General features: G+C 42.2%; 3 protein-coding genes across 4 annotated transcripts; 1 reads left to right on the forward strand and 2 right to left on the reverse strand.

Annotated features, from left to right (window-relative positions):
* Positions 1–4427: 4427 nt before the first annotated feature.
* LOC114569709 (epithelial membrane protein 1) lies at positions 4428–11861 on the forward strand. Its single transcript, XM_028599742.1, has 5 exons — positions 4428–4578; positions 6565–6652; positions 7788–7896; positions 9157–9297; positions 10400–11861. Exons 2-5 carry the CDS (start codon positions 6575–6577, stop codon positions 10558–10560), a joined length of 489 nt encoding a protein of 162 aa, XP_028455543.1. The 5' UTR covers positions 4428–4578; positions 6565–6574; the 3' UTR covers positions 10561–11861.
* A 4695-nt stretch (positions 11862–16556) lies between these two features.
* On the reverse strand, positions 16557–25215 carry gsg1 (germ cell associated 1). Its single transcript, XM_028599101.1, has 6 exons — positions 25026–25215; positions 24072–24396; positions 19292–19339; positions 19006–19170; positions 18432–18543; positions 16557–17022 (listed from the first exon to the last, which is right to left on the reverse strand). Exons 2-6 carry the CDS (start codon positions 24364–24366, stop codon positions 16557–16559), a joined length of 1086 nt encoding a protein of 361 aa, XP_028454902.1. The 5' UTR covers positions 24367–24396; positions 25026–25215.
* A 3227-nt stretch (positions 25216–28442) lies between these two features.
* tcf20 (transcription factor 20) lies at positions 28443–47132 on the reverse strand. Of its 2 annotated transcripts, none has more exons than XM_028598792.1 (6): positions 46613–47132; positions 35493–43842; positions 35260–35353; positions 35033–35082; positions 34140–34240; positions 28443–30108 (listed from the first exon to the last, which is right to left on the reverse strand). In XM_028598792.1, the coding sequence occupies exons 2-5, from the start codon at positions 42561–42563 to the stop codon at positions 34181–34183; spliced, it is 7275 nt and encodes a 2424-aa protein (XP_028454593.1). In that variant the 5' UTR covers positions 42564–43842; positions 46613–47132; the 3' UTR covers positions 28443–30108; positions 34140–34180. The 2 variants fall into 2 exon arrangements, with proteins under 2 accessions (XP_028454593.1, XP_028454592.1); XM_028598791.1 differs by having other exon boundaries at positions 35019–35082.
* Between the last annotated feature and the right edge of the window lie 13802 nt (positions 47133–60934).

Below are 60934 nucleotides of genomic sequence, written 5' to 3' on the forward strand. Positions count from 1 at the left end.
ATCCATTAAAAAGGCCGCCGAAACCTGAAGTGTTACCATGGCAGAAGCATTGTTTAGTTTAACATTTCAGCGCTGGTTATGTTTAGCATTCCAGCTTTCTGAGTCCCTCTGACTACATATGAAAAAGGTTATTTCCCATGACAACCACATTAAAATACACACTTTTCATCTTAGTTTTCACAAAAGTAGAAGAGCCTTGGTTTGATTCCTAATGAAGACAGACACCAGGTGATAGTGGTTTTTTTCTATGTATGTGTGCATGTCTTCAAGGGCGTAGCACAACATTCTGGGCCCTGTAGAGAGGCATTTTCTATGGGGCCCCTACCCACATCCACAGCTATTCCGTTCTAGCATATATTTGGGCCTATGTGAGGAGAGCCCTGGTTACTCTGTCCCCTTTCCACCCCCCAGTCCAACACCCTTACATGTCCTCAAAAAAGCCCAAAGCAAACTAAAAGATCCATCTCACCCTGGACACTCTGTGTCTTAACACGTTTCAGGACTACTGAAACACGGACAAACACACTCAGAAAAAGGTTTGATCTAAAAGCCATAACTGCCACCCCTGATTCTTGGACCCCCCCTCCCCAAAAAAAGCATTAAGTCTATTTTTATTGTTATCTGTCTCTCTCGTTCCCTTTCTTTCTTCGACCTCTCTTTCCAGTGCCCTTAACCCAAGAAAACTAGCTACATGTGCATACACTCACTCACAATAAGATAGCCGAAGCTAAACATTATGCCCCCATCTTTTGTTATTGGTCTTTTGTGTGCTATTTAGTTTTTTGTCTGTTTGGTTTAGTCTAGTTTACACCTTTGTCATGTATTCGTATGTGTTTTCATGTTGATCACTTGTATTGCACTATAAGCAAATAATGATAAAAAATACTACAATGATAAAAAATACTACACTTAACTCTACTTGATTATTAGGGATGAATCGTGCTGTAAATGTCTCTTTTTATGTATTTTTATAGTGACTTTTAGAGGCTGAACGTTTATGTGACCTCAGCAGAATGTAGCCACACAAGTAGCCATGGTATAAACTCCGCAGGCTCTACTGCCTTTTAAGATCACTGACTGTATTGACAGGTAAATTATGTCTGAAGCCTGTTATTATCCTGCTGCGTCATACCTGAGGCCGAGGCAGCCTAACATGATACTGACCAGGTACTCTGCTGAGCCTTTGACTCACACGTCTATTTCTGTATCTGCACATTTCTGTGCTCACCAGAAGCAAACAAGTTGGACCTCAGTCTCCCAGTTTCACACCAGGAGTGTATTTGTCCCTCTCTATCTACTTGTGTGTATCTGACTTTCCTGCGTGACTTTTATAAGTGGTCTCGCTTTCATATTCTCATATTTATATCCTCATTGTTTTTAATTTAACTACTATTTCACCTTCTTTCAGCATATCGCATTTCAACTGCTACTTTTTAGCAGAGAGCACATTTTCTTTTTCAGTTTGTTCCAGTTTCCAGTTATTTATGGTCTCTACTTAACAGATGTCCCCGCCCAAAACTTTAACAACAGTTTTAAAATTAAACCACTTCGTAAAACTATATAACCTGATTACACTAAAAGCTGTTTTGTTGTGCTTTTACTGTACTGTGTTGTCTGGCTGGGCGATATGGACAAAATCTTTCATATCTCAATACAAATAAATATCAAGGCATAGCATGTTTTTGATTCTAAATAAATAGTCTATATGATATAACCACACGATATGATACAATGCTATTGTTGTATACTCCTGTGTGAATTAAACACTTAACAAATGAAAGCACTGAGTATTTTCTTCAGGGGCGATTCTAGGATCAGACCTTTAGGGGGGCTCAGCCCCCTAATGAGAATGTGACACGGATACAGTGCCTTGCAAAAATGTCACTAATGGCGCTTTTCCATGACATGGTACCTGCTCGACTCGCCTCCACTCTACTCGCCTAAAAAAGGTACGTGGTACCTGCTAACAGGTACTTTTTTTTAGTACCACCTCAGTCGAGGTTCCAAGGGGGTGTCCTGAACAAGCCCGCCATTTTTAAATAGTTTAACCAGCTGTGTTTAGTTTTTTTTTGCTGCCTCCAGCTTCATTTGAAACAAAATGTGTCTTCTGGCTGCAGCAATAACAACACACCTTCGACGTTCTGTGTGTGTGTGTGTGTGTCGCGTTAGATCACCCGTGGATGTATTAAGAGTCACGGCAGTTTACTGCGGTGCAGCTATGACGACCAGCCACGCTGAGGCCGTACTGAAATCTGCAATGGAAAACGGATGCACAGTGCGTCGAGTCGAGTCCAGTCGACTAGAGGCGAGGCGAGTTGAGCAGGTACCATGTGATGGAAAAACGCCAAAACAACGGCGGAAAAAACGATACAGCATAGGATCGCGTTATTTTCCGTGCCAATGCTGTATCGAGCTTTTATGATATACAGTACAGGCCAAAGGTTTGGACACACCTTCTCATTCAATGTGTTTCTTTATTTTCATGACTATTTACATTGTAGATTCTCACTGAAGGCATCAAAACTATGAATGAACACATATGGAATGATGTACTTAACAAAAAAGTGTGAAATAACTGAAAACATGTCTTATATTTTAGATTCTTCAAAGTAGCCACCCTTTGCTTTTTTTGATAACTCTGCAAACCCTTGGTGTTCTCTCAATGAGCTTCATGAGGTAGTCACCTGAAATGGTTTTACCTTCACAGGTGTGCTTTGTCAGGGTTCATTAGTAATTAATTTGTTCCCTTATTAATAAAAAAGCAAAGGGTGGCTACTTTGAAAAAATCTAAAATATGACATGTTTTCAGTTATTACACACTTTTTTGTTAAGTACATAATTCCATATGTGTTCATTCATAGTTTTGATGCCTTCAGTGAGAATCTACAATGTAAATAGTCATGAAAATAAAAAGGAAACGCATTGAATGAGAAGGTGTGTCCAAACTTTTGGCCTGTACTGTATGTGTTGGTCGGTTTGTCTGCTTGACAATCCCATTTTGCAGCAATAAAATTGAAGTGAGATGAACAAACAGAGAAATTTATCTTTTTAGAGAAAAACATATGTTGATAAAGTTTCCTTTTGGGGACATCATTTGAAATTGGGAAAAATTTGGAGTTGGAAAAAAGGTAATACACTGCAGTTTATCGTGGAATATTGCAATATGTTTAAATCGCAATAATAGCTGCCCAAAAAAAAATCTTAAAGAAAAAAAAAACTTTTGTGCAAAATGAACATAACGTGCAAGGACCACAACCTAAAGCGTTGTCCAAATGAGGAAAATATTGGCGTAGCGCAGGCCGGGCGCTGGTTTCACGACATCGCGATAATTTGTATCATTGTTTTGATGATATATATCGTCATACCACTCAGCCCTGCCGTGTTAGTAGTTTTTAAAATTCTGGATGTGTACAACATGCCTAATGTAAGACACTATACTTTTTAGCCTGGTTCTCTGAGGACAAAAGTAGCGTGTCTGATGCTTTTTGGAAACCTTTTGTGATATATTAGATGGTTAGCGATGACACAGAGCCACAGAGAGCACAATTTGTAATCATTGAGCTTTATGACGAACAAGCGAATGTTATTATGTTATGTTATTTATCTCAAGCTGTTAAAAGAGTCTCCCTCAAACTAAACTAACGCATGTGATCTGTTCTAGAAGCAGATGACTTGTTGGACTCAACTGGAATCATTTGGACAATGTCAATCAACAGCAGCTATGGAACAGTGCTGGGGAGTAATAAGAAATGAACTTGCAGCAGTGTGAAATGTTCTTTAACACCCTGTTTTAAATTCCTCTCTCATTGCCTTCCTGTCTTCCTCCCCTCCGTTCCCATCCCCTCCCTCTTCTTCCCTCCGTCTCGCTCACTCAAGCTAGGACTTGCTCTCATTTTGCCCCCACCTCTTTCTTCCTCTGAACCAACAACATTCCTTCATCCAGAAACTCCTTCCTCTGTCACAAAAGCGGAGAAAAAAAAAAAAGGAGGGCGTTGATTCCGAAGAAACGTTACACTCATGATTGTGCTTATTATGTGCTGTGTTTACCCGAGTCGGACTGTTTGGTGATATACAACAGCAACGGAGAGATTGGGATTAGGCCGGGGCTGCAGTCTGTCGCCATGGCAGCATGTGGACAATCACTGTCAATAGTGTTCAATGTTATGGGAGTTCCCCCCCCCAGTTCCCCCCAAACATTAGTGTCATAGTGAGTCATCAGCTGCCCTCCCTGACAAAAAATCTCCACCACGGGGGCTGAGTGACAGAGACGTGAGACACCGAACGCAAAGGGAAAATAAATATCGCCTGCCCACAAAAGTTGTGGAAATAGTGGCTGGCTGGAGCTTTTGCTTGTGTGTAAAGTAGAAGAGGGTGGGACATGGAGCAAAGAGTACAGTAGGGGGTATGTGATCTAGCAAGGCAGAGGCTTGTCTGGGGTGTGGACTTAAAAAGAGGGCTGGGTAAAAGTGGGCGGACGGGTAGTTCCTAGTGTTTGTGCATTTAGACTCCGAGTCTGAAATTAGTGATCTTGAGAGAAGAAGGAATTAGACCTGAAGAGAGACACACAGCCTTCAAACAGTAAGTCTTTAGTAACTGCTTGTGCTTTTTGAATCCCTCTGTATGTTTAATTTCTCTATAGATGCTTCAGAATGATAGAACGGTGGTATTTTAATAGGAGTTTTGCAGGTTTGTTTCAGTATTTTTTTTATTTAAGAAAAACAAATGAGGCACAGGGTAAAGGCAGGTGTGTGAGTGTGAGAGTGTGTATGTGTGTGTGTGTGTGTGTGTGTGTGTGTGTGTGTGTGTTTTGTCTGTGTGTGTGTGCGCCTCCCGTATATACCTGTTCACCTTTACAGGCAACTTTGCTATTGAATTACAGTAACTCCACCTTAACTGGCCAGGTGAGGCAGCTTTCCAGATGTGCCCGGTTCCTGAAGCAGTGCTAAAGTCACTTGTTTGAATGTATATTGTTTTTTCTCTTCTTTTCTTTAAAAGACACAGGACTACTTTCCAGCTTGCTTTTTTGGGGGTTTAGCATTCTCAAACCTAGAGTAGCCTTAGCCACATGTATTCCATTTTTGCGCAAAGGAAAATGTGCCAAAGCCGGGCCAGATCTAAAAAATCCCAGCAGCAACAGATTGCACGTCTTGTGTCAGGCAAGAACTTTTGAGACGTCTGATCAAAGTATTTTACAAACGTGTTTTATATCAATGCAACTGCTGAGCTTTTTTTATTTTTAACTTGTTATATTTTCTGACCAGAAGTTGTTCATTAAAGTTCGCCCGTCTAGCAGAAGACAACATAAGTCTGCGTTTGAGCTCTCAGAGCTTCAGGTGGAAATTATACAAAAACCCTTGGTTGCTCCGTTGTTTGTGTATGTGTGTGGTTGCGTGTGAGTCAGCTGGCGAGCATGCGAGTGTGTGTGTGTGTGTGTGTGTGTGTGTGTGTGGACCCAGCCCTTGACCACTCCTTCCCCGTAGAAAGAACCAGCACATTCCAGATGTGCCTCTTCCTCTGTTAGCGCTAGTAGTTCACACACTATTAAGAATGTCACGCACAAAACAAAAAGGGTTTAAACGTGTGATATGTGAGGGCCCACCCACCTGTGGAGGGACCAGGGAGGTAGAACTATTGCAGTTACAGTAGCCTAGAGGGGCCTGTGGGACAGTGGAGAGGTTTGTTAGCTTACATGTGTAATAGTGTGTGTAATAATGTGTAACCAGGGGATGGGCCAGCTAGGCTGCTAGGATAGCAGGTATTATCTACAGTTATTTTAAGGCAGGGTTCTCCGAGCACAAGACAAGCCCAAACTCGCCATCATCATCATCAGTTTCCCTCCTTAACACACACACACACGCACACTCTCTCTCTCACAGTCTGTTTCCCAACTGATTTTGTGTACTGGTCTATACAGAGAGTGTGTTGCAGAGAGTGGTCTAGACCTACTCTATCTGTAAAGTGTCCTGAGATAACTTCTGTTATGATTTGACACTATGAATACAATTTGAATTTAATTCATTGAAAATTGAATCTGTCTGCACAAATATACGACACCTCCCTGCATTTGTGTCACCCCCCCTCTCGACAAGAACATTATCCCGACGTCTATTTGCAGGCATTGCACTCGGAGTGGCGTAGCTGTAACTCAAAGTAATTAGAAGTTGTGAAGCCACACCCTGAGCGGATGCCAGGTTTTGGCCTTGCTTTGTTGTTCCGAGTGTGTTCATGATGATATGAACTGTGTGTGTGTGTGTGTGTGTGTGTGTGTGTGTGTGTGTGTGTGTGTGTGTGTGTGTGTGTGTGTGTGTGTGTGTGTGTGGTGGCTTTCCGAAACCCGGCAGGAAGCGTGCAGCCTTTGTTATTGGCCATAGGCCTATTTGATTCTTTCTGCTCATAGTAGCTGCTAAACTACTCCTTGTGGCCTTTCGTGTTTATTTTATTAGCTTGGGTGACAGTTAGCCCTCCAGTTATATTCATCCTGCATAATAAAAAAGTGGAAAGTGGTTTAACAAGTTTCCTCTTGTGTGCCTCTCTCTCTCTCTCTCTCTCTCTCTCTCTCTGCAGCATCGTCATCATGCTGATTCTCCTCGCTGGCATCTTTCTCCTTCACATTATAGGCATCGTCCTCCTCCTGGTGGCCACCATTGACAATGTAAGCACACCTTGGCTTGGTTTTTAAATGCCGGGAATTTTATTACGACACACCTGTCACAGCGCGGCACTCTAACACTTCCTCACAGCCCCAAGGGATGATTGTCCCCCCCTGTGTAATCCATAACTTCCCCATAGTTTGAGCGTTAGAATGGCAGAGCTGAAGAGTTATGAGCATCTCTTATGAGCACGCTGACAGACAGCAAAGAGTCAAGACGTAGACGTGGTTGGCTGCTCGCCTCTCGGCCATCGCTCGAGGCCGCCATTCCTTTTGTACGGTATGTCAGTGGTCCGCCTGTCTTCTCAGGGCCACATGTTTGACATATCCGGGTGACAGATGGGCCGGCCACGCCACGGTGTCGCCACCCAGTGTCGCCGAGTGCATCTGTGTGTGTGCAATTAAACTGCAGCCAAGGTGGCATTCAGACGGTGCGCACGCGCACACACGCACATTTCTTTCACTGTCTTTGTGGGGACCGTCATTGACATAATGCATTCCCCAGCCACTTACCCTAACCTTAACCATCACAACTAAATGCCTAACCTTAACCCTTACCCTCACCCTAATCTTAACATAATTCTAACCCTAATCCTATAACCAAGTCTTAACCCTCAAACAGCCCTTTAACCTTGTGGGGTCCAGCATTTTGGCCCCACAAGGCTGTGCAGACCCCACAAGTATACTGTATTCCCCGGTTTTTGGACCCCACAAATATAGTAAAACAAGCCCACACACACAAACACACACACACACACACACACACACACACACACACACACACACAAACATGTCAGATTCTTGCCTGTTGTCGTCTAAATGTTGCATACCAGAGAATGCCATGGAATGCCACAGTGACAGTCGGATGTGCATTCCTCCGTCTGATTGTCGTCCCTTTGCCTGCAGCTTCCCCTCAATACATGTCAGAACACAGGGTGAACACACACGCTGGCTCTGCAGCTTTGTGTGCACACACTCCTGCTTTGAATTCTCCACATTTCTAACTCTCTCTCTCTCTCTCTCTCCTTCTATTGATTCATTTATTTTCCGTGTTGCATGTAGGAAGGTTGTCCATATCCATATATATATAAACATGATCTCAGGTGTAAAATGCTGTCGCTCTGCCCTTTCCCCTCAGGCCTGGTGGGTGACTGAAACTGTGTCCACTGATGTGTGGGCCCGGTGGATTCTTCAAAACGGAGTGTGGAACTACACCGCCCTTCCCACAGGTTCATTCTACCCAGAGGGTAAGCCAGACACAACGGCCACGCTGCAAAGAAGCAATTATTTCCATGTGTACAACACTGTAACACTCAAAGTCACATTTAGTTCTCAGTCAGCGTTTGCCGACAATGTTTTATTGATTTTCTGACTCACTGTGCTGCCTTAATGCTACACCAGTGGCTATAATAATTGAATTTCATTAAAGGCCCTGACAATCTGTCTTCTTTAACTTTTTAAGCATTTCTCTAAAACACTAAATATTTATGCTTCAATGACCAAGATTAAAATGAAAAAAATATATCTTTTGGTATCATTTATTGAGAGTTAAATGCTCAAAAAATGGCTTTGTCAGGCCTGTGTGGGTATCGCTCGTTGTAAACCAACCAATCAGCACGCAGCTTATCTAAATATTCATGAGCATACCATATAAGGGAGAAAACCTCTTGTTTCAGTCTGGGGCTATTTGACAGGGTTGCATTACATTAGTGCTCATAGACCAGCACCCGGGCCATTTTCAGCCCAACCAATGTTACATACCCTATTCTCAGAAATGGCTTTATCAGGCCTGTGTGGGTGTGGTTTGGTCAGATTTGATTACACCTGATTTGATTCAAATATTGTCAATCCTGATTGGTGCCTGACTTAACCTTTTTCTACACATTAAATTAAAAACAAACCTCCAAGTGATATGAAAGTGGTATCTTGTACAAACATGTAGCTTGAATCTCATTTTATAGTATTTATTTCTTCTGACATCCACCCAGAATATGTGCACGTAGATGGATTGGGGACACACAATGGGTTTGCAGTTATTCAAATTATTATTTTCGCACTGCAAATTAAGACAAGAACAGCTCTAAAATGATGCTTCCATATAACAAAGAGATCAAGATTGTGTAGCAAAAGCTGAAAGTAATGACTTGTGTTTATCTCCTGAGCCTTATGTGTGTTGATGCATAGTGATGGGGTACACGGTAGTATTGCTAATACTTTGATATAACTTTTGGACCTTCAAAACATACAAAGCTATCGTTTGTCTTTCCATGGCGTCATGATCAGCGAGTTTTAAAATCCTTGCGGTGTGTGAACGTTAGATTACTGCCATTGAGCAACTGTCTGACCAGATTTTTACAGAAATACAGAGTCACTGCGGCATGTCCTGGGTGTGTCAATTATGATGTTTAGTACATATTTAGGATATCCTCCCCTCCCCCATCACATCACATCACATCACATCCCATCACTTCACATCATTGTGTTGGTCTCTATGTCTCCCCCTGCAGATTACCTCCAGGCAGTGCAGGCCAGCTCAGTGCTGGCGTGTATATTCTCGGGCCTGGGCATCTTTGTCTTCCTGGCTCAGCTCTTCACCCTCCAGAAAGGACAGAGGTTCACCATCTCCGGCATCTTTCAGCTCCTCGCCTGTCAGTATCTTTGTTTTGTTGTTTATTTCCCTCTCTCTTCCCTCTTTCCAGAGTTTCTGCGGGTTTCACCAAGTCATTTTTAAGACCTTTTTAAGACCATTATGAATGAAATTTAAGACCTTTAATCACAACGTCAACTAAGCCCTAAACACAGTTTTTTCAAGCCAAGTATCGCTAAACTTGCACTTCCCCATACCTGAATAATAACGTTTTATACTCATTTGAGTTATTCTATAGTTGACTAAAAAGAGGAATACAAAAATCATCTTTTGGAAATTGATCTTAATGCCTTGATTAAAGAAATTAGGAAAAATCCAACCTTTAAGGACACACATTGTCTTTGTGAATGAATAATGTATCGTAAATAAATAAATGTTCATCCTTAAAATACAGGGAAATATATGAAATAACTGGCCTTTAAACATAAAAATCTGCCTGCCTCTATGGGAATTTAACATAGGGGTGTGTATATTTATTCCCCCTGTATTTTAAGGAAGAACATTTATTTATTTACAATACATTATTCATTCACAAAGAAAATTGGTGTCCTTAAAAGGTTGGATTTTTCCTAATTTTTTTTAATGAAGGCATTAAGATTAATTTCCAAAAGATGATTTAATTTAATTTGATTAAATTCCTCTTTATAGTCAACTTTAGCATGGGTTCCTTAACTCATGAGCAGCACTGTATGTCTGTGGTACAATCCGAAAGAGACTACCGCCAATAATACGAAAGCTGATTGGCTGCAATATAAGTATATGCATGTTGGTCTCATTTGTAGTCGTAATACAGCGACATTATATTTGGAATAGCAAAAAAAGACACCACGGGATAAAAAAAAAAAAAAAAAAGAGCGCATTAGAGGTAGCGTTGCATGGACATCGGAAAATAAAGACCGGTTTAAAATTATTAGACTTATTACACAAAACATCAGCGAATTTAAGACTTTAAGGCCAAACATTTACATAATGAAATTTTAGACTTTTTAAGACCCCGCGGAAACCCTGTCTTTCTTCCTTTTCTTCCCTCTGTATCCTCACAACTCTTGATTTGTCTCCTTCTCTACCCCCTCACTGATGTGTCCTTGTCTCCTCTCCTCCAGGCCTGTGCATCATGATCGCAGCCTCCATCTACACAGACCGCTTTCACCTCGACGAGCGTTCCGGCTGGTATGGTCACTGCTACATCCTGGCGTGGACCTCCTTCGCTATCACGTTCATCTCCTCCATCATTTACTTTGTGCTACGCAAGAAGACAGCGTGAGACGGACACTAGAGCTAGCTCCAAACCAGCTCCAAACCCTTTGGCTGGATCTACTCTTTCAGTTGAAATCTGGTTTTTAGTCACAGATGGTGTAAACAGTGCTTATACCATACCAGATTTGCGCTGCTAGTGTATATTCAGCTACAGATAGAACCTGTTGATCCTCTCAAATATGTACAAGTGTTTGATTGAGTCTGCTGTCAGATAGTCAGGGTTTCACACTTTTCGGCCATGTTCACTCTTGGCGTCTTTTTTTAAGGTGCCAACGTCTGTTTTACATTTGAATCCTACGGAGTAAACCGTGTTTTCAAAAAAGTCCTGAGTGCTTTTTTAAACACCACTGCTGACTTTTTTTCTACAGCGCAGGGCATCTTTTTGAGGTTGAAAAAAGTTGAACTTTTCTAAAAAAAAAAAAAAACGTCAAACGCTTTTTTGACAGCCGACCAATGACAAGTGGAGTAGCCAGACCAAGAAAAAATGGAATCGGAGCACAGCGAGTTATATGATATGACCGGGTGCTCCCTGTACAGGGAACTCGCTTTGTTTTATCTAATGTCAGTAGTACCGCTCCCTCTCTCTCTGTTCTTTCTCTAGCTTGCTCCACCACTTTGTTTATCTAACGTTAGCATAGCATAGCGCTCTAGGATACTTTAGCAGTAGCTGTTGTTAAAGCAACAAAAGACACACACACTTTTTGGAACCAAAATGCTGCCAGCTTCTTTTTTTCAAAAAAGATGCCAAGTGTGAACATAGCCTTCGGAGTGTTTGGGATATTTCGGCAGTAAAAGGCAAGCTCAATCAATCACAGTTGTATTTGAGTGTATTTTCAACCCAGAGTTTGGGCTGGATTTTCAAGGATTAAGAATATTTTTGTTATTAACTGAACAGATTTTGCCTGACGATATAAAATGCTCTGATAAATTAAGATCTATCAATATTTCTGCTATTTTAACGAAAGCAGGTTGAAGAGTAAAATCTGTGGCCTTTTTTTTGTAATGTACATTTACATATGGATATTTAGTGTTGGATAAAATGGGCAGAGTTTATGATTTTAGTTTATTTTTTTATTTTTTTTCCTTGTTATTTTATTCATGGATTTTATTTCATGTATCTGCTCTGGTTTTAACATCTTTTAATGCACCGCTAATCAAACAGAGTGTCACTACGATGTGATGGCATCGATCGGCAAAGCTGTGCAAGTTTAAAGTCTTAAAAAAAAACATTCATATGTCAGCTGTTACAGATTTGTGTGTCTCTAATGAGAATATGTGATGACTTAAAATATAAAATCAGTAAAATAATACAGCGTGAGTTTGTTTTTTAATTATTTGTGAGTAGGAAGACATCAAACTGGAGTTAGTGCGGAAGTGGAAAAGCCAAATCGTATACGAACTATATATATATATACACACACTACAATACAGAGCTTTTTTTTCCTTTTTTTCTTCCAAATATGTCCGAGTAATGAACCCCAAAGAAGTATTAGGACTTAACATAATTTTCTTTTCGGTCCATTCTTAATGCAGCAAACACAATATTTTAGAGATTTTAGAAAGTTCCAGTAACCGAGTATGTATCAAACTTGTCATTTTACCTAAATCCACTAATCACTAGGGGTGCACAATTCAGAAAATGTCACGATTCGATATTGATTTTTAGGCTCAAGATTCGATTCAATATCGATTTTAGATTAAAAAACGATTCTTGATTTTAAAAACGATTCACAGTATGTAAATGTAGTTACTTTTCCCATGTGATTGCAGTAAACGTACAATTAAAAAAATGCAAAAAAAAAATAAAAAATATGAATCGATTTTTGAAATTCTATGAATCGATTTTAAATCGGTGGAGCTTGAATCGCAGTTCGAATGACAATCGATTTTTTTGCACACCCCTACTGATCCCATCTCTTGTCTGACTGTTAATCCAGTAATGTCAGCTCTGTGTGACAGAACGGCAACTGCCTTGACTCTTAAAGCGTGAGATATAGTAGGCCTATGTAAATATGTACTGTTTCCCATAATGCATCTGTATGTCTAACGCTGTTTTATATTTTGCATTTCTTCTTTCCCTGTTATCAATGACAGTGACAAGGATTTTTTTCAATATTAAAACTAGTTATAAAAAAGAAGTTTTTTCATTTGTCATGATTAGGAGTAAGGATAGTTGTAAATGTGTTTAATTATGATCTATTGGCTAATTTATTAGAATGATTCTTTTTTTTATTTGAGACTTGCAGACAAAAAGCAGTGTAATGTTTCAAACAGCCAGCAGTCTGATGATCACATTTATTACAATTATGTGCATTAGCCAAAAGAAGATATTGGCAGTTTAAACTATGACAATTGAAAATACTTTTAGTAAGATTTGTTTCTAAATAATACAGTTTATAAAGCAGTATGTTCAGTTTGTAAAACAATGGTTGTTACACTTTCCGGTAACACTTTACTTGAAGGTATCTACATAAGAGTGACATGACATGACCATAGACAGTATATAATGGACCAATAGACCCCGTTGCTCTGGACGGAGACCAGTGAAGGCTATTAGAAGCACTTTTCCGGTGATGGCCAGCTTTACTGAGCAGCCTCCAACTGAGAGAATGTGACGTGAGCAGCGTGTCTGAAAGTTGTAAGTCTTGTGGTGCCTGCGCTAAGAGAAATCTCAATCATTCCCAATCTTACAGAGACGGAGAGTGTAGGTATGTGTAAGGAGATAACATGGGCACAGGCTAATTATTGCTAACTAAAATGCTAGTTAATGTTAGTAATTAAACCTAAACAGCTCATGTAAGTCGAAACTGCCTGAAAGCTTATCCTGTACTATACGGTAATTCCTCTACTATGTGACACAATCATTAGCCTATTTTTACAAAAGCGTCTGCTACGGAGCCATAACGTGAGGTACAAGGTAATGGAGCCTTTTATACATTGTTGTGGACAAATGGACAAATAGAGTCTTTAAACGCTTCAGATGTAAAGTTATTCACTGTCAAGTCAGGCACGGCGTTATCAACAGGCCCACCCAAAACATTTCCTCAAAAAACATTAATTAATTACGCTAATATATTATAATTTGGTGAAGAATTATTAAAAATTGGAAAATAATCTCATAATTTGTGCTAAAATTGTCTAAATGTTTAGTTTTCAAAAACAATTTAAAAAAACTGGTCATGTCTATTTTTATGTTTCTGCACTAGTTCAGCAGACAGTGAGGTTCGGATCAGATGTAGCTTGTAGGTATGCTAGGCTAGGCTAGGCTAGCTCCCAGTGATCTGAGAGTGTGAAAATCATTTCCAGTAAAGGACAAGGTTGCAACAGTCGTCGTTTAGGTACCTTAAATGTGCACGGACGTTCTCAGAGTCATCGCTGCAACCAGGAGATGAAGGAGAGCTGAGATCCACAACGCCGAGCACATCTTTGTCTCGGACACCGCAGGATGCTAGCGCGGTTAGCGCGGCCAGCGCCGGTGCTAGTGCTTTTGCCTCTGCCTCGCGAGTGGATGATATAGCCCCTATGGATATAGCCCTGTGGATCAGTCTTCCGTGGATGAGCAACTCAACCAGTGCTAAAGTATCCGGTCACTTCTTCTGCTGAGTTTAATTGTGTAGGACCGCCAGAGGATAACAGTAAGGTATGTGGCTACTCTGCCTGTATTGTATTATGTCGTTATATGAGATATATGGATTAAAATAATCAATTCATAACCCGCTACAGAAGCTGCAGGCGCAGTTCTATTTCTATAACACCTTGTTACTGTTGTCAAGTTGTTGTTCCCTCGTGGTTTTCTCTTGTTATGGCCAATAATGCTTTACGGCTATTAATGCAATTTATTTATTTTTGTTAAACATGTTTTTAACATGAATCATCACATTAAAGTAAGGAAATAACGTGAGTCTTGTTTTACATGACAGATGACGTTGTCAATGAACACGTTCTGTGGCCGAGTATTGATTGAAACTGTCGGGCAGGGTTGTTGATCTGTATATTGTTGAAAACTTAAAACAGTTGAAAAGAATTTTGAAATATTCGGCCTCATGTTATACGAGCAGAACTAAACTATGTTTTGGGGAAATATTAGATTCCTGACCACTTTTACAGTCGATAGGCCTTAGGTCAGGAGAGATGTGCTATAGCACAGCCAGGTATGGTGGTAATGGAGAGTCCAAAGCGCTCTTCTTTTGGGCAGAACCAAGGAGAGCGATCGCGGATAGGTCCGTCCTTTGCACCGAAACATTTTACAATGCAACAACATATAAATAGCATCAAGCTATTACAATCTTTATTATGTTAGCACATATAATATAATTATATGTAATATATAATAATTATAGTCATTTTTATTAGGTTAAACAGGGATTTGATAACGTTTTTAATTTAAGGCCCACCCACAATTGGTCTGGCCCATCCAAAACTGGAAACCTGGCGCCGTGCCTGTGTCAAGTGACGTAAAAAAAAAAATGGCGGTCAGTGGAATGCTAACAGGAGGTGATACCTTTGTAGCAACAAAATGGCGCCATAGATGGCTCAAGTTCTGAAGCGAAGCTTACCCCCTTGGTCATGACAGTGTCATGACACAAGAACCCTAATGGCCGTTTTACAGTAGCTGCAGCCAAGCTAGCGCGCGCCATCGTGACCTCAAAATGACGTAGATCTTGTCGGCGTGCCCGGATTTATAGCGCGCGAGCAGAGGTTGCACGACAAAGCGGAAACAGGAAGCATGGACGAGCTCCTGGGCAACCGGATGCCAGGACTCTCAGAGTGACCGCAAGTCTCTCTTGTAAACTTACCTGGTTAAGATGAGTTCTTATATGGCGAATGAAAAGCTCGATCCGATGAAGTAGGTCATCGAATCAAATCGAAACATTGATGTCAATGCTGCAGCCAGTTCTGCCGTTGTTTACCTCTTTCTTCTTCTTCTGGTCCGTAGAAAGAGCAACGTTGTTTGCCTTTCCTCATTAGAGCCACCTCTGTTCAGGAGAAGACTTCAACTAGTGTTGCGACCACCAACGCGGGTATAAATAGTCACGGCGATTCCATGACGTCACATTTGCGCGCGCCAGCTGGGCTGCGGCTACTGTATAAGACCCTTAAAGTTCCCATGGCATGACAATTTCACTTTATGAGGTTTTCTAACATTAATAAGCGTTCCCCCAGCCTGCCTATGGTCCCCCAGAGGCTAGAAATGGTGATAGGTGTAAACCGAGCCCTGGGTATCCTGCTCTGCCTTTGAGAAAATGAAAGCTCAGATGGGCCAATCAGGAATCTTCTCCTTATGATGTCATAAGGAGAAAGGTTACCTCCCCTTTCTCTGCTTTGCCCGCCCAGAGAAACCTTAAGACCTTAGAGACTTCAGATACAGTATTAGGGGACCACTAAGGCCTATATAAAAGAGACTTCAGATACAGTATTAGGGGACCACTAAGGTCTATATAAAAGAGACTTCAGATACAGTATTAGGGGACCACTAAGGTCTATATAAAAGAGACTTCAGATACAGTATTAGGGGACCACTAAGGTCTATAAAAGAGACTAAAAGAGGGGACCACTTCAGATACAGTATTAGGGGACCAAAAGAGAAGGTCCACTATATAAAAAGAGACTTCAGATACAGTATTAGGGGACCACTAAGGTCTATATAAAAGAGACTTCAGATACAGTATTAGGGGACCACTAAGGTCTATATAAAAGCATCCAAAGAGCACCATGTTATGGGACCTTTAACTCTAACCCTAACCCTAACCCTAACTCTAACTTGTCATGACAAAAACCAAATGACACTTAGTAAAAGAAGCGTTATGTCAAGAACGTTTATGACTTGTATATAATGTTTATGACACGTTCATGACAGTGTCACAGTAAAGTGTAACCCACTTTCCTTCTCTATTAGAACTGAGTGGTTGCTATCAAAGCTGATTGCCTGGATTCATTGGGTCACTGGACTGCTGACCATTTTTAATTCAGACTAAAGCAAACATTACTCCAGACTCCGCTGGGTCACAGTGGGCTGTAGTCCTCCGGCTCGTATCGGCTCTCCTGGTGTCCCGGCAGGCTCAGGCGGACGGAGACGGACGGGGTGTGTGACTTAGACGGCGAGGAGAGCGAGAGGCGGTGGAACGGGGATGCAGGCGCAGGGTGGGAGGGGGGAGGAGGGAAGGAGTTGGAGTGGGGGAGAGGCAGGGAGTGGGAGTGCGCGCGCCTCGGACCGGAAGCCGGTGATGCTGCCGTAGGGGGCTCGTAGTAGGGAGACAAGTGGGAGATCCGGGGGGGAGACGGGGGACAGGCCAGGCTGAGGCCCGGGTTGGCAGGGGTGTAATGGGGTGGCAGGAGCCCCATGAAGTTAAAGCTGCAGGCGTTGAGGCTGGAGCCGCGTCTGGGCCCCACCATCAGGACCTTCTTGGTGTAGTTGTTCAGGGTGGAGACACCGGCGGACATGCAGACAGTGAAGGCGAACCAGGCCACGCTGACGGAGACAGAGAGAGAAACAGGAAGCAGGCGGTTCGCTTGTGGTTCTGTGTTGACGTATACTCGGTCCATTTAGACTTTGACTTAAGGGGAAAACTTGAAGTGTGTCATTTTCTCCTTTTTCAAGAAAAAGAGACAAGCACAGCTCCCAGCGGAGAGATATGTGCTGCTTTGCCGCTTTTTCGGTTAGATACGGTGGCAAATTGTGGGAAATAATAGTTTCTTTCATGTATGTTAACTGAAATAAAATGATTCATCATCATCATCATCATCATCATCATCAAAAAAACCATGGTCTTTTTTTAAACTTAACTTAGTAGTTTTGGTGCTTAAACCTAACCAAACTGCGACCGTTTCAACACGAACAATGTGTTTAAAACCACGAGCGTTACGTTCTCTGGTTTAGATACGAGGACGAAAAACGATCCTGTAGGTCATAAGAGAGGGTAGGAATACACAACCTACTGTATATTGTCGTATGGCTTGTTGGTGCAGTTTCAGTCAGGCACCATGTGTGTGTGCTTAAGGGCCCTATTTTAACGATCTAAGCGCACAGCGTGAAGCTCCTGGCGCAGGTGCGTTTATGGCGTGTCCAAATCCACTTTTGCTAGTTTGACGGCAGAAAAAAGGGTCCGTGTGCCGGGCGTCTGGTCCTAAAGGGTTGTCCTTAGTGTCTTCATTAATGAGAGGGGTGTTTTGGGCGTAACATGCAATCAACCAATCAGAGATCATCTCCCATTCCGTTTAAAAGCCAGGCGCGTTTGGACCTTGGAACATTGCTATTATGATGGAGGATTTGCACCATAATATTTTTATTTGTAATCTTCTGCAAGTGTGTGTGCTGCTGCACGTCCCTGTGTGTGTAACAAGCATAGTGTGCACGCGGTGTGCACGAGCCTAGGAGCATCTTACTAATGTGCTGTTAAAATAACAATGAAATGCTGCGTTATTGACGTTAGACCAGGTTTTTGTTGGTCAATGGCGCGATCACTTCCCGCTGCCTCAAGATAGCAATACTCCCAGAGTGCACCTGAACACACCTCCCTGTTAGACCAGCACGCCCAGAATGCACCTGAACACACCTCCCTGTAAGACCAGCACGCCCAGAATGCACCTGAACACACCTCCCTGTAAGACCAGCACGCCCAGAATGCACCTGAACACACCTCCCTGTAAGACCAGCACGCCCAGAATGCACCTGAACACACCTCCCTGTAAGACCAGCACGCCCAGAATGCACCTGAACACACCTCCCTGTAAGACCAGCACGCCCATGGGCCACAGATGGGCCCAGGTGCATTTGTTATTTAAACGACGCGGGCGCTGGACGGGACAACTGACAACTGCGCTGCGCCAGGTGAAAGATAGGACCCTAAGTGTTCAGTAGAGTGTGTTTAATGAACTCACTAGAACGCCCAGGAGTAGCCGTAGCTGTGAGGTTTGAAGTCTTCTGGTCCCATTGAGGCGGTGGTCTGAAACACCTGCATGAACATCATGTGACCCACCATCCCAAGCAGACCTGGGAACACAGACGGAGGAATAGATACCAAACTGGTTGGTTACATCATTTAAAGGTTTCACCTACATTTCAGTATAAGCAAGGAAACCAACAAGAACTAAATATTCAGCAAGTATATCTTTCAAGATTATTGTAAATGATTCAAATAAGGATTTTCATGTTCAAAAAGGAGTAGGTAGTACGTTTTTCTGGCCCTACCCCCCTTTTCTACTTTTCAACTTTAGTTTTCTACAAACAATTTAATTCTTCACCTATTCATACATGTATACTTACACATACATGCACATATACCTACCTATATATACACATACTGTACATATACACATTACTTTTTAATTTTTCTTTGCCAGCTATCACTTAAATCATCAGCTATCAGCTAAAGGAAACTGGTAACACTGGTCGTTATCTGTTTTTATTAAAGTCTTATTCAACTACTGTATGTATCCAAAGTAGAAGCTGTACCTCCCAGGACTGTGAAGACAGCAGCGAAAGCGTTGAGCAGCTGGCCCCAGCGCTGCGTGGAGGGGCAACAGGTCCGGATACACAACTGCACGGACAGCAGCGTGCAGCTGATTAACAGCAGGCCGACATACATGATCTCCAGCGATATAGACAGCCATATCATTGCTGTGGAGGGAAGAGAAGAGGCTGAGCACAAACACTGGCAAAGGTTTGGATTTTTTACAGACAAGCAAGAGCAAAGTGGCCACAAAAAAAACCCGCAAGAGAATGTAATGAATCGGTTTACCTTTTTCTGATCCTGGGGTCAGAACATAAAACCCTCGACACTTCTCCTCTAGGAATCAAAAAACAAATGTAAATGTACAGTTGAAAGGAACTCAAACATGCACGATAAATTAGCTTTATACCAACAGGAAAAGGTGATATTTGCCAAGTAAAGTGTTAAGTTAACACTGGAGCTTTTGCAGGCTGAATCATCAATCTCATGAACCATTCCTAATGGTTTGTGCGCAATCACTGAAGGCTTGTATGCGCCGACGGTTTTGTTGTCATTGCTAAGAATTCCTAGCCTAGAAATGTAGATGCACCCTAGCGGCAGCAAATGTCATTTGCAGCCAGGGTTGTCAAGCAACTCTCCGTTTGCTTGCGAGCAGGAAAAACCAAACTCTAGCCGGGCCAATCACATCGTGTATAGAGTCGGTGGGCAGACTTAACGTAATGACAACAGAGTTGCGACAGTTGCCTAATTTCCTATAGATATCATACAAATTTGTACGTCAGAATATGTTGGCTTTTGGCAAAAGTAACCACTGTGACGGTGAAATTTGTATAGTCACCATTGCTTCTCCATGTCCAAGAGGAACTGAGCTTGTGCATATAGTTGTTTTGCATTTAAATGAACCCAATGGGATCCAATTACTGTGTGAATGAACCAGAAGTGTTTACATGGCCCGCAGTAATCGGATGGGATGAGATTATGAGATTTGTTTGGTATAAATCTGGAAGGATGGGGCCTACGGGAACAATCTTAGCAGCAGCACAAAATGAGACTTTGTCAGTGTGTCTTGTCTTTCATTTCACTTATTAATTTCAACATGAATGTATTTTGTTTTCACCCTAAACACTAAAATGTGTTCTCACCAGCACTGCTAGCAAGGCCGTTATATGAGAATCAATCGGGGGGAAAAAAAATAGAAGCAACCTGTTTTTGTTTCTGCAGGCAGTTAATCTTCTTTGTGGCTTGTTTACCAATGGGTTACATGACAGCTGCAATAATCAGCGTACCGTATTTAGCTCCATGCTATGGTGACCCTGAAAGCTCGACACACAAGAAAACAGATGCAAACAGACAAAGCGAAAGGAAATGAAATGAACATTTTCAACCACTTGACAACACGGGTGCGGCATTTCGAGAGAAAAAGATGCAAAGTGAGAAAACTACCAATGTCACTTTGGTGAAAAGGTTTTCTTCATTTGCTTGTGCTTTGGTTGGGTTTTCTCACTTTGCAGTATTTTTTTCTTCTAAATGCCGTGAATGTGTTGTCAAATTGGTCCGATTGGGGTAACAGTTGCCATAATGTTGAAATGCTTTGAAGTAATAATGATAGGAGATGATAGGATTTAGTTTGTTGTAAATCTGGAGGGATGGAGTTCACAGGGAAACACTCAGGAGCAGCACAAGATGAGACTCAGTCAGTGGGTCTACTGTAGATTTTTTTGTAGAGGCTTCAAAATCAAACTCAAAAATCAAACATCCAAGGAATGAATCGTATGCAATCTTAAAAACGTTCATTTGGCATTTTGTGAGGTTTGTTTCTCCCATTGTGGCACATAAACAATTCAAGAAAGAACAATCTCTCTCTTATTTAATTTTAACTGTTTATTGATCCCCCGCGGGGAATAAAATTACTGTCACTACATGACAGAGTGAGCGGTTGGGGGGGTACGGTGCCTTGCTCAAGAGCACCTGGCAGTGCCCAGGAGGTGAACTGGCATCTCTCCAGCTACCAATCCACACTCTGTACTTTGGTGCGTACTGGGACTTGAACCGGCGACTCTCCGGTTCCCAACACAACTCCCTACGGACTGAGCTACTGCCACCCCCTGTCATGCACTGGTAAAATAAAAACATAAGCCCTCCCTATGTCTACCTGGTACTATCCCTGCTCACCCATATACAGTATGTAACTCCACCTGCTGGCTCAGACTCACTACCTTCAAAAAAAAGGCACAAACAGGTACTCAAAAGTTACTAAAATAATAGTCTATATCCTCAACGTTGGATCGTACGGTGACACCGGAAATTCCGCCAGATGTCCTTCTTTTCGGCCAGATGTCCTTCTTTTCGGCCAGAATGTCCATTACCTTTCGCTTCCTCTGTGTTGGCTTTCTAACCTCCGGTGGATTTCTGAGGACTATGGTTAACTGCTCCTCAGGAGCAGGTCTGCAGTTGTTCACTGAAATCTCGTGAAGTAAACCAAAACAATAAAGTTGCACAAATTTTGGTCCAACAGTATTGGGAATTCTACGAAACAAAAAAAAGAAGAACATTTAGGTATAGTTTTTGTAGCAGTGGCACATAAGGAGGATTGGTGTTTGCTTTCATCACTGCCAACCATTACCAAACTAACCTATTAAAAGGTCCCATGGCATGAAAATTTTACTTTGAGTTTTTTTTAACACTAATATGCGTTCCCCCAGCAGAAATGGTGATAGGTGTAAACCGAGCCCTGGGTATCCTGCTCTGCCTTTGAGAAAATGAAAGCTCAGATGGACCGATCTGGAATCTTCTCCTTATGAGGTCATAAGGAGCAAGGTTACCTCCCCTTTCTCTGCTTTGCCCACCCAGAGAATTTGGCCCACCCATGAAAGAGAGAGAGAGAGAGACATCATGGCTTTCAAACGAGTAAAGTGGCAGTTGGTCAAGGCCACCCCCCACACCTTCTCATCAATAGCATTAAAGCTACAAACACCGAAATGGCACATCCTAAGGAAAGCTCATTGGCTATAATTCTGCACCAAGGCTGGGGACCACTGAGGCCTATATAAAAAGAATCCAAACAGCAGCATGTCATGGAACCTTTAATGCTGAAACGCTGATTGATTGACTGATTTTATATACTGGTATTTGACCACATAAGTCCGTTGAAACTTTTGGCTGAAATTCCAACTCAATCCTTACAATCTGTTGCAAATCAGCCACAAATGAGACTGTGAAACCCAGCTGATGTTTGGGAATCCTATTAACCTTTCTCTCTCTGGGTTTCTAATCCATAATTGAGTCATGCTGTTGAAGTCTAAATCTCTGTGAGCAGAACACACATTGATAATAATCCTCTTTGGACCGAGCACGTACCCACACACACACACACACACACACACACACACACACACACACACACACACACACACACACACACACACACACACACACATACTGTATACAAAATACAAATTAACACACCAGTGGCCTTAATTCATATCATGGCCTTGGCTCGACTCTCCTCCTGTGACCTACTTCATTGTCTGTCGCACTAGTGCCACAGTTAGTTTGTTTCACTTCCTGTTTCTGTGCCAGTCCTGATCTCACCTCAGGAATAGAATATCCTCTACTACACATAACCTGATCAGCAGCGGTGGAAGAAGTATTCAAATCCTTTACTTAAGTAAAAATACTCTGTTACAAGTAAAAGTCCTGCAGTGAAAATGTTACGTAAGTAGTAAGTAAGTATCATCAGGAAAATGTACTGTTAAAAGTAAAAGTGCTTGATGCAGAAAATTACTCACATTTTAGAAACTGGAAATGATGAAAACCATTCTGTCAATAAACTAAAGGCCGTTTTATGGTCCTGCGGAGGCTCCACGCAGAGCTTTCGCCGTAGCTTATGTAAGTGGCCTGATGTTTATACTTGTGCGCTGGTGTGTGCATCGAGCAGGCATGTGTGTGTGTGTGTGTGCGTGTGTGTGTGGGGAGTGGGTGATAGAGCGAGGGAGAATTGAGAGAGTGATTAGTTTTGGAGCGAGTAGTGACTCTAGAGTCCTAGTGAGAGGAACAAAGTGTCTCCTCCTGTTCTTTCTGACCACGGTGGGAGATCTGGAGCAGGAGAAGTTAACCCTCTCCTTGATCTCATGTTGTTTATGGAGAAGGAGAACCAGGAAATGAGTCGGGGGGAAATGCAAATCCTGTGTTCTCTCATTTATTAATATCCTCTATCTGCTTAATCCTTTTCAGGGTCACTAGTGTGACACATCTGGGTTCCCCCCCCTGTTTGAAAGAACCCGAGCAACTTTGACATCACTTCCTTAAAATCAAGTCATTTTCTGCCTTTTGGACAATATAGAAATCTGGTTTTAAACCTCCAAACTTCTACTTGTAATTGCTTTACATTTGGCATCCATCCAATTATCCCTATTTATTCATCAAAAATGATTTTTCTTCCAAATTCAGATGATCATTATGATGGTGTCCCTTCTTTACTGTGTTGTTGTGCTCTGTTTTTGTAATTGGACTCAATGTCATTGTGAATGACGGCCGCCCATCAATGATCTCTCGAGTGTAAATAAAGGTTGAATGAATGACTTTTGACCTTCCTTTGAGAAGCGGGTTTGCGTTTTAATTTCAGCTGACTGGACAGGGGATTTATTTCCCGTCACATCGTCACCTTTTCGGACACATTTCCTCCAGCGGTGTAGTCGACGTGATACGCAGGTATACGCAGTATATCCATTAGGAAAGCTCCAGGATTTCCATGTACCCACTTAAAAATGCTCAATGACACGCAACAACACACTTTCCATTATATTTTTGATATATGTTGAATTGTCATCTGTGTTTTTCTTCTTCGCAAAGGCTAAATAAAGGTATTTCCACGCAAATTGGTGCCTAAAAGTGTATCTACAGGAAATAAAGTTGATGATGCTCAAAAGGCAGATTCTAGCCAATATACAGTACAGTATACCCACTACAATACTTAGGCTACACCACTGATTTCCTCTTTTGTTTTCTCAAGCAGTCGTACATAAATCAAGACTATGTTTCTATATTTCTACCTATGTTCCTCTCTTACCCCACACGTCTGTGTAGATGTTCTCCTCGCAGATGAGGAACAGGCCGGTGTGGAAGCTGGGGAAGACGAAGCGGTCGTCCCCGGTCTCCCAGGAGAACTGGACGGTGGAGGAGTTGGTGACGCCGGGAACGGGGATGCATTTGCTCTGCTTGATGGGCGAGCAGAGTGGCTTGGGCACCTTCTGTTTACCCTCGCACCAGTAGGAGGACATGAGGGCCACGCCCCCCGTGATGAGAGACACAACGGTCTGGATGAAGGAGAGGCGAGGGGAGCGCATTTGCTGCAGGAACGCCATCGTACAGGGGGTTTTAAACGGGGGCTTGGGCTGGTGGAGGAACGGTAGGGATGGACACAGAGATGGTCAAATATTCAAAACATTGTCAAAAAGTAGCACTTCAGCAGTGTATGTTAAATGTCTGACAAGGGAATATCGGAATATCATTTTTGTTCTACTTGACTTTTGGTACTACAGAAGAGGATTAGGGCCACATGTGAAAAATGTCAGAAAAAAGTCAGAATTCTGCAAAAAAAACTCAAGACTATTTCCTTTGACTTTAAAAAATAAATAAAAGAGGCCCTAACCCTCCATATGGTACACCTCCATTCTTGCATGTCACTAAAAATATCACCAGCATGTTCCTAGTTTCCAAGGAGAAGCAGCTCTGCCCATTTGCCTGAGATGATTAGTGAAGGTGTTTGAAAGAGATGGTGCGGGGGAGCCAGTGGTTTTACATGACTAATCACATTAAAAGAATAAAATAAAAAAGACGGTGACAGAAAATCAGCACAGTAATTGGTGGGAAGGCAGATGGCGGAATCAAGAGGAAAATAGGTGAAAATTGCTGTCGCCATGGAACCTCTCCAGGCGACAGACACTCAAACCGATACCTCCGAGCACTCGACGTCAAGGCAGTGAAGTCAATTTGAAGCGAGGAGAAGAGAGAAAGCACTCACCTCCTTCGGCCTCTCTTACTTGGTACTTTGTCCCCAGCTCCCTCAGCGGGCTCAGCGTCGAAGGTGAAAGAAACATCCGGCCGTGCTCCCTTTCGCTCTTCATCAGATGGTGAGAGTGATGGAGGACTCTGGCCGTCACACTGACCTCTGCGACTGTCAGTCAGACACAACTGAGAGCATAGCACACAAACACACAACCCCCCACCCACCACCACCACACACACTTCTTTAATCCATCCGTATAAATCCAAACGAGATAACTCTGTTCCATCTGTTTTCATTAGGATTCCTAGACTCAATTTGATCCATTTCATCCATCTCTCCTCCTCCTCCTCTCATCTGCCCTCTTCCAATTCTATCCAGCCTGTAGGCCTAAAAGCATGCAGCACCCACTGTTTTGATGTGATGTGAAGATCAACATGAACATGAAAATGGTGTATAAATATGTCAGATAAACACTATTACTGGGATGGCATTGCTTTGCAATACCATATGTATGCACCAATTTTAAGTGACAACTTTGTGACCCTTAACCAAAATACATTGAAACACAGAGGGGCATCTCTTTGGAGCAATCTAACCGATGTAAGGCTTCGGTAGCACTTTACTGGAAGGTATCTACATAAGAGTTATACAAGTAACTGTGTGCACATCCCACCTTCTGGCAGGTGCAGGACAAATGAAAGCGACTTATGAAACGACTTAAAACGAAAAGAATGTAATGTCCGCAACACTGCTTTAAACTCCCATATTTAATATAAAATGCAACGTTTCGACCCAACTGGGTCTTCTTCAGGCAAATGGTGAACACATTTGATGAAGGGATATATATCTACATAAGAGTGACATGACACTGTCATGACACATGAACCCTAACCCTACCCCTAACTTGTCATGACTAAAACCGAATGACACTATGTGACAGAAGCATTATGTCATAAACGTTTATGACTTGTTTATAATGTTTATGACATGTTCATGACAGTGTCATGTCACTCTTATGTAGATACCTTCAAGTTAAGTGTAACCGAGACTTCTCTACTCCTACCCTGTAGTAACGTCTGCACAAGTAGCCCTGGTTGGGAATCACTGTCCTACTGTAAGCAGAGTTCAACGTTCAGAAAAAAATGTTTGAAAAAAACGTCATTAAAAAACATTTAAAAAAATGGCAAACTTCTAAAATAAAAACATCAAAAGGTGTTCAAAAAATAAAGAAAATACGTCAAAAAGAACACCGGAAAAAATGCTGAAAAAAGTAACACAAACGTAAAAATATCAAAAGCGTAAAAGAAATGTTGAAAAAAAAAAAGAATTTCAAAAGTGTCAAACACCAACTCAATTCTTCATTGGCCAACGGCACATTTAACTCAAATGATTGATCAAACATTCTCCGACGGGGGCACGAGAACGATAACGTCATTTATGATCAGAGGTGTCAAGTAACTAAGTACAAATACTTCGTTACCTTACTTAAGTAGAAATTTGGTGTATCTATACTTTACTGGAGTAATTATTTTACAGCATACTTTTTACTTCTACTCCTTACATTTTCATGAAATTATCTGTGCTTTCTACTCCTTACATTTTAAAAATAGCCTCCTTACTCCTATTTCAGTTCAGCTTGTTTTGGTTCCGGCTTGTCATCGTAAAAAAAAAAAAAAAAAAAAAAGAAAACCTATCCAGATAAATCGCGCCATCCGGAGAGAGTGAATTTGATTGTGATTGGATAAGAAGTATAAACATATACCATTCTGACACCCTATTGGTTTGTACACGATCCATCGCACCTACACAGACTCGGTACTAATACGGCACTGGTGTTTTAACGACCGTTATCTACCGGACTGAATAGCAACGCGGATTTCGGTGCCTTATTAGGTGCCGCTTAAATACCTGCGCTTCTCTCTGATGCTCCGAAAACGGACGTTAGAGGGAACTGAAACATCGCCGCACGGGACGCTAGTTAACACTACACTCGAAAGCAGGTAACGTTAGCCTACCTTTAGCTAGATAACACTACACTTGACAGCAGGTAACGTTAGCCAACCGTTAGCTAGTTAACACTACACTCGGCAGCAGGTAACGTTAGCCTACCGTTAGCTAGTTAACACTACACTCGGCAGCAGGTAACGTTAGCCTACCGTTAGCTAGTTAACACTACACTCGGCAGCAGGTAACGTTAGCCTACCGTTAGCTAGTTAACACTACACTCGACAGCAGGTAACATTAGCTAGTTAACACTACACTCGACAGCAGGTAACGTTAGCCTACCGCTAGCTAGCAGCTGGAGTAAACGCGGTTAAAATGCTGACAGCTAAACGGTGTAAAAGTGTGTCTGTATTTCACTGGAGAGGATTCTAACACCAGACTGTAGCTGCTGTTGTCTGAAAAACACAGAAGAGATGTGTCACCTTTTTCAGCCCTTCTGAGTTTGCAGGTATGACTTTAATATAACATTATTATAGCCATTATGGCCTTTAGAAAAATGTTTTGTGGAGGTGGGGTAGTGCACTATATAGCCCCTGTTACTTTTACTTTTATACTTTAAGTAGTTTTGAAACCAGTACTTTTACACTTTAAAAGTAAAAAGCTTGAGTTGATACTTCAACTTCTACAGAAGTCTTTTCAAACCCTAGTATCTATACTTCTACCTGAGTAATGAATGGGAATACTTTTGACACCTCTGCTAGTGGCTACCTAACGTTAGCTAGTTGATACTAGCGATTTCTAGTCAGCGACATATTTTGGGCTTCATTTAATAAACATAGCCTGTAGTAGTAAACAATCGTATGTGCATTGTTTTGGATCACAATGTGCCGAATTACTTTACGTTCCCTATTTATTTCGATTTCTCACCGTTAATCACCGGCGTCTGTACAACATCAAAAGGATGTATTTGGACCCTGAGTAAGCCAGGGTTCATATTATGGTGTCAACAGCAGTTTAATTTATGACAAAGAGAAAACTGAGCAAACGCACAAACTTCACCCAATCATATAAATGCCACTAGGTTTAAAATTTTGAAAATCTGCTTTCATATTCCATGACCATTGCATTTTAACGTGTAAATTATTTCAACTTTTACCTCTGCTGAATCAGACATTTTAGTTTTCTATTTTTTTACATTGAAGCAGCTCCTTTCCTTAAGTAAAATGTTTCAGTGTGACACTGACAGGAACACAGAATAGACCTGGTACAACATGTTCTAGACTCGAGAGTGCATTCATAAGCGCTCTTCTAAAGACAGAATGGTTATGAGTTATGCACTCCCCTCAGACTGAAAAGGCAGAAAGAAGTAAAGTGGTGAACGAGGTCAAGAAAACGGGGCAAAGAAATGTCAGATGAAAACTAAAACAGGTGGTTTTATCAGTACAACCAAGGTAACCAAAAATTGTTTTAGAAATAAGAAGAGGAGCGTACTTGAATCATTTTAAGTGTATTCATAATTCATATACATATTGACAAGTTTCTAATACAGCATGGTTTTAGTGTAACTGTCTTCTCAGCTTGACTTTTTTTTTTTTTTTTACAAGAATAACAATAAAAAATGATAAAGACAACACCATGTACGACTCACTTTTTAAATTTTATGGCAATGCTTCTTTTTGAATGGATTTTGCATCTCCCGATCAAATCGCTGCTGTGTCACTATAAAGAATGAAATCATTCAGAAGTACTTGGTAAGGCTTACTCCCCATTGGCCAGTAGGGTCGGCCAATCACAGCTGTTCATATGACACCCTCTCCAAAAAGGTTCCAGTTCAAAAAAAAAAAAAAAAAAAAAAAAAAAGCTTTCATCACTGAACGAGGGACTGACACCTGTCAGTCAAAAGCGACTTCCTATGTAGCACTGGTGCACACAGTACACAGTTCAACAAACGATGAAAACGCTGCAGTGTCCTGCCCATCTTTTCCCTGTCAGCACGGTTAAAGGTGGCGGACACGCATTAGTTCATAGTGTTATCTCCTCCTCTTACAAGGCTCGGCCCTTCTTTTTGCACATTACGAACATTTGTACTTAAAAAATAAGCTTGTGTCCATCGGATTTCTCATGAATACTATCTGTACCGTAAAAACCCCGTGATGAAAAATAAGAACACTTTTCAAAAAGGACCAAAAATGGAATCAAAGACCCAGATATCGGCATTTTTTTTTCAGTTTCTCTCTCTCTCTCTCTCTCTCTCACACACACTCTCTCTCTCACACACACATACACACACTCACTTATCACTAATACACGTGACTTTTGAAAGGCAACAGATGTCCGTTCTCCAAGGCAATAATGTCTTTGTGGCAAACTCGACCCTGACATTCCAGACAACATCACTCTGGCTCCTCCCTCTCCAGGAATGAAAGAAAAAAAAAAATAATAATCAAATCCAATTCATGGGTTGACTGAATATAAAAGTGACATACATCCATTTCATTTTCATGAGTAAATACGGATGAGGATACAAAACGATAATGAGGACTAAAATAAGAACTGTGGTCATCCTTATAAAATAAAAAAATACTGCTTGTGAGAGGATACAAAATTCTCTCCTTGTTCTATCTTGTCTGGGTTTCGACGACCCAACTTGCTCCCAATACGCCTCTTCAAAGCAAACAAAAGAACACCTAAAAACAAACGCAGGTAAATGATAATACAGAGGATGATAAGTAAGCAAGAGTTGTACACGTTAAGGGCGTCGGAGGAAAATCAAAGTAAGCCTAGAGAGGAAGTTTGTTCTTTTGTTCTCTACGGAAAAGTTCCTTCAGTTCCTCCATCAGTTCTGACGTCTCATTTGATCCCACATTGATCTTTGTTGTTGTTTTTTTCTTTTACCTGTAGCTCCGTTCCTCTATGTTGCATGTCCATGTTTTTTTTTCTTTTTCTGCTTTTAAGTAAAGAGCAACAATTCTCTTAGGAAAGAAAAAAAAAAGGGGGTTCTTTTTCTCCGTTGTCTTTAATGTAAATAATGCTGATTCCCGTTGAGAAATTGTACATTCCCTTTTGTTGTTCTCCGTCACGGTCCCGTCCTTTCACATTTGGGGCTGCTTCGCAAACCAGTCTCCTTTCTCAGTCTTCTGTTGTCCAAACTAACCTAGGAGAGGGAGAACACAAACAAGTGGAGGTTAGTATTAGGGGCGGGAATCTTCCCTGGGATCACGATTCGACTGCGATTATCCTGTCAACGATTCAAATCAATTCAATATCACGATGCGTCACCTCCTCCATATTATTATACGGTATATGGCGACACGTGTTTAAAGTGTAACTCTCGCCAAAATGCAACCTAGGGTGTTTTTGTGAATGTACCTGAGTCAAACTTTTGTTTAAAAGCATAATTAGGACAGAAGCGCCATTTTTAAGATTTACCGTATTTTCGGTCAAAAGGCCTTTTGAATGGGAGTGCTAGGGACACTACTATGATTAGAGATGGTCCGATATGGCCTAAAACGCTTTCATCAGTATCAGGAAGTACTGGAGTTTACGCACCGATCTGATACCACGTAATAAAGCCCTAAAGAAAATCTACTTTAAAGTTAAAAAGAAGAAAGTTCTGTGGCGTTCATTGTTTGTATTTGTTCATGTTTCACAAAGAGTTTAACCTGAGCCAGACCGACAACAAAGATAGAAATCATATCACATCCATACAGGGATAGTAGTATACAGTTGTTAAAACATAATAAAATATATGATAAACTATCGGATCAGTATTCGGTATCGGCCGATACGCAAGTTCAGGTATCGGAATCGGTAAGCAAAAAATGGTATCGGGCCATCTCTAACTATGATAGCATCAAAATCATTATTTTTAAACCACTAAGAAGGCTCGACACAACATGAGACTTTGGTCCAAGTATCACCAGGGGCTCTACACATGAACTCAGTGATGAGAACATTGTTTGTGTTCACAGAGTTTACTAAAAAGAAAGGTTTTAAAATCTCACTTTAGCTGTTGTCGTTTTCGGTCGCTACCATCTCGCCAGTCAAAAAGAGTCGATCTCCGAATGCAACGTAACAGGGAGGAGAGTAAAGACGGAAAGCTCCTAAAGCTTAGTTCCATAGAAATGCACGGATAATTTGTTGTTTTGGCATCAGTGAAAAACACTATTGACCTCGTGGTTGAAAAAGGAGTCCCTTCATTCGCATTCGGACAAACACTTTTTAACTGGCGAGATGGTAGCTGAGTTCATGTGTAGAGCCCCTGGTGATACTTGGAGCAAAGTCTCATGTTGTGTCGAGCCTTCTTAGTGGTTTAAAAATAGAGATTTTGATGCTATCATAGTAGTGCCCCTAGCTCTCCCATCAACTCCCCTTTTTGTTGCATCTGCTCTTAAAGCCTCCGAACACCCACACAGGTGTTTTCAGTTATTCTGGCCGATTAGACTGTTCAGGTTGAACAAGGCCCGGAGCTTTGATGGGAACTTATTAGGTGACAAATTCTTTTTTTACCAATATAGGATGATTAAGGTGGTATTAGTCCCGCACTAACACGTGCAACAATACTAACAGCGGACTCAGGAAGATATCAATCTCTCAGTCTAACCCTACCCACACAGTCCTGGAAAAAGGTCCAGTCAGCCACATTAACTATAAACACCTGGGTGGGTGTTCAGGGCCTTTAAAATAAAATAGAGTCTGAACACAACAGGCAACAGACAAAAGGTAAAAACAAAAAAAAAGCAGAGAGTGGAAAATCAAAATTATCGATTATGGTCCGTCACTGCAATGATTCATTTCAACACCCCTAATTAGTACGATCACCAAGGAGCCAGGCATTTTGATACAATGAACTGCTTTCAAACATAGCACCATTTCTTTAATGGAGAAGGCCTCTGTGAGAAGTCTTTTGAATTGGACCAATAGGCAGATGATCACAGGTTCTGTTATTATTGTTCTTATTGACAGTCCTGTACCGATTATCTGAAACACCAACAGACTCCACATTATTTAAATCTGTATGCGCAGGTTGAAGCATGCGCCTGAAAATCTTTCGTTTTCAACCCAATGAATTAAAAAATAATAATAATTTCTAACAAATTAGGAATGTTAATGATTAATCAATACTACCAGTTTACATGTTAAAAATTATATTATTAAAACAAAAATAAATAAGTAATAAAAAAGTTCTTTGCATTTTAGAAGAAAAATAGGCTATACAATCTATTTCTTAACTGCTTGTGTTCATGACAGTGTCATGTCACTTTTATGTAGATACCTTCAAGTAAAGGTATCTACATAAAGACGGGTTCGGACTAGGGCTGGGTATCGTTCAATAATGTTCGACACCGGTACAGATACCAATACCGTGACTGCTATACCGGTTCCTAAACGTTACTATTTTTTTCTCGATACAAATTTTATATAACAAAAAGAAATTACAGCATTACACATTAGGACACAAATCTTTTTATTTATTTTTCAGCTCCTACTGCGTGAGCCCCGTCTCTGTGCGCAACGTGGAGTTTTTGCTGCCTGCCTCTACGACGTGTAACGTTAGACAGCCAATCACAGACATTATTAGATCTTGGTAGAAGCATGCTGCGTGCTTATAGGCTCACTTACGCTGATGAGATATACTCCTTTAGGTACTGAAACTGGGTATTGAACGATGAGGGAATGTTCGATACTCAATACTTCAGACGCAATTCGGTCGGTGCCTAAAAAGTATCAAATTCAGTATCCAGCCCTAGTTCAGACAGCTGTGGACTTGTGTCGGTTGCATGGATGCCCAAGGGGTTCCAGGGTAGGGGAAGTGGCTGCATGTGTCCACGACAATGCACGGAAAGTCGTGGCTGCGCGACAGGTACAGCAAGTCCGCATCTGTCCAAAAACACCAAAAGTCTATCCGAGCATCCTGGACAGGTGAACTGGGACTCAGCTGCCTGCTGTGGCTTGTTGGTTAACGGTTAATACTCTCGAATAACAAGCATCGGCTATCGGTCAGGAAAAAAAACAATCTAATTTAGCATCCCTTTCAGAAATCAAACAGCTTTTACCAGGTGAGCTTCACTCAGATCAGGGTATCTACTGCTATGTGAGTGGTTATAGTGGGAAATTTATTTGGGAAAAACATGATGAAGTAAGGGGAAGCAGTTGCTAAATTTTAAGCATGCTATCAGCATTTGGCTGTGATCTTACAGAAAGAGAAAGAAAATGAGAAATATGGTGCGTCTTTAGTTTCCATGAGGACAGGCTGAATGAAAGTGAGGGGGAGGTAGTGAAAGGGAGTGAAAGGCAGCCGTACAGCCACTAATGTGAGGTGAGGAGGAGTGTGAGAGCAGGAGGATTTTTTTTCCAAGACCCAGCCAACAAAGAGAGTAACCATTGTACTGCTGTGTGAAATTAAAATTGTCTGAATAGGTAAAAGGTATACATTTGTTGCCCTGAGGCAAGCAATTGGTGCCCATTCACTGAAGGTCCATTAATGAGAAACCAGTCACCCACCAAATAACGTTTCCCAGATGAGAATGTATTTGTGGTGATCGAAGGTGGGGTCAGTTGGCTGCAGAACAGTACTGCATTACACATGTTACACAATGAGGGAAGTTGTGTTTTTCAAACTACTTGTTTTTTTTTTTTTTTTTTTTTTTTTTTTTTTTTTTAATGGATGCAGCATTCTGGCACACTAGTTCCCACTTTGAAAAGCCTTTCCATTCCAATTTTTGAAAGAAAGAAATAATAAACAACATATTTTTGGAAGGGGGGAAATAATGTGTCTATGAGAACACCCTAAATGTTTGGACTATGACACATTACATACACATATATACACACACACACACACACACACACACACACACACACACACACACACACACACACACACACACAGTTTTCACTATCTTTGTGGGGACCCGTCATTGACATAATTCATTCTCTAGCCCCTTACCCCAACCTTAACCATCACAACTAAATGCCTAACTTTAACCCTTACCCTAACTATAACCTTATTCTAAAACAAAGTCTTAACCCTCAAACAGCCCTTTAAACTTGTGGGATCCAGCATTTTGGCCCCACAAAGCTGTCCGGACCCCACAAGTATACTGTATTCCCGTTTTTTTCGGACCCCACAAATGTAGTTAAACAAGTAAACACACACACACACACACACACGTCTAAACTTACAGCTCCTAGACTTCTGTGTCTCTTCATCTTCTGCGTTTCTCTCAGCCTCTCTCCGACTGCTCCAGGTACACTGTCCTGGCTGGCCGGATGCTCTGGGTGAACTGAGTGAAGGAGTGAGGAGATGAGAGAGAGAGACAGAGGGAGAGCAAAAGAGGATGGAAGAGATTCAAAGAAATTATGAAAAAACAGTGATTGGGTGGTGAGGAATAGGGGTGTCTATTCCAAATTAGAATGTATATTCAACAAAACAGTTATGTGAATGTTGTGCAGCACTTCTGGGCCTGGGCTGCAGCTCCCTAAACATGTAAGCTCCCTGTCTGTGTGCTGTCCGATTAAGCCCAATCACCTACCCGAAGTAAACAAACAACTACGGTGAAGAAGAAGATGCCACAAAGACGCCAACGAAAATGTCTAAATGAAGAGAAGACTAGTATCAGGAACTTCTGTCGAAAAGGGCAGACGCCGAAATCGTCAAAGACAAGAAACGGCAAGAGACTCGGACCAGATACGTGACGCGGTGTAATCCCGCGGTGCATCATGTCCTGCATGCTCCAGAGAGAGCGAGGTAGAGAGGTCTACAGTGTTTACATGAAGTTTTCATTTCATGTATTTGTCATGTGTATGTAGATCTTTTAAAATAAATGTTTATGTTAAAACAAATATAGACCTATACCGGTAGTTGTCTCCCGTTGTATTGGTTTGCACTCTTATTGACATAATGCTCAACAGTAGATATTCAAACCTGTGTTTTTTTTTGTTTTTTTTTTTTTTTAGAAGTAATGTTCCAATGTCATTTTTGGCTAATTTTGATAGTATTAGTAGACTAGAGTGGCAAATGAAAAGAGGAATTTCACTGAATCACACAAAACGAAGACCAACCTCTCCTTCTTTACCTTGTGCTTCGGACACCGCAGTGAGAAGTTATCCTCGTTTAGAGAGCAATCTGTTAGAGGGACAGAGAATATTAGTACGTGACAGATACTGCCACACAGAGCTCTTACAGTTAAAAAAACAAACAATTTTGGGGTTTTAAACAGACATAAAAATCCACTATTGGGAAACAGAATTTTACATTAATTCACTTTTGTACAGGGGGTCTGTATTCAACGCATTCACTTACCTGCTTCAATAGCGCACAGGTAGTGGTAGCGGAGTGTACAGCCTTTACTGTAGCAGCCCAGGGTTGAGCCAACCATCTCACAGTACGAGCAGGACTGAGCAGAGACAGAATGGCAAAGAAGAAATCAATAAAAGCCTGTCTTATGTCTTTTAAACAGTTAAAGTCAATATCAGAAAAAAAAAAAAAAAAAAAAGAATAGTTATAAACCTGAAATAGAAACAGAGGACACTCACTGTTTCTCTGGCACCATCTAGTGCCTCCTGCAGGCCATACAGTCTCCCATTGACAAGATACACTCCACTGGTCCACACTATGCATCCTTCGTGGACCCACAGCTCCTCCGGGTCCATAGGCATCTGAGGCAGCTGGGCAAGTTGGGCCAAGGGTCCCAGGGAGTCCAAGGCGGGCGGAGGGGGCTGAAAGGGCAGGGACGCCTTACTGTTGGATGGCACCATTCTGGGGGAATCATCACTAGATTTGTGCCTCCTTTTAAAGCGGGGGTGCGAGGTCAGCTTTCTGTGTTGGGGTCGCTGTTGGGCTTCTTCTGTTGGCGGCTGCAGCGGTTGCTGGATATGCGGCTGTCGCTGGTCGATCTCAAGGTCTGGCTCTCTCTTAAGCTCAGGGATAGGCCGGATGTCTAGATTCATGTCCAAGGTTAGAGATGCTGTTTTACTGGTGTAGGAGGAGAAGGAAGAGGAGGAAGAGGAGGCACTGTTGCTGAACTTGCCAGTCATGTGCATCATCATTTCCTCTCTACCAGCTGTGGGGGCAGTTCTGGCTGTCATGGTGAGAGGTACTGGGTTTGAATCTAGGCTGACGGCATAGTCACTCTCAGTTGGGGGCTTGGTAAACTGAGCATCTTGCGTTTGCATGTCTTGGATGGTGCTCAAAGCATTTGAGCTCATGTCTAAATTTGGTCCCGTTTTATTTGTGCCTGTGGTCGCTGGACATTGTCGGACTTGGGGCTGGTTCTTGGGGAGCTTTGCGGCATATTCGGCTGGATAGAAAGGTCCATAGAGATCTCCGAGGTGCTTGTAATTTGCCCATTTCTGACACAGGCAGCAGAGCAGGCGGCCAGAGTGATTGGTCTCTGTAATCACGGGGCCTGAAACAACATAACCAGATGAAGGAAGTGCTTTTCCTGACTGTAGTGTAGTTTCCACCTCGTCTGTCTCGCCTTTCTCAGAGTCTCTGTCTCTCCTAGATAACTGGGAGGAAAGAGCTGAAGTCAGGAGAGAATCAATTCCACTCCCGCCTGCATTTACAATGGTGCACACTGCCCCGATCTCTGGTACTTTGTTCTCCACATGAATGTGTGGAACAAACGGCCCCTTTCTATTAGGATCTGTGAATACTCTATTTGCGCCAGGGCTCCCTCCTGCCCCTAAAGGTGTATCTGGGTCGTCTTTGGCCAATGGTGGTGCCGTCAGTGCTGCTCCTCTCCTTCTCCTCCTCTGTCGTCCTCTGGCTTGCAGTGACTCGGCTTCATCTTTCACACCTTTGCGTCTCCTTGGCACAGGTTTGACCTCGATCTCTGGCAGTGTGTCCTCACTCTCGACATCCACTTTTACTATCTGGGTTAAAATGGGCGGGGTCAGTGGGGGAGTGTTTTTATTGTCTGCCAGGGGGGGTGCTGCAGGTGGCGGTGAGCTGCTGGCAGTCTGCATCAATGGTGGGGTTGTGGCAGCAGCTGTAGTTAGAGTGGTTGGGGCCGGAGGAGCACTCGGAGTTGTGCTCTGAGCCTGGGCTTGAGGCTGGCCCTGCCCCTGTGTTTGGGCCTGGGTCTGGGCCCGTTTTTGTTTATTCACACTCCCTACGGGTCTGCCCTTCTTCTTGCCAGATGGAAAATAGCCTTTAGGCACTGAACTCTCCGATAGCTTAGAATCTTGTGGTGACAGACTGGACCTACCAGAGGACATCTGATGTTGTCTATTGAGCATGTGTCCTTGACTATGGTGGGGTGGGGTGGCTCCATAGTAGTCACTGCCAGGGTAATCATCAAACCCCATGTCAGATTCTTGAAGTTTCTGTCGAAGAAGGTTAGCAGCAGACTGCTCTCCTCTTCTTGTCTCGAGCTGCTGGTAAGTGTTGGTGAAATGTTGAATGTCCGACAGGGCAGATGAAGATGGAGGTGGGGAACCCTGGACGGGGCGGGGAAGAGGTGGAGGAGGGGGTAAAGGTCCGAGCAAGGCAAAATCCTCCTTGTCACCAGATGCCGATGCCACAGCGGCTCCTAATCCAAAGTCAAAGTCTTGTTTTAGGGTTTGGGACGTCTGATGAGGATCACATGGGTAGGCAGATGGAGGTAAAGGCCCAGTCTCATCAACTCCTCTGAAGGGAATCATGTCATTTAATGAGTGACTTTCATCCATGTAACCATCATCCCCTCCTGCAACCCTAGGGAAATGTGCCAAGTCTTGGTCCTGTGAATCATTAAATGCTGGTATTTCTGAGTGAGAGAAGCCTGGGTAATGATTTGACTCATCATCAACATGGCCTGCTGGCTTTTTAATATTTGGCGTGATTTTCTGCACTATTGCCTCCAGTTTCAAACCTCGTCCTTTCCGGGGAGGCAAAGCCTTGGTATTACTACTTGATGGAGATAGAGGTTGTAAATAGGTATTCTCTCCGGGCAGAGGGGAAGAGAGCCTCGGACATGGGATATCTGAACTGGATGAGTCATCTTCGTTGTGATGGCTAGACTCCGACTGAGCCCCAGGGGAGTGATGTGAATTTGTAGCAGCCTGGAGTTGCCTTTTGGCAGGTATAGGAGAGATAAAAGAACGAACTCTCCTCCGCAATATTAGTGGATTTGTGTCTCCAGAACCCCCGGCTTTAGTCTGACGCTGCACCTGTTGTGGCTGAGTGGAGTTCATGTCAGCAGAAGGCTTAGTGGAGCTGGGTGGAGGAGGTGGGCAGGGAAGTCTGGCTTCCTTTGCGGCTCCTCTGGAGACCTCGGGTTCAGCAGCATTTTGGCATTGTGGAGGAACAGGGACGTGTGAAGCTACAGGAGCAGGAGGCGGCGGCTGTGTTCTGTAGAAGGAGTCTCCTATCATCGTAGAGCCTTCTCTTGCAGAGTGTGTTGACTCCCACATTTTCAAATCAAAGAAAGCGCCTTGATGATGGAGTGACATTTTGGTTGCGTGTTGTTCGCCGGGCATGTCAGTTTGTGGGATCATTCTTTGCCTCGGTTCCGATTGGCTGACCTTATGTCTTCCTGGAGAAGAACCAGGCTGCATCATCATCTCCTTCGATGGCCTGTTCATCGCTTTTACCCAGTCATTCATGTCATGGGGGTGATGAGGGGGGCCACGAGAGTGAGGATACATTTGAAGCTTGTTCGTGGCTTGAGTCTGTGGGGATAAATTGTGGTATGGATGGTGGGAGGGAAAATGGGGGTTGCTGCGTGGCATCATATTCCCTTCTCTTGTGTCTCCAAATCGATATCCAGGAAAACCGCTCCCACCGCCAGTTGATAAATCAACACCATGAATATAGGACTGGTGCCTTGAAGGTGAAGATAAGGGGTTAGTGCTCAAAGGATGAGAAGGCAAGGGTGTAATATCAACATTACCTCGCCTGTAGGGGTCAGCATTCATTACAACAGATGAATGAACAGACTTGGAATGATACTCCATATCAGCCTCATTAGCCCCACCACTGCCATGATGATCAGTTTGTAAATTTGCAGCGTCTGGGCCAGCCTCCCTTGATGCCGTTTCCATTTTCACTACTTGTTTCTCTGCAATATCCTTTTTGCTCAGATCATTGGCTGCTGCTGGAGAGGAAAACGGCTGTTGAATCACAGAGGCTCCACTCTGACTTTTCTCCCGCTCCCTCTCTCTGTCACTTTCCCTGTCCCTCTCTGGTGTGCTGCGTCGGTTTGGCGACACATCACAAATGACGGAGCGCCGCTCTGACGGGGCTAATATGGAGCTTGATGATTTTTGAGACTCAGTTTGACCAATGGTGCCTGTTAGCGGCTCTGGCTCTTGCAAAAGGAGCTCCTGCACAGCAGAGGATGGAGTGGACACATTAGATAACACTTTTCTCTGTGGTAGAGAATAGTCAGCTAAGTTGATATGTTTTGTTGGGGGTTGCTGACAATCTGTAGCCTGTGTTAAATGGCTCTGGCACACGCCAACATCAGATTTCTCAGCGTTTTGCAATATCTTAGTAATGGAAACTTCGGACTTCACCGACGACTGAGCATCTGTGTTAAAATCAGGCTCTCTTCCATGCCTCTGGTTTGGATGTGGGGGCTTTCCAGAGCTACCCATTTGTCCAGAATGAGCCGAAACCTCAGTTATGCCATACGGGTGTCTGGTTTGAAACGGTTGTTGGACTTGGAGATGGGCAGGAAAGGCCTGCTCGGGTCGGCCATAACGCCTATCTAAATTGTAACCTTGAAGAACCTCTTGTAAAAGGCTCGGAAATTGCTGGGAATTATCCTCATGACCTTTAGCTCCTGCTGCTTGCCCTCTCTTCACCAAAGCCTCTGCTACAGAACCAGCATATTTTGGATGCGCAGGGCCATAACCAGCTTGTGACTGTTGGTACCCTAAGTATCTGGAATTTGAATCCATAACACTGGCTGGGCCAGCCCTTCCTCTGTTTTTCAGTGACAAATCTGAGCCATATGTTGATTCTGGGTATCCATATTTATGTGGTCCAGACTGGGGAGGATTTTGAGGCCGTCCAAAATTAGATTTCTGGTGAAGGGAGGAATATAAACTCAGATCTACACCCTCCTCCCCATTATGACTGCTTGACTCTCTTAAGGAGTGTTTCTCTTCTATACAGTTGTCTTGGGAATGCTTGCTTTTTTCAGTGTGACTTCCCTCAGAGCGAGCTGAAACAATCACACCAACACTACTGGTGCTCTGCTGTTCCTCAGATGTGTGCTTTTCTTCCCTCTCATTATTGTGTAATCTGGATGCAGTGTGCAACCGGTTCTCTTTGTCCTGACAATTTTGTGAGTTTACTTCTCCATCTCGCTGTGTTTGGCTACTGCCTTTCTCAGTTTTGTCAACTGTGCCTTCACTTTCATTTTTGATGACTTCATTTATTTCGGTTGTCTTCCTATGACCACCTCTGTGGTCATTATGTGTTAGCCCAGACTCTGAGACACAATTTGGCTGAGGAGGAGGAATACTGGAGGGGGTAGATGAGGGGGATGAGGAAACTGGAGGTGCTGAATGTGAAGTTGGGCCAGTCTCTGATGATTGACATCCAAAGGATGGAGATGAAGAGGGAATTTGAGCTTCATTTGCTTTTATTTCGGAAACATTTCGTTCTTTTGACAGTGAATCAGAGATGGCTGCTTTTACAGCTGATGCTTGCCCAGTCCGTGTCTGACTCTGACAGGGAGCGTGATAACCAGTTAGTTCAGATCCACTGCTTGCACCACTCATCTGCCTCACTCTCCCATGTTCCCCTTCAGAAAATGGCTCCTCACGCTCCACCTTGGTCCCTGATGAGCCACAAACTGACATCAATGAGGACTCTTCATCTGCACCAACATCTAAGCTGGCACCATCACCGATGCCCAGTGCACTTCCATCTTTAACTGTGCTAGTGCTCGATGCTGCACTTGCATTTCGACTCCTTGGTTGTGATGGGGACACGCCATGTGGGGTCTGTTGCATCTGCCCCACATCCTTCCCCTTCTTCTGGGAAAGCACAGAGTCGGTGAGGAGCATGTGCTGAACTGTGTTTGGTAAATTGGCTACTTGTGAGCTCAAGGCATTAAGACTATTCAAGCCAGCATCCTGCATTTTGTCTAGTGGAGAGGACGAATAAATAGAGGAGCATTCCTCTCGGGATCCGATTCCTGTGCCTAGACCCAATTTGTTGCGGCCCGTTGGAGGAAGACTGCTCCCTCCAACTGCACTTATGCTGTGAGCTTTGTGACTGCCACTGCTACCACAACTACTGATGCTGCTATTTGAGTTGGGCGTGGGACTTAACTGTGGCATGGTCTGCAGTAATCTACCTTGACCATGGCTACTACGGGGGTTTGACGTAGGAGGATGTGAAAGACCATGACCTGAGGGGTTTCCGTGTACGTCTGAGACACCCATCAAAGGGGAAGGAGAGGAGCTACAACTGGGGGAATGCACTGCGGAGGCAGCTGGTGAGGGGTTGGATATTGGGCTAAAGTTTTGGTTAATTATGGTTTGTTGAGCATTCGGATGCATTGGGGATTTGGTTAGTTCTTGAGATGCTGCTAGAGGTGTACTGGGATTGGAGGCTTGATGATGTTTAGCATATACAGAGCCTGGAGACGGGCCCTGGTGCTGCATCTTGAGAGAGTTGTCATAACCTACCCCTAAATTGTGCTGTGAGTTGCGGTGCTGTAGTGTGGCTTGCTTGTGAAGTGTAAGTGTCTGTTGGGAATATCCAGGATAGTTTGAAGCATGGTAACTCTGTTGAACATTCTCCATTGGCCCCACATTGTTAGCAACAACTGAACTGGAGACTGAGTTTGAACTGGAGTTGACACTGGGAGAACTGTTGACTTTGGGATCGAACCCGGTGCTGACAGCCCCGTCGAGATATCTCTGTGGAGGGGGGCTGTACATTCCTGATGACCCTGTGGATGCTCCACCCTGTGGAGAGTAGTGCGGGTACTGAGGGGTCATTCTGTGCCCAGAGTGTGGATAGCTCCTATGCTGCTGTCCATGGTGGACAGCGGGGAAGGTTTGCCCATGCTGGCGGTGCTGCATCTGAGGACCTGGCACTGACTGCATTGCAGCATTCTGACTCATATTGTACTGATGAGAAGGAGAAAATGCTCCAGCGCCAGCACCACCACCTGAACCAGCACTGGGGCCATAGTCTACTGGATACGGTGACATCAGGCCAGATGCTGGTGCAGAGCCAGATCCAGCATGCCGGTACTGGTGAGGTATATGTCCATCAATATTAGGGTACCCAAATCCTGCCCCATAAGCCATGCCCCCCCTTCTGTGCCTGTCCTTTCCACCCATTGAAAAATAATAATCCATGGCGTCCTTCCTGTAAGGGTTGTTAGCGTTGCCGCTGTGAATGTTACTCTGTGTTGGCGGTGCCTCCACTGCCCCTCTGTTTCTACCACTGTAAGCAAGCATGTGACTGGCTTGACTGGGGTGGTGATGGCTTCTGTGCAGGCTCTGCTGTTGCATCCCTGCGTAATCATCTGTCATCCGTGGGGAGATCTGAGGGTCTGCTGGCTGAGGGGGATATGGAGTTCCCCCTACAGCCCTCCCACTGAACCCCGGGGGGAGAGAAGGGGGAACTGGGCTGTTAGAAAAATTCTGCATTGTTTTCCCAAGTTTGGATTAAAAACGGAAATATCTGTCAGTGTCTATACCAGGGAATGCTTCTGATCAGAAACTGGAAGGCTTACGGCAGTAACCATTAATGACAAAGAGAGAGTCTATGGCCTGGCAGTAAAACAAGGAAATGCTTTGAAAAATAGTTCAAGCTGAGGAATATATATCGCAGATGTTATGACTTTTTTTTTTTTTTTTTTTTTTTTTAGCAGAAAGTGGGTAGGGCACTTGAACAGACGATGCTTTTATCAATATATGAAAAGGCCAAATGGTAAAAGTCTCACTTCTTCAATGTGATCATGGTATGTTTTTTTGCACATTTAAAGAAAAGAAAGAAAGAAAAAAAAAAAAAAAAAAAAAAAAAAAAGGTTAACTTTACAGTTGGGTCTTGCAAAATGGAATTTTCAAAAGAAAAAATAAATGTGTACAGAAGCAGGTTTCTACGGCATAAAAATACAAGACTAAAACTGTGCAGTCCTTTCCATGAAGCTGAAGCAGTTTGGCACCGAGCAGGCAATGATATCATGGATGTCCGACACACCACCACGTGAGATGTTCAACCCCAAATGTCTTTACGTGTGTATGCTCCGCTATAATTACAGCTCAAGCAAACAGAGCTATGTTAGGACTGAATTGTGTTGTGGTCCAATAGCATTTTGTGCAAAAAAAAATCTCAATAAAACCATTGAGAATGTGTTCTGTCCCAACAATTGGCAACAACAAACAGTTTGTCAATATGTTTGCCAGGACCTGACTCACACCTGTGTGAGACCAAAACTGCAATAACTCGAATCGAGAGGTCTAAATACAGACCATCATTAAACACACCCAGAGGCAAACACTCCATTGATATTCTCATCAGCTCTTGGATGCAGAGAGTAATACACTTTGAGATGTTCTTTTTCTTGAACATTCCCTTTCAAATACTGTCTTCTTTTTTTGCTACGGCATGCATTAATTCGGACTGTACAAGTCTCTGGTCCCTATTTAGTAATTGTTCTTTCCTTGACGCTGTGTTCAGATTCTTCTTGGTCCTCTCCTGTATCTTCAGCGTGTAGCTGTCTTACCTTTGTTTCTTTCTGTCAACCATCATTTTATTCTACCTAGTTCCATGGCAACAGTTTTCCAAAAGGAGGGTAATCCATTTATTCCACTTCAAGTTCAGTCTATTCAAGCTCCTGTTTTCCGTTTTCTCTCTCTCTCTTCAGTATTTCCATGCAGATACGTTCATTTTTCCAGGAGATGGTGACCAGAAGCCTTCACAACTCTGCAAATACAAAAGATGAATCAAAAACGTTAGCACACAAAAATTAAAACGGTGACACGTATTTGCTATACCTTGTGCTCCAGCTGTTGCTGTTTAGAATAGTTATAAAGAGACATGTACAGTGGTCATAAAATTACACTTGACTAAAAGCCTTTTGGAGTTAGTTTAATATTCTGTTTCAGCTAGTGGCAGCTAATTACAACATATTCATCAATGCAACTACGAACAACATTAATGAAATTAGTTTGGAGCCTTTGCGCTTAAAAACTGCGAAAAAGTGCTGATATAGCATGAGAGATATATATATATATATATATATAAAAAAACAGATTACATCAGCATTTCCCACAACAGATTTTTTTTATTTTACCAAACCAACAATAATGTAAACATTCAGTGTTTCCTTTAGGATTTTTTTTTTTTAGCAGTGGGGTCAGGTCTGTCCCAACAACAACAACAACAACAACAACAACAACAACTGTAAGTGTACAGACAGTTTATTGGAGGTATGGTTTGTGGGGACGGTCCTGTTTGCGTGTGCCGGCGGGCACCAACTTGGGGGGAGGGGGATCTTTTTAGTAAACCGTCTGTGCACTTACAACCGCAGCCGCGACTGCGTTGTGCGTCTGCGTTGTGCGTCTGCGTTGTGCGTCTGCCCCGTTTCTGGTGCCGTGGCGCAGAGGTTTTGCCGTGGCAGGCCGCCACTGCAGGGTCAGCATAGAGGAAACACTGACATTACTTACTTGTTGCAACACACTGTCCATTCAACTTAAAAGGGCTTGCTGGCCTCATATTAACACTCCTGTTTTATTATCCTCCGAAAGTACAGCCTTTACTGTGGTTGGAGCTTTAACAATACATGCCTACGCTGTCTTTTCTGACTGATAACAAACTGAAGAGAAAAGTGGGTAAGCAGCAGCATGCAATTAAGGCAACAAAGTAACAGACAAATCACAAACAATACTTCACACGTAAACAAACAACCCTGTGGAGCCAAGACAGAAGCAGTCAAATCTCCTACCGCTTTAAAATTAGACGAAAGACCATTAACGTTGTATTAAACTTGTTTTAATGGACTTTAATGATTATGGGTGATAATTAAAAGGCATGACGCCATCTTTATGAGGTCAGTATCCATAATTGCCATGTGTGACACAAGCCTCTATTGTCTCCCTCAAATACACTGTGAAATGGTTAATGGCTCGAACACAACTTCGGCTGACTTTTGTTACAGAAGTGTCGACGTACAATGAGCCACACAATAACAAGCAATCACTGTTAATGATTACAACTATTAGTAAATGGGTTATTTGTCTGTCAATCACTAGTGTGACCGACCAATGCAATGTTTTGTTTTTTTCCGCCGCGGAGAAAGTGATGAGCAGTTGAATAATCATGGGAAAAAAACAGAACCAGGATGGCTACAAAACAAAAAAACTGGTCATTCCTTTTAAATGTATTTGAGTCAAACATACTTCATACAGATGTATGTTCAAAAGGGTCAAAGCTCGTGGGTGATGCAGTGTAAAATTGGAAAAGTTAGGACACTATTGATCTCCATCTGTCTATTAGCGCATACCTTGATTACTAATTAATCACAGCAGCTCAGTGTGCACGGCCAGGCAGCAGCATTCACAATACACACAACAGTGCAGCATTAATACAAACTGGCTCAATGCAGTCTGTCAGCGAGTCAATCAACTGCATAGCTGCCTAAATGTTAAAAGCATATGCATGGAAGCTCATTTCCACCAATGGGATGAAAATAAAAAAGATCCTGTAAGTCATAATAAGTTAGTATCTCAAAATAATTAGAGACTTTCTCAAAATACTGACAAAGTATCTCTAAATAATGACTTAGTATATTTAAAAAAAAAAAAAAGTTTCTCATCATTTTGAGATACTAAGTCATTATTTTCAGAAGGTTTCTGAATATTATGAGATACTACCTGATCATTTTGAGATAGTAAGTCATTTTTTTGAGGAAGTTTCTCATCATTTTGAGAAGCTTAGTCATTATTTTGACATATCTTTTTTTTTTAGATACTGACTCATTATTTTTAGAAGGTTTCTCATTATTTTTGATAAATTTTCTCATTACAATGACTTACAGGATATTTTTTCATCTCATTGGCGAAAATGGACTTCCGTATACGCAATATATTTTGCATATGATGATCAAATGCCAGCTCTGTTATATTCTGGTTTGTCGTCTCATTATATTGTCATCAACACAAACAACACTGGCGTTTGTGCCACATAGCCTTATATAGTAGCTAACGTTACATTAGCCAATACCAAGGTCTACGCATTACAATTAGCTTTGTAGTGCTGCCTCTTTTAGCTTTGTAAAGCTTAGCGTTACAGCTAAAACAGCTCACATAACGTTACTGCAAATTAAATATGCGATGTAACGTTAGCCGCAGAGTTAGCTAAGCTACAGCCACCAGTTAGCATCTTAGCAAACCGTGCGTTTACGTTATTACAAGCATTTGAGGAGGTGCACAACACGATAGTTGTAGCAGGCTAAAGGCACGGGGCAGCCAGGCAGCGTTTAGCTACAAAAGAGAGGTGATTAGGTGCAGATGTTTCCCCCCCTCAGACATTCAGTGGAGCTGTGTGTAAATGGGTTAGCTAGCATAAATAACTGGTGTGGGTACTGCATCAGAAAATGATCATCACGCAGCCTGACATTTTCCTTGAATAAACAGAGCTAATGTTTGCCAGTGAGAGGCAGAGACAGGCTAGCTAACACTCTCTGAATGCATACCTGAATAACGTAGCCAATACAAGGCCCCTCGAAGAGTGAAAGGCTGTTTTGTGACAATCCCGCTGCTGTGGCAGGAAACCCCAGCCTCGAGTCGACTGCTCCGCCGCTTTTCCTTCACCCTGTTTGAGTCCAGACAACCCCGACCAGCGGCGGCGAAGTCGGGGGGCCCGTCACGACACTCGGATCCCGGGCCTTTCTTCCGATTTCCCCTTTTTCTTTTGTCCTCACCTCCAAAAATGATGAAGGCAGAGCACAATCGGGGTGCCTGTAGGTCCCGTAGCCAGTGAGGTCCATACACCCCCGCCCCCTCCCCTCTTGTTCCCTCGCCTCTCTCTCTCTCTCTCCCTCTTTCACACACCGCTGAGGTGATTCCACCTATCTCGAACTAAAATGAAACACATTGCCATCTCACAAGCCTCTACTAACGCATGCAAATCTCAAACGTCCGTTTCCGTCACAAAATTGCATTTGCATGCCTTCATCAGTAGCTCGACCTGTTCGTTTTCCTGTTAGACTACTGTTTTTTTTTCTTGCAACAGAAAGACCGCCTTGAAAATGCATACACACTCATATTCCTGCACCCCCTCCCTCATCTCTCTCCATCACATCCCTCCACCTCCCCTCCCTCTCTGAAACCTTAATGCTATTCCACTGATTTCCCCCCTATTTCTACCATAAAATCTAAGATTATAGTAATATTGCAAATGCAAATTTTGCATGTCTGGGCTCATGGTTTTATCACAGCTCCTTTGTTCTTATTTCATCTCCAGTGAAAATGAATTATGGGTAGCCTTAATGAAGACACCAGGGTACAAAGGCAATATGGAGAGGAGACTGGGCTGAATGGTAGGTTATGTCTGAAATGAATAAGTCAATAACAGATGAAAGACAATTTGTGAGCAAATAGGTACGCCTGCATTAGAGAAAGATTGCAATGCAGCTTTGTTCAGTTTATTATGGTCTCTTATAATGCTGAAATGCAGACCCATTGTACACACATTACAGCTATATTGTTGTTTCTTCACAAAGAAAAGCCACTTAAATCATCCCCATATAATATCCAGCCACTGGTTAATGTTTGACACGACAAGCTCAGAACATCATTATGGCCAGAACAACGATGGACATGCTACAAAGACAATCCTTTTCCCATTTAATTCATTGTGTTGTCTCTGCCGGAGCTTATCTGCTCTCACACACAGGGCCAGTGAGTGCAGTGCAGAGCCATCACACTCTCCTACCATCATAATGATGTGCCCTATGCCCCCCATCCATGGTGCTGCACTTTTAATGTACTGCAGTGTGTCACATGTGCACGCACACACGCTCGCGCACATTTCACCACGACATACGTACATAAAAAGAAACCCCCACGTGAACGCACGAAGATAACACATGTGCACAATCAATAAAATGCAGTCTTAACAGTTAGCACACATATCTGCATGCAGTCTCTCACATGTCAATCACAAGAGTGAAACCTCTCAGTTTCTAAACAACAGTTCAATACATTTCATTCCCTTGCAGATACACGTCTATTTCTATCATGGTTGCCATAGCAACTGCATCACAGAGCCTTAACTGTGGATAATTTTTAGGCTACGCATCTACACTTGATTTTTTTACAAGTGCGATTTTCACGCAGACAATAATTTGCCGGTACAGATCTTCAGCCATGAATCACTTGCAAGCAGTCGTGTGCTCGTTTTGCCACTAAGTCGAAGCGAGAGAGCTAAGAGGCGAGATAAAGGGCACTGATACTCTGGGCCAGCAAGTCAGTCAGCCAGGCCGACCCAATCAACAGGAACGCCTGCTGGGATACACACTGACTCTCTCCATCACGGACAAGGGCACCAAATCTTCTACAGACGAGGCTCAAAGCACACGGTTGGAAAGAAAGCAACACCCTTAACGCCCTCCACATCTTTCTTTCTTTCTCAAACACACCCACCCACACACACACACACACACACACACACACACACACACACACAATTGTCCGTCTTTCAATTTGCTGATATGTTTTGTTTTAAAAATCGTATGGTACATATTGAGACAGATTTTATAAAATTCAAAATAAGAGAATATGACATATATATGTCATATTTTTTGTATATATATATATATATATATATATATATATATATATATATATATATATATATAGATATATAGTATAGTGCCTCAAAAGGACTCAAGCTTCCTTTATGGAGTATCGCCCATGTTGGTTTTATTATCTTATATCTATTGGTAATGGTTTTCAATTTAAAATGATAAAAATATGAACTTTTCACTATTCACTATTCACTTTTATTTCACTGCATTTTCATTACTGGAAAGATCTCAAGGCTGTGATGCATTGTGTAGCTAATGGTTGTGTGTGTGTGTGTGTGTGTGTGTGTGTGTGTGTGTGTGTGTGTGTGTGTGTGTGTGTGTGTGTGTGTGTGTGTGTGTGTGTGCATGTGTGTGTGTGTTTGTGTGTGTGTGTGTGTGTGTGTGTGTGTGTCCCAGCACTGAATCTGCTCACAGGAATGGCTGAATTGTTACAGAACCTTGAATAAATAGGAGAAGTTGAGAACTAAACAATTTGTTTACTACCACAAGTATAAGACCATCACATTTACAAAGTCCAACACAAAACAGTGCAGTCTGCATTTCAATATTTACACAATTTTTCAGAAATCGGAACAAATATGTGCACTACGAAGCTAAAGCGAATATGTAAGCCCTCACACAAAAAAATGAAATGCATTGTCCTTGACACGCTAGTTAGAAGGTTCTTTCTGCTACTGAATAAGCCTGTGGTGGATATAATAACCAACACTGACTCCATTTTGAGTGCTGATGCTTTGATAACATTTGTAGGAATCATTTGTTCCCCACAGTAGAACAGTAACTAGTGGGGAGCAAATGGCCTTTCATAAAATACTGTAGGCCTACGTTATGTTTGTGTGTTTTATATGTACATATGTTATATTTGTTTTCACTAGCAAGGACCACACCTCTAACCAGATATGTTTGAACATATCATTAGAGCTGGGCAATAAATCGATATTATATTGATATCGTGATATATCCACATTACTGATGATTATTTATCACAAATCTCATTGTGTAAATATTTTGTGAAAGCACTGATAGTCAACACTACAATATCGTTGCGGTATCGATATCGAGGTATTTGGAAAAAAATTTCGTAATATTTGATTTTCTCCATATCGCCCAGCCCTAATTGGTATGCAAGGCATGAAGTGGCTTGTAGTCATCCGTTTGCTGACTGCGTTGTGGGGAAGCTTTGGTAGAGAATCCACCGTAGCATGACAGACCCCCCCACACACACACACACACACACACACACACACACCCTTTGGAGAAAGGAGAGGAAAAAAAGAAACAGGAAGGGAGTGAGGGCAGCATAATGCAGGAGCAAATGAGAGGAGAGTCTTTATAGGAAAACCGGAAGAGGCGTGTTCGAGGTGTGGCCTTGCTCCTGATATTATGCTAGGTAGCTTTAATATATGTTGTGAGTTGTATATGTATATGCTGGAAGTTCCATGGTCAAAATTGGAGGCACTTCCGAACATGGCTCAGAATGACAGAGCTACATTAAGATCCTGTGGGACTTCCCAGATCCTGATCCTGATAAAATGGTGATAACCAACCGGAGATCATGGTGGTCGACGAAAACAGCATAAAAAAAGGCAGCTGTGACAGATGTAGCAATCCCAAGCGACAGCAACAACATCAAGAAGAAGGAACACGAGAAGCTGGGAAAATAACAAGGGCTTAGAGAGGAGCTAGAAAAGATGTGGAAAGTGAAGGCAACGGTGGTTCCAGTGGGAATCAGAGCACTCGGGGCTGTAACCCCCAAAACTGGGACAAAGGCTCCAGCAAATTCGAGGACCAACATCTGAGATATCTGTCCAGAAGAGCGCAGTCCTAGGAACAGCAAACAAAAGGTACTGCACAGAAGCCACAGTCTCCACGGCCTCCGGTAGAGGACCCAAGCATAGAGGAAGGAATAAGACGGGTATGGGGCGAGTGGGAATTATTTTTTGTATAAAAAAACAAAATACTAGCCTGGACAACATTAGCATCCTGCTGCATCCAATTCATACAGCGACGGTGAATGACATGCCTCAGAGCAGCAGTGATTTGCAGTTTCCTTGATGACCACATGGAGTCAGAGTCATACAAAACAAACATGCAGCTGGGCTCTAATGCTCAGAAGCTGGCCTTGCATTACAGCAGCAGGCTGAATAAGATATATATAAAAAAATAGCCCTCATATTATTTTGTCTGAAATCCCAGTTCATCAATCCCTTTGAAGTGAATGCTTCTAAAGTTATGCTTTTGGTACAATTTCACAGTCTTTGATCCTTCCCTCCATCCTTCCATCTGGAGTGTCCTACAATATCACAATTAGTGTCCCACGGACATTAAGTATTATACGAGTAGAAAGGCACAGCTTTGATAAAGCATTTGTCGAAAACATAATTCTGAGGACACAGAGAGATGAGATCTTGAACTTTGATTGCTGCTCGGTGTGGTAGCGCTTTTACAATCTCAGTGAAACTTTTCTAGATCAAAGAGCATGATGCAGCCCAGTTGCAACAGCTCCGACTCTAAATCTGTGACCTTAACGGAGTCTCATGATGCAAAGATGTGTTTCCCTCAAAGGGACATGAGTGCTACATAATCAGTGTTCCCTCTGTTCACCACCATTAGAGCGATTGTTCCCATCGAACAAGTGATGTTTACCAAGTCAGTAACCAAATAGCATAAAAGGGTACACAGCATCTGTCCCACTTAAACACACAAATACACACACACACACATATACATTTATATATATATACACACACACAGTATATACTTACTTTGGTTTGATTCATTTATTTTCACCAAAGAGGATGTAAAGAACATACAACAGAGGAAAACAGCAGTGTCAGTGCAGGAGATGAAGGGAAGCCTAAAAGGCATATTCAGAATCCTCCCCCAAATATAAAAAAAACCCTAAAAATGATATAGTACTCGACAAAATTGAAACAATCAATACTACAAACAGGAAAAACCTATAACACACAAAAATATGTGTATATTAAAAAAAATAAAGCAAGCAAAAAGACAAAAGCAAACCGAAAAACAAACCTAGAGTAAGTCAATAACTACAAACAAAAGAAGTACCCTGCCATAAGGTATACAATGAAATGAGAGACTTCTTTAACTCGTTCATATCTACCTCTTTTTGTTTGTTTTTCGCCTATTTGTCATGCCCAAATTGTAAAGCATATAACAGGAGAACTGTCAACATGCATGTATAAGGCTTTCTCTGGGAATGTGCTTGTTTAGCATGTGGTTAAAACACAACCTGCACTACATCAGTTCAAACATGGTTCAAAACTGCTTGTTTTTTTTTGTCCTCGTCTATAATAAGTCATATTTGAATAACATTAACTAAGACATGCTTAATGCCACACTAAACACCACACACACCATGTCTTGTCACCAACACATGGATACAGTTTTAGACTTCTGAATCCCATAGCAGTGGACCTCTATATCTGATTAACTCTCCTGTTGTCCTCGGGTCAAGTCTGACCCCTTTTCAAAGTTTTCTATATCAAAATTGTGGGGGTTTTTTCAAAGAAATTGCCCAAAAATAACATGGATGGTTCAATGCAGCGCTCTTTGCAAATACAATTAAAATGTTTTAAAAAACGTCAAAGAATGTTGACTAAAATGACATAATAGTGACAAAAGCGCCAAAAACATTGAAAAAAAGCGACTAAAGGCATTGAAAGCCTAGATAACAGCAGAATAAAGGTTTGAAAAAAGCATCAAACAACATGGCATTAACAATATTTTAAAAAGAGGCAAAAATGTTAAGAAAACACGTCAAAAATGTTGAAAAAAGCATAGAAAAATGTGCCGAAAAAGTGTGAAAAAGTGTTGATTTTCAAGTTTTGACCCGGGAGGACAACACTAGGGTTAAAGAAAATCCCTTTGCTTGTTCACAATGTGCAGGTATCAGTGGCCAGCAGATACCAGCAGGGGGAGCTCTCCGCTAATGTCCATCACCGCTCTCACACAACTCTCTGCCGGCTGCCACACTCTCCTCGTCTCCTAGCAACCGCAGAAACCCTGCCTCCAATCACTACGGATACCGGGAAGGATGGAGGTAGGGTGGGAGACTGTGAAAGAGGCAGAGGGGGAAGAGGAGGAGCAGAGGCTGGCTATAGGCATCAGCATCCTGAACAGCAAGGAAATGCAGCTTTATTTATAAAGCACATTTCAGCAACAAGACAATTCAAAGTGCTTTACATAAACCATTAAAGATCAGTTAAAAAACTAATTAAGGAGACTATAAAATAGAATAAGACAGGCACGAAATATAAGAATAAAAGTTACAGTGCAGTGAAAGAAATGAACAGTTACTTAAAAAAGGCAGCATCAAAAAGAAAAGTATTGATTTAAACAAACTAGGTCTGCAACTAGCAATTATTTGAGATTATTTTGTAGGTTATTTTCTCGATTAATCGATTAGTATTTTGGTCTATAAAAGCCCAAGATGACGTCCTCAAAATGTCTTATTTTGTCCACAACTCAAAGATTTTCAGTTTACTGTCACAGAGGAGAGAAGAAACGAGAAGAAAAAAAAATCACATTTACGAAGCTGGAATCACAGAATGTTTACTCTTTTTTTCAAAAGAAATGACTCAAATCGATTTATCAATTATCAAAATAGTTGACGATTCATTTAATAGTTGACAACTAATCAATTAATCAATACATCTTTGCAGCTCTATTTAGAACTGAGAGTTGCAGCGTACCTGCAGTTTTCTGGGAGTTTGTTCCAGATATGTAGAGCATAGAAACTGAACACTGCTTCTGACTCTGGGGACAGAAAGCAGACCTGTCCCTAGACCACCTGAGAGGTCTGGAGGCTTCATTACGGAGCAGCCATCCAGTGCTTTATAAACCGACAGCAGCAAAACTGAAAGAGTTGATGCAAGGGGTTTCAGCGGGGAAGGGGGGCCATGTTGGGTGGGGGGGTCTGATGAATCATGGAGCCAAGGATCTCAGCAACATATTAGGATCATAATTCAAATCATGCATATTACAGAATGTGAAGTGGAGGCGAGTGATTGCCCCGATTAAGCCTGTTTGTCTTGAGGGTCCCCTTTGCTTAGCCTCCACAGCTCATGCCCCCCTTCTTCTACTCTCACCCACCTTCTCCTGTAGCCCATTAAATTTGATGGCGCCATCATCATCATCTCTGCTTCGTCCTTGTGACTCGTGACGGGCCTCTGTGCTTTATCACTCCACTCTTCCTTGGGGGTCCGTCCTCTCCTGTCCGGTGATCTGCGTTTCACACACATGGGGGATGCATGCGGGACACGTACAGAGACAAAAATGTGCATGCAGTACGATCCTACATTGCATCACACAGACGTCACATACATTTACACAGGCATGCTGGAGGTGCCACATAATTGCACGTCGCATAACAAGTCCGCATAATATTCTGTGCTTGTCATGAAATCAGAACACAAAGAAAATGCATGTTCTATCTAGTAAAGGGCTCATTGGATGGGCAGAATCTGTTCAGAAATGCAAGTCTTCTTCAAAAACAATGACGATGATAAGGTATCACTTCCTTGTTTTTGACCAACCGACCAACCGAATCACAGTGACATCGCCCTAACATAAAAATAACTTCTGGTTGATTTCAATTGTCATTTTCATCCGTAACTGTAACGTTTAAAGATATTTAGTTAAACATGGAGGTCCGACCTATCTGACGTTTCTGCTGTGCTTATTTTCTGTCCTGTGTTGCGTTGCTAGCGTCTTTGATAAACCAAATCTAGCGTTAGGAACAGCAACATGTCACCGCTGGTCGGACTGAATGCTAGTTTGGGTGGCGTCATTTTGTTTCATCTGTGGACCAACAGGTAAATTAGCTCTCCAACCAAGGGTGTAACTTTAGGTTCCACATTGAGGGGGGGTTGAGATCTCCACTTTTGAGCAAAATTAACATTTTGAGCATGTTTTCTGCATTCTGGTGAATTTTTCAGCAACAATTTGTGCCTTTTTTGCATCACGTTATGATGCAGATGTCTTTATTTATGTGAAGATAATTATAGTAGGCTTTTGATGAGGGTTGCACTGGCCAGTTTAGATTACGTAAATTACGCCTATGTCTCCATCCCAACATTAGTGAAAGCGTTGACATATGAAAGCATCAAACACTCATTTTGGGTGAATGAACTGAAAGAATATCCAATTATTCCTCGTCCTCGTTTGCTCAGCACCATTAAATTGTATGTAAGGGATATTTTCAACCCAGAATTTATTGTGAGCAAACATTGTGAGTGGGTCTATAGGCTTACACATTAATAGAGAACCACACTCCCACTCCACAAATTAGTGCAATGCATTGGTCATTTTAAATGCATATTGCCATGTAAAATGAAGGCATTTCAATTTTGTCACACACCCTACAGTGTGCCTTGGATTGTTTTTTAAAGGAGACATTTGAGACCAGATTCTACCCATGTAATGAGCCCTTCACATGAATAAACACAGTACACCTGAAGTATCCAAAGAGGTCCTGTATGTGATCACCACAAAGACCCAGCAGCGCTTCTCCTCCATTGTCTTCACAAAGAAAATGCAACTTCACACACCTCCACATGCTCGTCACTCAAAGTCACAAGCTTTCACACACCCCTCATGATGCAACAGTGACCTTAGACACTGGCTCTCTTACCTAAGACAGTGGCTCACTGACCTTAGACACTGGCTCACTGACCTTAGACACTGGCTCTCTGACCTTAGACACTAGCTCACTGACCTTAGACACTGGCTCTCTGACCTTAGACACTGGCTCTCTGACCTTAGACACTAGCTCACTGACCTTAGACACTGGCTCTCTGACCTTAGACACTGGCTCACTGACCTTAGACACTGGCTCTCTGACCTTAGACACTGGTTCTCTGACCTTAGACACTGGCTCTCTGACCTTAGACACTGGCTCTCTGACCTTAGACACTGGTTCTCTGACCTTAGACACTGGCTCTCTGACCTTAGACACTGGCTCACTGACCTTAGACACTTGCTCTCTGACCTTAGACACTGGCTCTCTTACCTTAGACACTGGCTCACTGACCTTAGACACTGGATCACTGACCTTAGACACTGGCTCTCTGACCTTAGACACTGGCTCACTGACCTTAGACACTGGCTCACTGACCTTAGACACTGGCTCTCTTACCTTAGACACTGGCTCACTGACCTTAGACACTGGATCACTGACCTTAGACACTGGCTCACTGACCTTAGACACTGGATCACTGACCTTAGACACTGGCTCACTGACCTTAGACACTGGCTCACTGACCTTAGACACTGGCTCACTGACCTTAGACACTGGATCACTGACCTTAGACACTGGCTCTCTGACCTTAGACACTGGCTCACTGACCTTAGACACTGGCTCACTGACCTTAGACACTGGATCACTGACCTTAGACACTGGCTCACTGACCTTACACACTGGCTCACTGACCTTAGACACTGGCTCACTGACCTTAGACACTGGATCACTGACCTTAGACACTGGCTCTCTGACCTTAGACACTGGATCACTGACCTTAGACACTGGCTCACTGACCTTAGACACTGGCTCACTGACCTTACACACTGGCTCACTGACCTTAGACACTGGCTCACTGACCTTAGACACTGGATCACTGACCTTAGACACTGGATCACTGACCTTAGACACTGGCTCTCTGACCTTAGACACTGGCTCTCTGACCTTAGACACTGGAGCACTGCATTTTGTGATTACTGTTCTTTCAAAGAGCCACTGTTCAGCAATAATATAATTTGTTATAGATGCATAAAAACATCTGTGTGGATCACATACTGTGTATATATATATATATATATATATATATATATATATATATATATAGGCCAAAAGTTTGGACACACCTTCTCATTCAATGCGTTTCCTTTTATTTTCATGACTATTTACATTGTAGATTCTCACTGAAGGCATCAAAACTATGAATGAACACATATGGAATTATGTACTTAACAAAAAAATGTGAAATAACTGAAAATAAGTCTTATATTTTAGATTCTTCAAAGTAGCCACCCTTTGCTTTTTTATTAATAAGGGAAGAAATTCCACTAATTAACCCTGACAAAGCACACCTGTGAAGTGAAAACCATTTCAGGTGACTACCTCATGAAGCTCATTGAGAGAACACCAAGGGTTTGCAGAGTTATCAAAAAAAGCAAAGGGTGGCTACTTTAAAGAATCTAAAATATAAGACATGTTTTCAGTTATTTCACACTTTTTTGTTAAGTACATAACTTTGATGCCTTCAGTGAGAATCTACAGTGTAAATAGTCATGAAAATAAAGAAACACATTGAATGAGAAGGTGTGTCCAAACTTTTGTCCTGTACTGTATATATATATATATATATATATATATATATATATATATATATATATATATATATATATATATATATATAAATCTTTATAGTAACAAAATATGAGCAATATTAAAATGCATGCTAACAGTGTGTAACAGTTACACTAATAGTACCACAAATGACTATATAAATAACAGTTTTTGGGCTACTACTAAAATTATTTCTGCTTATGGTAGGCTAGAAGTGTTAATACTGATATAATATTATGTGATTTGATATGATCAAAACTCATGTAATTGGTTGAACATCGTCGTACAACACCATTCATTTCTAAGTACATCCTGTGCTTCCAAGTGCTGCCACAGCATCAGACAAAAATCCATCGTCCTTTGAAGAAATCTGTTCCAGGAAGAGCGTTGAGTTAATGTACGCCTGCAAAACTTTAACTCTGAAGAGATAAAGAAGGGACAGAGGGTGACAACATGTGTCTGTGCATTTGTGCAAGAGGGGTTGAAGAAGAAAGAGAGAAAACGCTGGCTGCTGTTGCCGAGGTAACCATCTCTCTGGCCTCTCCTCTTTAACCCATTCTCCTCGGCACTTTCTTTTCACCTTCTGTCTCTCACTTGTTGATGTCCTATCACTCCATCTGTCCCTCTCTTTATCTCCATGCAGCTCTGTGCTCTCTTTCTCCCTCTCTCAAAATCCATTCGGTCTCATCTTGATTATTCATCCTCATGTCGGCACACATGTGCTTTGTTAACACTGAATCATTCTGTGCTTGAGAACAGTAACAATTTGTGCTAAACTGTGTGAAGTATCAGGAAGTCATTGTTTCACGGTATGTGTTATTGATGATTTGAAAACTGTAACACATGGGGCAACAACATAACTGCTTTAATGCAATACTCTGGAGGAATAGATGCTGACGATGCTGTGTGGTCATTTTATGTGGTCGTTTCTATATTTGAATAAATTAATAATTTCCTGGGTGCTAAGAAGGTATAGGCCTACTGCCAGTGGTCAGAAAATAAGTTGAAGGAGAAACAAGCAGTCAATAGGAAATAGTTTGACATTTTGGTTAATATGTGTATGTGCTTTCTTGCCAAGTTAGATGACAAGATTGAAACCACTCTCATGTCTGTAGGGTACATATGAAGCTATCGCCATGCAGCAGGTTAGCTTAGCTTAGCACAAAGACTAAAAACAGGTTGAAAAAGCTAGCCTGGCTCTGTTCAAAGATAACAAAATCTGCCTAGCAGCAGCTCTTAAGCTCACTAATTAATACAAGTAAAATAACAATTTGTAGTTTATTTTACGTAGAGTTATGTGCTAGGCTATTAGCTGGGACGAGTTACTTCCTGGAGTCTACGCTGATTGCCTGCCAACAAGTCTCAACTTAGAAATAGTCACATAACCCCCTGTAAATTGTCATGCTTAAACTTTTACAGATTTAATAAACACAGCCAAGCTAGCTGTGTCCCCTTATTTCCTGTCTCTGTGCTAAGCTAAGCTAAGCTAACCGGCTGTAACTGGCTGGCTGTAGCTTCATATTTAGCGTACAGACATAAGAGTGATATTAATATTTTCATCTAACTGTAGGCAAGAAAGTGAATGACTGTATTTTACCGAATTGACAAACTATTCCTTGAAAGTAGGCATTGTCCTTATTGCAACCCAGTTCTAATCCTGAATTTGCAAACTTCAGACAAAATCAAATCAAACTGAAATTCACAAATGAATTAAAGTTCAACTAACTAAGCCCTCCCCATGCTCTTGGGACTCCGACCCACACACAGAGCGGAGAAAGGAACGAAATTTCACTTCATGTCTCATTTTCCGGTAAGCAAACACCTAATGTTATCATACCGAATGTTTTAAACCAATGTGACTACTGTTATCAATGTGGTGACTACGCACATAGACCTTTCTCACGGCAGACATATTGACATGTCATAGTGGGAAAAGCACAGGTGTATTCAAAAGCATTACTGATGGCTGCATTCCACTTAGGAGAGACCTTGGTATTGTGCATGCTGACTCTATGAAATAGCTTACTGGAACTGAGCCATCGTTAAGGTTATCAGTTTCAGCTGTGCTTTTCCTGCTATGACACGTCAACATGTCTGCTGTGAAAAAGGTCCATAGAGCTCAGGCCATAGACAGTATATATAAACTGGACCAACAGATCCCGTTGCTCTGGACGGAGGCCAGTGAAGGATATTAGAAGCACTTTTCCAGTGTGCGCTGAGCATTACTGCGCAGCCTCCAACTGACAGAGACAACGTAAATGTGACGTGAGCAACCTGTCTGAAAGTGTGAAGTCTTCTGGTAGCTGTGCCAAGAGAAATCTCAATCATTCCCAATCTTGCAGAGACGGAGAGCGTAGGTATATGTAAGGTAGGGTGACCAGATTTTCGGTAGCTGAAACCGGGACACTTTGCGCGTGACCACACTATTTTTAACATGAACATGTGCCATCCCAGCTCAGACATAGACAAAGACAGTAACTTCATTATTTTGATCATAGGCTCCTCATTCTAAAAAAGATTTTTTGAAGTGTTATTTATTCCAATAACACCAAAAGAATTAAAATTATTTATTGAAAAATTTGAGCATTAAACACTTCATTTCCTGCATTCTGGTGAATTTTTAGGCACATATTTCTACCTTTTTCTGAATCAATGTATGCTGCAAATATCTTTATGTAAAGCCAAACATAGATTACAATCCAAATATAAAAACATAATGGAATATATTGAAGTAAGGCTCTCAGGCACTATTTATTCTCCTTTGGATGGACTTTTCTAATTATATCTGAGTCAGCACACATGTAGCCTAGGCATCATTTGGCCTACTCCTCCCTCCTGTTTTGCTCTTTTGTTGTTAATGTATTAATAAACCCCTGGACTGTAATATTTCAGATGTGTTTGAGCAATGTCCAAAACTTTGTGCACATTCAAAATACAGTATATCTGTGTTCTCTGTGATTTGGATGTCATGATTTTGAGAAAAATAAAGTTATAATAGGCTATTACAAGAAGTCACTATATTTCAGAAAATAATCTATCGGCTACCTGCACCATTAGTCTGCTGTGCATTACGTGATTGCTCTGCTGATAAGGTAGAATAGACCTTCTACCAGACACAGAGCCCCGTTAGGGTGTCTGAATGAGACAAAGAGTTTAGCTAGGGAAGTGGCTGTACCATAGGGCTGTACACTGCTCTACATTGGAGGTGGAAAACCGAATCTACTGCAGAAATACACAGAGCACAAACGCAACACATCTGCCGCAGCATGTCAACAGCTGAGCGCGTCCGTTATAACCTGAAGCTGCGCTGTAAACAGGTCTGTTTCAGAGCTCCGTGTGGTTGAGTCTGAACCATAGGCTGTAAACATCACAACACGGGAACTTCAAACTAAATCAGTAGTATTGCGCTCCTAAACTTTGTGTTGATGGCATCAATGTATTAGACTGATTTGGCTATGACTCCTCCGAAAACTTCTGCTTTCACAGCTTTCCTCACGGAGAGACGGTTGCTAGGTGATAGCAACAAATACAACATGGTCGGACCGCGCACGTAGCTGCCCTTTCTATTCGCCTCGGAAAAATAAACCGGACAAATTTACAATCGGGGCTAAACTCAAAACATTTGGGGCTGAAGACCCGGAAAAATGGGCTCACGCTGCTCCTGGTGTAAACCGGGACATTTTAGCATCCCGACAGGCTTTTGTCGGGACTCGGGACATTAACTTCAAAATCGGGACTGTCCCAGTCAAACCGGGACGTCTGGTCACCCTAATGTAAGGATATAACATAGGCACAGGCTAATTATTGCTAACTAAATTGCTAGTTAACATTAGTAA

The sequence above is a fragment of the Perca flavescens genome, chromosome 15, assembly GCF_004354835.1.
Source record: "Perca flavescens isolate YP-PL-M2 chromosome 15, PFLA_1.0, whole genome shotgun sequence".
Classification (NCBI taxonomy): domain Eukaryota; kingdom Metazoa; phylum Chordata; class Actinopteri; order Perciformes; family Percidae; genus Perca; species Perca flavescens.

Coding starts and splice junctions, on each gene's coding strand:
- LOC114569709 (XM_028599742.1), top strand. CDS start 6,575: ATGCTGATTCTCCTCGCTGGCATCTTTCTCCTTCACATTATAGGCATC. Junction 6,653..7,787: donor TGGTGGCCACCATTGACAAT/GTAAGCACACCT, acceptor CTTTCCCCTCAG/GCCTGGTGGGTGACTGAAAC. Junction 9,298..10,399: donor CATCTTTCAGCTCCTCGCCT/GTCAGTATCTTT, acceptor CCTCTCCTCCAG/GCCTGTGCATCATGATCGCA.
- gsg1 (XM_028599101.1), bottom strand. CDS start 24,366: ATGGCGTTCCTGCAGCAAATGCGCTCCCCTCGCCTCTCCTTCATCCAG. Junction 19,340..24,071: donor CATCTACACAGACGTGTGGG/GTAAGAGAGGAA, acceptor TTTGATTCCTAG/AGGAGAAGTGTCGAGGGTTT. Junction 18,544..19,005: donor TGTCTTCACAGTCCTGGGAG/GTACAGCTTCTA, acceptor CTGTGTTCCCAG/GTCTGCTTGGGATGGTGGGT.
- tcf20 (XM_028598791.1), bottom strand. CDS start 42,563: ATGCAGAATTTTTCTAACAGCCCAGTTCCCCCTTCTCTCCCCCCGGGG. Junction 35,354..35,492: donor TAGATGGTGCCAGAGAAACA/GTGAGTGTCCTC, acceptor GTCTCTGCTCAG/TCCTGCTCGTACTGTGAGAT. Junction 35,083..35,259: donor CCTGTGCGCTATTGAAGCAG/GTAAGTGAATGC, acceptor TCCCTCTAACAG/ATTGCTCTCTAAACGAGGAT.